Below are 72,089 nucleotides of genomic sequence, written 5' to 3' on the forward strand. Positions count from 1 at the left end.
TGTTTAAATAGAGGTATTGTCAGCTAAAGAGCTGTCAGGTGTAGGAAGGGCTACGCAACAAGGGGTTAGTGAATTTACTTAATACAAGGTGTGAATGTAAACTTTAGGAGATTTAGTGGCAGGCTTTAAGTGACACTGAAAATGGTCTTTTGTGCTCCTGTTGGTGTACCATCTCCTTGTGTGTGTGGTCATTTGGCAGGTAACATAAATAGCAATGGAAGGAGTAGGCAAGGATATGTCTTCAGCCTTAGTATCAAGTCAACCATGCTACTGGGTCTCCCTGGTGCAACTCACTTGTAGATTATGCCCACTTGATCTCCACTTAGTTTACTTGGTTATTATTTAGTAGCCAAAGTGACTTGAACAGCAAACTGGAATGGAGTAGCCTTGTCAAACAAAAGTTAGGAGGAAGTCAGCATAGTTAAAAATAATAAGCTGCTTAACTACCCAGAGAGGTACCCAAGAGAGCCTCTTCATCCTAATAAAATGGCTCTTGTTCCTAAAGCTGATTGTTTGAATAAACACAGATTTCTGCTTAAAGCAAATGAAAGTACACTTGGGTGTCACATGTACCTGTCACTTTCAAATTTCTAACTTACACCATAGATATCCACAATAAAACCACATCTTCTTAAGCAACCTAAATATATTTAACAAACTTCTGAGTCTCCTGACCTGTCCTAGGTGCTGCTTATGTGCCAACACCTGTATTCAAGGAAGAAACATCCTATAACAATTGGACTTGGAACCAACAAGTTAAAAAGAATAATTCTTGAATATGTTAATTATCATTCCAGCAACATGAACATGAGCTGAAATTTTACTAACACTTATGTTTCGTTAATGCTAGCTCCTTTCTCAGCTAAAACATTTGTTCTTATTAAACGTTTAAAAATGACTTTTGCTTTGAATGTATGAATTATGTATAACATAGGCAAAGATAAAAGCAAAAAATTCTAATAATTTTGTTGTATGCTATTTGACTTGGCCAGACTAAGAGTCTCTGCAATTCTTCCTGTCATGTGATAGCAGGCCTTAACTGAAGCTAATGCTCTTAGTCACTTCGAAGGCTTGGTTTAGATGTCTTCAAGAAGCTTCCTTCAATCCAACTGAGTTAAGTACCTCCCAGAAAAGTATAAATATACACTTTGGATTACCTTCACCACCTGCTACATGTTAAAATGACACATTTCTGTACATCTCTTCCATGAGGTTAACGTCTGTCAAGAGTAAGGGCAATCCTGTTTTATTGCCAGCATCTTCCACAGAACTGGGCACTATATATATTACTCATTATGCGTTAGTTGAACAGAACTGAACTGATTCTACCGTTTGCTGAGAGCCACAGTTTCTAGTATATTAGCTTACTTTATTTTCACCCTGTTTTTCTCATTTGAGTGACTTCTTTGAAGGCACTCTAGTAATGTTGAGGCACTTAGAGTATTATCGTGGCTATTTAATTATAAATTATAATTTCATGCAAGATGTGATTTTTACATTTTTAATACATTGTTTACTTATATTCAGGTACAATCTTTCCCTTAAAAAGGTACTTAAGAGTTACCTGGGTGACTCAGATGGTTAAGTGTCTAACTCTTGGTTTCAGTTCAGGTCATGATCTCAGGGTCATGGGATCAAGCCCTGTGTTGGGCTCTGCACTTAGCAATGGAGTCTGCTTGTCCCTCTCCCTACACTCCTCTGCCTGCTCTTGCTCTTGCTCTCTCCGTCTCTCTCTAAAATAATTTTTTAAAAAGTACTTAAACAGGAAAATAACATGTCCTTGAAAAAAAAAGGCTAGTTGTATGGATGTGCTCAAGCTGAAAGCCATGTATACAACTTTCAAAACTTCCATTTGCTTGTTAGTGGGAAGTTTAATCATGCAGTGTTTAAGCAAACACTTTTTGGAGTCACCCAGATGTGGGATTAAATTCAGCTTTTGCAAATGACTGTGATTTGGGGGGTGTTGTAATCTTTGCGAGCTGCAGCTTCCTTATGTGAAAGAACAGCACTATCTAACTTACGGCTTGTTGCGGGGTTCTAAGTTCTCACTTGGTGACTAATAACCTCTGTGAAATAATGTGTACTACTAGTCATTGATGACAAAGCATTTCTTTCCCCACGGCCCCTTTCCTGCACTCAGAATGAGATCGTTTTATTGCTTTTGTTATTGTTGTTTGTCATTTTGAATTAGTATTTTCTAATTAAATGTTTTGCAATTTCAAACCTTTTATTGGACAGACAGATCACTGTCTTCCTTTTAATCCTTACTAACTACTGATTTTCACTATTTCCTTGAACCTCAGCACAATCTCCTGGCCTCTGTGATCCTCTGCTTGGCATAGGCCATATTGCATCTGAATTCCACTTTGCATACAGTCTGGTAGTTGGGGACAATTTGCTTTCTTCTCCCCAACTTCATTCCACCCAAATATATTTCTAAATATCTTGCTCTGTTCCCAGTTTCAAAATGTCTTTTATATGACCTTTAAAAATACTGTCCATTTGGAAACTCAGGTGCATGCTCCTCATTGGTTCCTCCATACCCCCGACTCCCCCAGTCTCCCTCAGTCTTACATTCTGTTCCAGCCCAACTTGTTTCCCTTTGGTCATGTGTTTTAGCGTCTGCATCTTCCCCCAGTCTGTCCTTATGTATGGCACACGCTTCTCTCTTACTTTGCTATACCATGTCTCTCCTAATTTTTCAGGATACCTCCTCTGGGAAGATCTGCTACAGGTAGAACATTTTACCTACAAACAGTCCCTAACCAGGTATCCCCTTTCTATTAACTCTTTCCTAGATTTACTTAAATGGAATCACATAATTTTGGAGCTTATGTCTATCTTAGATATGATATAAATTATTTAGTCTAGATATAGGTATATATATAAGGTGTAGATATATCTATATAAGATACAGATATTTAGCCTAATTTCCTCATTTTGCAAATTAGAGTGCTGAGGCCCAGGGAGATCATTATAAGCATTGCATGCAAGTCTATTAAGATTACCTAGAAGGAATGCGTGAATAGTATTGTTTCAAAAGGAAATAAGAAATAAAGCACAACTAATGGAATGAGAGAAAACACTTGATATCGTGCTTACTCATTTCACTAATTTTTTTAAAAGCCATAAAATACTAAGGCTCAAGATAAAAAAGAAAATTAAAAAGAAGGGACCAAAACTACTAGCAAAATTTATTTTTAAAAAAAGAAAGAAAGAAAAAGAAGTCACACTCTTTTTTTTTTTTTTTTTTTTGTCATTTGGGAAAATCACAATATTTTGCTTGATTACTTTTCCTCGCTTTTCAACCAGTAATATGGATTGCATGAAAAATAAACAAAATAATTAAACTTTATGGTTTCATTCCAATGCTTGCTGGTGTAGACGTATAAAAGAACAATCCATGGATTTTGCAATCACATAAATCTAGGTTTAGATTCCTATGGGCATCAGTTTACTCATTCGTAATATCATGAGTTAATGTAGAAATAAAAGCGTCTGGTAACAGACCTTGAGTCAGACATATATTTTAATGCAACATTCCCAAGAGGCAATTTCATCAACAAGCCTTTCTCTTCTATCTCCCTTAGAAGTGTAAGATGTAAATGAAAAGCCTGACATCAATACAGGTCTGTAGATCGGTGACTTTGTCTCTGGGGGATATTTTGTGCATATCCAGTGAATCCATATGAGCACTAATACAGCAGCTTTCCCTGGAAGAAGTTGGAGCACTGCACAGATCTAATAAGAATGACACAGTGTGAAATATTGGGAGAATTACCAAAATGCAACCCAGAGACATGAAATGAACAAACGCTGTAGGGAAAATGGTACCAACAGACTTGCTCAACACAAGGTTGCCACAAAACTTCGATTTATGAAAAAAACACCATGTCTGCGAAACACAATAAAGTGCAATAAAACAAGGGATGCTTCTTTATGACATTCTGCAAAAGGCAGAATTTTGTGGAATAGAAAAGGGGTGAAAATATGCAGCTAACAGCAAAGAAATAAAACTCATATGAATAGTCAGATTCTATTTTCAAGTAGAATTCTCTAGTCCAGAAGGAAATTAGAGTTACATATAATCCTAATGGCCATTTTCTCTCAACTTTTCTTCACTTCATTTCTTTCTACAGCCAAAATCAGAAAGAAGCTGAATGGTGATATCATGCCCTAATATTTTAACTTGGAAAGAGAGAGGAATAAAGTATTTCTAAAACTCTATCCTAGGTTCAGTAGCACTGGACAGACCTTGGCTTGATGCTTAATCCCCCTGTTACTCAGTGTGGGGCTCAAATTTTGTAACTTGAGCTTTGGTCTACTCTTATGTGAGGTTGGTCATATTAGTCACGCATTCTCATGGGTATTGAAATATTTGATGTAGTGCTTGGCACATGCGAAGTGTTTAAAACTTCTAGCTATTGTCATTTTACTCTACATCATCATTGTGCTCTTGGACTAAAACAGTTGATTGGTTTTTGTTCTTGGGTTTAAGAAAACCCAGAAGTTCCCTAGTTGGTATTTAGTGTGCACATTTACTTCTTGAATAACTCTGGATCTGTTGTTGACAGGCTTCACTATTAGTTCTTTGACATCTATGGATAAAAAAGAATTTTATATTCAGTTCATTGTTTATGTAAAGCTAAGGAATCAGTGGCCTACGTAGCTGAATGAGAATCTTAGAAATGGCCATCTCAACAGATGTGCGGACAAGGAGGCACCTACGTATTAAGGCTGCTCTCACGTAGCAATTTGTTTCCATAGCACCCAAGTGGAGAAAGACAAAATTTCCCATTAGTCCCCCGAAGCAGAAAAATGTTTAAAATTCCAGGATTTGGTAAGGAACAATGATGATATTTTCCAATGTATGTTAAAAGTTGGTTTTAGAATTTTTTTTCTTTGTTCAGTTAACAAAAAGTCATTATTAGGTAGGATTTGAATTCATATGAACATTCACCATGTAAAAAGTTTGATATTTGTTTGAATTACTGGACTAAACATGCAGGTTTCTAAAATCAAAAATGTCATTTTTGCTTAGTTTAGAAGGGAAAATAACATAATGAAAAGGGCAAACATCTCCTTGGTAAATACGAACTTAGGAGGAGGAGCCCCCCAAAATTTCAAGAAGCAAAGTCTGTATGATCACAAATGAGAACAGGAAATTTAGTTATTGTTTATTCATTTGTTTGTTTAAGAAATGTTTTTTGAGTAACTTGTAAGTACCTGGCACTGTGGTAAATGCAGTGGGCACGGAGTCCTGTAAAATAGCCCCTGCAGCCAAGAAGCTTCAAGAAGCAGAGGAGGAAGACCACAGGGTAGAAAATGTTTCATTAATCAGCAGAAATAGGATGTTGTGGGAACATCATGGGAGGGAAACCATAAGAGAAAGAGAGAAAGAGAGAAAGGAAGGAAGGAAGGAAGGAAGGAAGGAAGGAAGGAAGGAAGGAAGGAGAAAGAAAGAAAAAGAAAGAGAGAGAAAGAGAAAGAAAGAAAGAAAGAAAGAAAGAAAGAAAGAAAGAAAGAAAGAAAGAAGGAAAGAAAGAGAGAAAGAAACTGAAGAGAGACATAAAAGAGACTACTCAGAAAAAGCAAAAACGATTTTAATAAAGAAAATGTCTGCCCTCTGAAATCAAACACATTTAATACTTTTATAGTACACTGAAGTTATATCTTGTTCTTAAAATATCTTTCCTCCAAATGATTCTGAGGCTCAATCACAATTACAGAATACATAAAATTAAGTATATTAACATGACACAACGACTTAGTACTCTATAAAGTACATTATTTATGACTCTACAAGGCACACAGTTTATACAAGTTAATATGGGCTATATGAAGTGTCCTCAGTTTTCAGGTACTTAGCCCTGCTAGCCAGGGTGAACATTCTTTTAACAGTATACTTTGGTGTCCTTTGAAGAATGGACATTGAAAAAGTTAAAAATGAGTTACTATGTAGGCACTGATGTATGGAAAATACACTTTGTGTTTTTATATATTGTAAGCTGGAAATGCCTTTTGAGTCACATACAGATTTATGCTAGAAAGCCTGACAAACACTGAACAGTCTGTGAAGAATAGAAAACATCTTGACCAACAATTCAGATGAATATAATTCAACCATTTGCTGCAATATTAATTTGCTTATTAAATGAATTACTCTGAAATCCTTTGGTTGTCAGGTACCAAAATAATTTTGAAGTTAGAGAACTGCTTTCCCACTTAATTCTTGTGGGTGGCCCAATTCCCCATGATATTCACAGCTGAGAAGTATTTTTTATGCATTTTTATCTCAAGTGATAATCAGGAGCAAAGTAAATCCTGTCTTAAATTTAAAAAAAAATGCAAACCACTCCTCGGTGCCTTCAGACTGTTAGGTCTGCAAGACATAGGCTTAGCTCCACTTCCTGAATGCTGCTTTTGCATGCTGTCACCTCTGTAACAGACTGAAATATGTCTATCATTACATCAGGATTGCCCAACCTAATGACCATCTAATCCAATCAACTCAGGATGGCCTGACCTAATGAGTTTCAGATGTAGTGCTTCTAAAGTCAGTCAATAGTAATACTTTAAAGAAACTTCATTCCAACAAATTGAATATAAAATCTTTGTATTATATGCAGAAGTTCACAAAAAGCTTCAAGGATGTCTGGTCAAAACCTATGGCCAGAAGATTCCAAAGCCCACACATTTTGTCCCAGTGTAATTATGACAGCTACAATAAAAGCAGTAAAAAGCAAGACAAGCAAATCTTGGTCTTTCTTACATGATTACAACCTCATTCCCTGGGGTAACAGGTACTGAAAGGATGTTGCAAGTTGTGCTTGTGTTTAGACAGATGTCATCTGGGACCATAAGCTACAGGAGTTTCAGATTTTTTCATTATCATCATTGTTGATTTTCTTAAATGCGACTGGGCTTGCTTGTTTCAAAGAAGTCTTAGAAACATCTGTGTGCATGGTAGACATGGCTATCGTCTCGTAGTCATCATCCCGAGACCGGAAATCACAAAAGTTAAAGAAGAACTGCAAGTCTCTCTGGAAATTTTTGTTCAGGAATCCATAGAATATGGGGTTGACACAAGTGGATATCATTGCCGTCAGGTGGCACAGCAGGAATAGGAGATTGTGGTTGCACGTCGCAATGATCTGGTGATTCCAATCAAACACAGTGTTAAAGATGGTAAGGGGCAGCCAGCAGACTGCAAACGCTACCACGATGGACAACAGCATGACATTGATCCTTTTGGTTTCACTGGACCTGTATTTATTGTCTCTCATCTTGTCCATCATGCTGTTTCTCCTTTTTAAGCGTATATATATCTACGGAGAGACACACAAAAAAAGTTCAAATAGAACCACTAATTTAATGTGGAATTCTGTGGAAAGCGGGTTAAAATGGAAATGGTAGGGGGAAACGTTCTCTTACCTTGAAGTAGCAAATAAATATGAAACAGAGTGGGCCAAAATACTGCAGCATCAAGAGGAGAGTTGTGTAAGACAACCTATGGGAGTCCGATGGAAATTTATCAAAGCACACGTATTTGTCCTTGAACGCGTCAAGTGTTACATTCTGGAACGGCTCATCGGTCAATACTTGATAGATGAGGAAAGGTAGAGAAGAAACCACAGCAAGAACCCAAATGACACCAATACCTACGTAAGCATGTCTGTTATTTGGTCTCCACCCTCGTGGGTTGATAATCAGCTGATGGCGCTCCACAGCAATGAGAACCAGAGAGAAAATGGACACGGTGATTGAAACACATTGCACAAAAGGATTCAATTTGCACATTGCCTCACCAAAAACCCAGTGGTCCATTAATGTGTAGACAAATGTGAAGGGGAGACACATGATGGCAACTAGCAAGTCTGAGAAGGAAAGGTTCACGATCAGGATATTGGTAACATTTCTCATCTCCTTTTGTTTCAAGATGATTATAATCAAGGCCAGGTTTCCAGAGACCCCGAGAATTATTACAGCTCCATAAGCAAGAGCTAATGTAAATATCATGGCCAAGGGCAGATGACAATCATCACTTTCAAAAGCCAAAAACTGGGAATTCTCTGAAAAATTACAGAAGATTGAATGATTTTCAACTTGGGAAAATAATGTTGAATTCATTTTGATTGGTTGGGTTGTTATAGATTACTCTAGACAAATGGAAAATATGTTTCTTCGAAGCAGATCAAATGTTCAGCTTATTCTTAATTCTCCATATTGCAATCCACTTATCAAAATTATTCTCAATTCTTCATTCCCTTGAACTGAACAATCTGTAAAGAGAAAATGACCAATGGCATTACTAATTTTATTGAGGGCAGTCAAAATGAATTCTGACTCACAGTACTGTTTTAAGTGAAGACATTGAAATAAATAAACAAAATGTAATCTGTATAAACATCTTTTTAAAATAGCAGAAATAGTGCAAACATTTTGAAAAAAACTCTTCTAATATTTTTTATTGGACTTGCAATTACTACATTTTGATCCAGCAAAATGTAGTAGTCTGTAAATTAGTAAGGTGTCTGTAAATCTCATGCCCAAAGTCTTACATAAACCACTGCCAACAGATTCCGAAACATTGTAAAAATATGAGTGTGTAACAAAAAATTTAATGCACAGATTAACACATAAGCTATGAAACAAAGGAAAACAACTACAAAAATTTCCCTAATTCTTCCTCCTACTATAGAAATGAACTAATTCATTAAGTTGTACGAATAGCTCCACCATATACTGAACTGCTCTTCAAAGCTGATATTTAGAACAATTGTGTTCAAAAGGGGATGATCAATACAGTGAAACATCAAAAACCTTTGTCATATGAAGGGCTATGGAAGGGACAGAAGACGTTTAATCCAGAAAAGACTAGGAATGGTATAGACGTCTTCTCATATTTGAATGGGTAGCATGTGCCGTAGGGAACTGGGCTTAAAATATTATATCTTAACTATACAAGTTAGAAATAGGACCAAGGGAAGTGTAGTACAGTGTATATTAAAAACAAAACAAAACAAATTTCACATCATTATGAGGAACAAAAGTTTAATCGAATGAGATCAACTGCCTGCAAAACTATGGGGTGCTCCATACACAAGAGTTTGCAGCTGCTACATGAAAGACTTTTGGGGAGCTCTTGCATTGTGTAGGAGATTTAACTGGATATAACTGAAGCTCCTTCTAACTTTAAAGTGCTAGGATTTTATTAATACGTCAGAAGCTTTCAAAGGATTTCTAAGGTTTTATACATGCAAATATCCTCCCTCCCCCCTAGACTGTATACTGATACAATGCAGGGACCTACATTTTGTGGTAATTTTGATCTTTCACAGCATTTTGTGAATGAAGACTCTTTTCTTACCAACAAGAGAAATTACAGACAGTGGTTTTTTAGAGATTAAAAGCTCCTTTTAAAAAAATGTGATTTCCTCCAGATTGCTAAATAAATATATGAGATTCAGGGTTTCTTATGCTAATTAACAGGCCATTGTGCCTGTGTTAAGAAAGGGAATTGCATTTATTTCTTTTTTATGTGAGAATAAAGAAAATCATGCAAATGTACTTCCATTTCAAAGGAGATAAGAAATTTAATGAACATTTGCCTTTTAAGTGGCACCTCTAATGAACCCTTCCTTGAGTGTTTTTGCTTTCTAGAATATGAGGTGTTTTTTATTATAAAACCACAACTTGGCTTTATAAAACTTAAGAATAAAAATAAAGGTTTCTAACATTTAGGGAGAATGGAGGAATTAAGACTAGGAATGATTTCAAGTGTATACATTTTTAGAAGCATGGCCCTCCCCCCCCCCCCCCCCCCGCAACAACCAATACATAATGGCTCCTCAACTCCTGTAGCCATCACCCTTTCTCTCTCAAGAATGCCAAAGGGCGGAGAATAATTTCTGTCTCTTAGTGTCTGAGAACAAACCTTGAAGAAGTAAGGAATAATCTAACATTTCTTTGCAAATTCCTCACTGAAGAATTCAAGAAAATGTTTTCATCATACTTCATATTCGCATTGCTCTCAAGATATTCAACATGACTTACTAGTTAATTGTGAGTTTCTCTTCATTATTTAAAGTAAAACGAGCATGAGAGGAAAGTGCGCCCTCTTTATCCTATGACTTCTCCTGGCTCCCTGCCACTACACACCACCAGATGATAAGACACTGTGAGTACGTTCCTCAGCCCGACACTTGAAGACCTCTACATTTTGCTTCCCTTTGCCTTTCACTTCCTGCTCCAATAGCCCCATGGTGAATGCTCTGTTCCAGGTGGGCCAGTCTCTTCACAGCCCCCGAGTGCCCTCCAGCCTGTTGGAGCTTTGCATTCACCTCCGTCTCCGCCATTGCTCTTGCTGGGTGCTCTGGCTCATCACCAATCCAAATGCTACCCATCTTTCAAAGCACCATTTAGCGCCCCTGAATCCTTAACTGGCTCCTCCCAATTACGATAAAATCTCTTTCAGGTAGGTAGTGTATATACCTCATGGCGCCTTGCATTTACTGGATTTAGAACAAAAATGTGTTGACTGACATAGTAGGCACATGGTTGGAATAGCAGGTTCTTATGTGAATTAATCCTAACATCAATAACTGAATTCTGTCATAGTCCCTTTACATGCAAGATGGAGGCTAATTACAATAATCATTTTAATAGGTCAGGTATATAGGAGAAAATGTTCCATTTTTGTGTTTAAACAAAGGAACTGTTTCTGAAAGAAAATTCATTCATGCAATAAATATTTACTGAACACTTAGTTTGTGTCAGGCATGGTTTTAGGGGAGATAATAGTGACCTTCTCATTGAGTTTCTAGTCTTGTGGACAAAGAAAGCCAAGAAAAAATAAATTGGTAAAAGGGACAGTATGCCAGATGATAGGTATTATACAGAAAAATAAAGCAAAGAAGGGCAACTGGGGTTGTTGGGAGTTGCACTTTATTACTGGGTGCTAAGGAAGGCCTCAGCTTGCCTGAAAGGATGGCATATGAACTAAGACTTGAAACTGGTGAGTGAGGAAGCCATGTAGATATGCCAGGGATGGCATCCCATGTGGAAAGAACAAATGTAAAATCCTTAAGGCTGGACTGTACCTGGTGTATTAAACAGCAATGAGAAGTGCAAAAAATAGGAGACAGACTAGTAGAAAATTAATTAGAAAGGGTAAGCAGAAGAGGAACAGATTATATAAGACCTGATTCCATGGGTCAGTTTGACTTTTTATCTGAGAAAGATGAGGAATCCCTGGAGAGTCTCTGGTAAAGGCATGAAGTTAGCTGGCTTGTTTTAAATTATTATTCTAGCTGTTGTTTTCAACAGACTTAAGATAGGAAAGGGAAGTAGGGAGATTTATTAAGAGGCTAATACAATAATCCAGATTAGAGGTAACAGAGGCACAGACTGAGGTGTTTACAATGGAAAGGAAGAAAAATAGAAATTTTAAATCCATTCACTTATTTTGACAAAATTCAATACATAATACAGTGTGTGGGCTACAAAGGCAGTTTCTTACAGATGGTTTTAGGTGAATACTGAAATTCAACTCTGATACCTTTGAAATTATATTTGATGGACATGCTCTGGTAAGGAATAGTAGCCTTTCTACTAAGTAGATGTTAACTTAGCTATACAGAGAATGTAAACTATCTTTTTAATTGTTTGCAAAGCCTCCTTTTCTAAGTGCATGTTTGGTAGTCATTCTAGTTTGGTAAAACAGTTCTGCATTGGATAAAATGTGTATTTTCAGGCTATCTTAGTATAACTTCATGAAAGAATAGTTGTCAGAAAATAATACCAGGAAAGAATTTGCATATATTATATTTGCAAAAGAAAATAATTTGATATTTACTATCCCAATATTTAAAATAAGATATGAAGCTACAGACATTGCAAAAATTAAAGGTTGTTAAACCTCAATACAACTGTTACGAGCAATTAGAGACAAAATAGAGATACTATATACATCACCAGTTGGAAACTTGGCCCCTTTCCAAAGGGAAATTTCCTTCTCCTTTCCAATGAGAATGCTGGCCTTTCACTGCTTGCCGTTCTGAGTGATGTTACTACCTGAAAATACACGTTCCTGGTCATAGTCTGCAGCAGATAAATTTTTTCATATTCTCAGAACTGGCTGTTCACCCTTACTTGTTTTGGAAAAGAAATGCCAGCCTTGTTACATACAGCCTCCCAAAGTTACTGCTAGTTTATCTACGTGAGTTACGTAATTCCCTGTTCTTTCCTCTCCCGGTGCAACAGACAGCTGCCTTAAAACGATAAGGGAAGACTCGGAATGCTGTAGTCACCCACCAAAAAGCACTCACGATTTAGTCATAGGTGGGCAACTGGGCTGGATAGCTTTCAGCTCTCTTTACCAGTGAAGCATTCTAGAGTCTTGGGGCTGCCAGATACTCCTCCTCGGTTTCTGGTCCAGGGAAAGAGCCCCAAGCTCCGCACGCCCACCCTGCCTGGGTGCCACCTAGCGACTTAGGCTTTTGCACAGGATCCAGGTACGCATGGCAAACCTGAGCGCTCGAGGGGGGGGGGGGGTGAAAAGAAATGTCAAAACCCACTCCCTCTTGCCTTCCCCTAGGTTTTTCCTGTGCTCCTGCAGTTACCAAAGAATGAAATGGCATGGTTAAATCAAAATTTCTGTTGTTATGTACCCACCTTTTCATATTGTGTAACTAGGTGAGTTGTCCTAAATCTTCCCTAGCCTGCCCACCTTCTCCCGCCCCCCCCCACCCGTTTGCCACCCATCTATCAAGGAACATCTCTACCCGTGATGATGAGACTGGCAAACAAAACATCCAAACCAACCAAAAATAAAAAAGAAGCAGAGCCGAAACTCAGTCTGTTCTCTGTGGACTAACACCAGTTCTTAAAGCATTCGCCTCTCTCTAGTCTACCTGGAGACCAACGGAACACTCTTACACCACCTGTACCTCCAGTCTATGCCCAATCTCCTAATCCAGCCAGGGTCCATCATCGCTGTTCTAAAAGGAGCTGAAGAACTCGATGAAACTCGGAAATAAAAGAATAGGGCTCGGGGTGTCTACCAGGGCGCAATGACAGACTGGAAGGGTCAGCACCGAGGGAGAGGGGCTCCATTCCAGCCCAGACGCGGGGAACCGTCAAGTGTCCGGGGGACCGTGCGTGCGTCCGGGTCCGCTGCCGCGCGGGCGAGCCCGAGCCTCCGCCGGCTTCCCGCGGGACACGTGCGGCGCGAAGAGCACTAAGGTGGACCACTGGTCAAACCCACCAAACCCACCGTTGCCCAGACCATCCCAGCGACCCGTTCCTCCGCGTCAACTCCAGCGCGGCCGCCCGGGCAGCCAGCTCCAGAAAAACGCAAAAGATAAGCGAGGTCAAGGGAAGACGGCCTTACGAGAACCCCAGGAGGGGAGAACTCATATCGCGGTGCAGAAACCCTGGTGGAGCAGGGTGTGCGGATGCCACCAACTCCCGGTTACTAACGTCGGCCGACACCCACAGGCAGGAGTCCCGGAGTTGTCCGATCTTCTGCTGCACCTTGCGACCTGCCTGCACCGGGAGCCCAACTGAAAGGCTTGACTATGCCCCACCTCAGTTTCGCAGAGTCAATTTCGGGCACTCGCACGTTTTTTCTTCCTCTCTCATCCCTCACTCCATCAATGAGAGATTTCCAAAAAGTCCCTTAAAAGGTGTAAACTCGAAACTTACCCTCTGTTGGATTCATCTTTCTCGCCCGTTTATTAAAGCGGGAAGAATGGTAATGGAAGGGAGCAGAGAGGGGAGAAAAGATCCGTTGGTATTTCTCCTGCTCAAATCCTAAAGATTGATGAAGATAGGAAGAGACGCCCCCTTAAAGCCGAACTCCACCTCATCCCCGGATCACGTGACGGCGCCCCGCGAGTAGCGCCTGATGCTCCCCCCGCAGACACCTCAGCTTGATATACACCTCGGGGGTGCGTTGCCTAGGAATTCTGGAAAGAAAAGCAATTAAACATATCCATACATTGTTAGACACATACGCGCTGTGCAGAGGAAAGTAAGCACTCATCCCCACACTCCTTAACTCCCGGGAAGGCAAGAAAATTTTACGAGGCTTTTACAAAGTCAGAGCCACGGTTTTCCTTTGTTTGCAGGTCAGTGCCATCTTGTGGCCGAAGTTATAACCGGCTGAAATGTTGGAGCGTCAGCCGAACTCAAGAATGAAAGGGAGTGTAATGCAGAAGAATAGGAAATGTGAAATTCACCGCAACAATGCCACTAATAAGTTTCTCGCTTTCTTTTGTATATTTCCGTTTGCATATTTCTCACACCAGTGCCGAGAAGGTTTTTCACCATTTTAAAAGCGAACAAAGAGAAAACCTTACCAAAAAAAAAAAAAAGTAGCAAATCTCTGATGAGATAGCCTGGCCCTGTATTCCTTCTTTCTTTCCACTGAGAAAATGCTGTCAGGTTTGTTCCCAGTGCCTCGCTGCTTTTTTTAGGGGAGCACGATGAACTGAACATCTCCCTGGTGGTCAAAAAGAGTCAGTGCCATTTCCTCGGTGCTTAGTCTACTGCTGTACTGAACGTTGTGAAGAAAAGAACGGAATGTACAGAAGAGTACATTGACGGTGGCAAAACCATCATGGTGCTCGGTGATTCTGGATAATTACTGATGCACTGATCTTAGATGTTTTACTTAGTTGTGTTCTACTTTGAAAAACCAAAGTTGTGTATTTCACAAACACATGTACGCAAAAATTATTTACTGGTGAGGATGAATACAACTTCTTCCAAATCAAGCTGCCAGAAAATAAAAAGGGTTCCTAATAAAGGTATAGGACACTGCCTAGGATACGCATAAAAGTTTTATTACATAACAACTATGATTGCATTCTGTCTTCAAACTAAAAACAAAACAAAATTCCAAGAAAAATGGAATGCCCTGAACTTTACACTGTTAAAAAATGCTTTCTTTCTCTATTGGGCAAAATAAACACTATTTAAAGTTCAGTATAAGTCATAGCTGGTTTATTTATATAGTGATGTAAACATCTCTGTTTTTTTTCCCCCCAGAAATCTTTCTAAAATATTTGTCATTAGACATATTTTTGTACAGTTGAAAAGGGTGTGTGATCAAGAATTAAAATATCATGGTCATCTAATAATGAGCTACAATAATAGATGTGAGCATACATTTTACAAAATCCTACTACAGGCTAAACAGAGTAAAATGGCATATATATTTTCTTTTTTTATTCTTTTCTCTTTTTTTAACCAAGGATGAACATATAAAGCCTAACTTAGGAATTTCAGTTCTTTTAAAGAGCAATAACTCTTTAGGTTTCTTGTCGCCTTTTGTCTACTCTATTCCCTCAAGTCACATTCCGAGAAGCAAGTTTACCCCAAGGTTCTGATATCAGGTTGGCTGTTTTCAGTCTGCTGCAAGAATTACAAATGAAATCATCTAATTTTCTTTGAAGAATACATTTTTATGTAAGCATTTTTGCTATGTCAACAGGATTTTTGGAGTTGAAAATATAACCTGGACTCGTTAGACACTTTCTGTATTTCCCAAGAATGCTATAATAATGCTCAAACTACTATGGCCAGTGTATTTTATCACTTTATTAATTGAATTGTTATAAAGTGTCCCCCATAAGGCAAATTTATAAAGCTGCATTCTTGAAATATTAATATAAATACCAATCTTTGAAAGATCATTGGTCTCAAAGACTTTTCTATGTCAAATTTTGTGGTACAAAAAGAAGTTTTGAAATGCTCAACAACGTAGCAAGTTACATAATTCTCTAGGAATATCATTTATTAAGTACTCTTCCAAAGTGTAAAATATAAATAACATTTTTAAAAGTGTAAAATAAAAAAAATCAGCATTGTATAATAACCAAATACAACATAAGATCCTCTTATAATGTAATCTTATGGAAGGTTTGACATAAAGTAATCCGAGTTCCTAAGAAGACATGTGTTAAAGAGTAATCTGAATTCCTCAAAAGATGTATTAAAGAGACTATATGTGTGAAATAAAGATAACTTCTTTTTCTACTCTTAAATGAACAGCCAGTTGCATACTTTCTTATCTGGGATTCAAACTAGATAAAACCTCACCTTTGCTAGGGAGAGAGAACTTTTTCCATTTTGTGTATTTCCTTCTGAAATTTCATAGCCATCTGACCTATAAACCATGAATAGGAGAATTAAATTAATGACATGTTTTCATGTTCTCTTGGGTAAGTCTTTTGTTCTGTCATTTAAACAGAAGAATAGGCTCTACTCATTAAATCTCTGCAGACCTTAGTTTTATCATCTAAAAAATGGTCTGGCCCTTTAAATTGCATGATTCAATGACTGCATAGATAAAAGTGTATCACTATACTTGCTGATGGAATTTATCCATTGTAACTAATTTATTGGTCTCCTGATGAATTTCTGCTGCAAGGGTTAAAGATTCTAAAATGCTATTAGGTCTTAATACAGGAAAGTTGTCATAAATTATGACTCAGAAAAATCTTGATAGGCATTAACACTACATGTGAAAACTAGAAAGTGGATGACATTGTAGGAGAAAATTCCATCAGGGTGAAACTTGTATGAACCACGTTGGTGAGTAAGTTCATATTCTATTCATTAATTAGGTGCCAGTTTTTCCACTTTCTGTAACTTACCTATTACATTTATTTGAATTGATGATGTCATAGAATATAGATTGCAACATTATTTTACGGACCACGAAGGAAGAAAATGCTTCCAGTAATGCAAAGACACACAAGCAATTGTAAATGAATCTCAAAGTTAGAGTACTAAAATATTTTTTAAAATCCTCATCTTAGAACCAATGAAATATAGGAGGCAAAGAGTTTTGACTAAATTGGTTAGTACAATCAAATGGTCAATACAATCACTTAATTCAATTGTCTTTGAGAATTAACTCTCAGAAAGAAGTAACAATTTAGTGTAAATGTTAGTACACAAGTATGTAGGCAAACAATTCAATTACCTTCTTTGTGCAGAGAAGCCAAATAATATTTATGGATTTGTTCTTGATTTGAACTGGGAATGCACTTCAAGAAAGTTCTCATTTCGTTACATAGACTACAAATTCAGAGCATTTGTTTTAAAATTCTCAGAATAAGACTCTAGAAGACTAGGGTCTTAAAACTATTTAGTAAATATCCAAACATTCTCCTGCAGATCTCACCTTGTCCAACACCCTTTATACATTCAACCAAAGTGTAATGTTATCTTACAAAAGTGTCACATTGTGTATTTATTACATGGTATAATGAACAGAGCTTTGCCATTGTTACTATTATTGCTTTTGATTAGAATTATTACTATTCCCTTCATATCTCTTTCCAAAGGTATGGAGTAGGAATAGTGGGTGAGAAGGGCAAGTTTGAACGCGCCTCTAAACCTGCCATCATCTATGACAAATACCTCCAACAGTTCATCTTGCCCCACTTCCACCTCCCATGACCCCCACCCCGAAATCTCAGCCTTAATATTAGACCCTTTCACAACACAACACAACACAACACAACACAACACAACACAACACTACAGGCAGCCAACATCAGTAGATCAGACTTGGTTCCATGATGTAAAGCTACTTCACATCCCTGAGATAGGGCAATTTTTCCTAAAGGAAAAAAAAAAAAAAAAGACTCCTTATGTCCACATAAACAACTTCACAAACTGGCACAAAGGTGGTATGAAGTGTTCCCAGGCATCACTTTGCTTAGGTAAGTATCCCATTTTCATTCCTTTGTTTAAAGTCTAGCTATTGCTTTTCTTTCTCCAGATACATATAAACTTAGAAAGAGAATAAATATCCAAGGATGGGCTGGGGTACAATTGGACTCTTCTGAACCCAGGAAATTGCTTGGCTACCATTCTCTACTAGCATAGCAGCATAAAGGTAAAAATAACCGAACGGCACAGATTATCCAAAACTTTAGCTGAGGGACACCTAGGTGGTTCAATCCGTTAAGTGTCTGCCTTCAGCTCAGGTCATCATCCCAGGGTCCTGGGATCGAGCCCTACATCGGGCTCCCTGCCTGGCAGGGAGCTTGCTTCTCCCTCTCCTTCTGCCTGCCACTCCCCCTGCTTATGTTCTCTCTCTCTCTCTCTCTCAGACAAATTAATAAATAAAATCTTTAAAAAAAAAACACCAAAAAAACCTTAGCTGAGACTTAAATATTATCCAGAAATTCTTGGGCTTGAGTGACTTCCAGTTTCTCTTCTTTGAGAAGGTTTTTCAAATTGTCACCCTTCTCCCCCAGTCTTCTACCTTCTACCGAGAAACTCTCAGTTTCTAGACTCCTCCTTCCATCTGAATTAAGTAAAAACCATAGGACATTTACTCCCTCACTTCTGCATTCCTCATTTCAGCAGTGACTCCTCTGCCCCAGCTGTTTCAGCCCCCAGGCTTTGAGTCAGCCTAGTCCAGATTTCCCAGCTGACGCCCCAAACACCGTGTGACAGAGACAAGCCACCACCACTGTGCTCTCCCACTCAATCCATGAGCATAAAATCCATGAGCGAGTTGTTGTTTTACTCCACTAAATTTGGGAAGCTTGTTACACAATAATATAACTGTAACACCTGTTTATTCAACAATTCAGTTTTCTTGGCGCAACACTAAAATGAAAACAAAAATAAAATTGCTCACTCTTGCATTGTAACTCCCTCACCCACGTCAAAGCTTCTGTAGCTGTCTTCTCTTTCCTGGTAACTTTTCCAAAACTGAACATTTACTGTCCCCTTATTTGCTCTTTAGATATGGCCCACCTGAATCCACCTCTGCCCATAACACCAATGATCAAAGCCAGTGGAAACAATTCAGACATTATTATATTTATTCTTTATGTTGGTTTGACTCTCTTGACCTTCCTATGCTCTTGGAATTTTCTTTTCCTTTGACTTCATGAACTCCACACTTCAGGCTTTTCTCATTCCTTACCGCATGTTCCTCAGTTTTCTCTCTCAAGATCAGCTGTCTCCCTCTACTTCTTAAGTGGCTCATGCTATATAAATGGGCCCGAGATGGCACCTGCGTATTAGCCTAAATGCCCCCCCCATATTGTTTTCTCCTTCACACAGCAGGCTAGGACAAGTGGCCCAAAGCCAGACAGCCCCAAACTCAAATTCTCACACATCTAATTGCTTTAAATGTAATCCAAATAAATATATTTTTAACCAGTTAGAGCCCATTTACTTTTCATACCCTGACAAACTGCACCCATCATCTGTTAACCATAGATAAAAGAAATCCTGTAGCCATGAAAGACACCAAACTGCTGTTGCCCTTTAGAGCTCTGTGAACCAAGTCTCTCCACTTAGCTACTGAGTGATATCACCTAGACAAGTGAGCCTACTCTCTATTTTCCCCCTCTCCCCAAGAGTCCTCTGTCCTATCTCCCCTTCTGGATGGTAGCACCATGCTGTTGTCTTTGGAAAATCTCTTGCCTGGAGAACCTACCCCTGTCGTGCGACACTGTCCAAGACCACTCCCAAAAAGCTCGTGTGTTACTGCCTTTCGTGGTCCTTTCATTCCCTTGATTGACCTGAAATCCCCAAATTTACCATAGATCTCATTCTTAATCTTCTCCTTTTTTTTAAACCTTAATGCATAATCATACCCTCTGTCACCAATTATATGCCTATATGCTCACAACCCTATATTTCTATCTAAAGGACAGATCCCTCTCAGGCTTCCTTGGCAAATGTGCTTCCCAGCTGGTGGACAGGAATCTCAGTCTTGTCATCATCTCCATCCCTCAAACCAGAATCTAAAAACTATCCTGTGTTTGTCTCTCACACTCTCAAATGCAATTGCTCACACATTCCCATTGATTTTACCCCTTAAACATCTCTCAAATGTGTTTTTTCACACCATCGAACTCTACTTATTTCTCTGCTAAATGGACCTTCTGCCTCAGTGGTTTTCACAATGGTCCAGGTATATCCCTCCCCAGCTTAGTCTAGTTGCTTTCCAGACCCTTCAAGTACAATGTCCTTTTAACCAATATTTTCAGTGTCTTCCTCTCCACTTCCCACACACTCAGTCATACCAAACTATCTGCGCTTCTCTGTTACATCCACTCTCACCTTCATGCTATTTCCCCACTTCTTACTTACCCTTCCCTGCCATCTGGGGATTCAACTCTCACCAATTCCTCAAACCTCAATTCAAGTAGCTTCTCAACTATGAAGCCCTCTTTTATTCTCTCCATCTCTCCAAATGCCCCCATAGGCTGAATGTGCCTTATTCATGTTCCTGAAGCACTCTAAGTTTATTTCCAACATAGAATTAATACACTAGATATAATTAATTGTTTATTTGCACAGAACCACACTGTGGTCTCTGGAAGGCAGTGACTACTTTTTTCACTTCTTTGAACTCACAGCTTAGAATTCTATCTGTTATACCACATGATATTGAAAAAAGTTCTGTTGAAGGATTGAAGAACAAAGAATAAGGTAGGATAACATAAATTATGAACATCATAAATCAAGCCCATTTGTTCATCTGAAACATTTAAAACTGTCTTGGGCATTTTAGTTATGGTGGATTACTGCTCTTTTATACATGCACATAATACGTGTGTGTGTGTGTGTGTGCATTTACATATATGTAAATTCTACATATACTTTATACATATATATGCTTATTATATTCTTCTCTTGATGATTCTTCTCATTTTTAAAATTTTCTTTATGTGTTAATTCTGCTTTCCCTGGTAAGTATAAACTTGAAAAATGAATCCTACTGCCTTTAAAAATGCATATAATGTCCAGCAGAAAAATGTCTTATAAGTTTTTCTACCTACCCACTTTTAAAAGCTGAATTACCTGTGAGCACGAAAAGAGTAAGAATACGGTAACAGATTCCTTTTTGAAGAGCCTATCATTTAACCACATCAACTTTTTATTCTGGGCTTATGCTTTGAACAGTTCTCTAAACATTCTTTTTAAAGACTATTCAAAACAAACCAACATATCAAAAACAAATAAACTATTTCTCTTTCACTTCCACTTAAATATAGTAAAGCTATATTTAGACTTATAAGTAGATTTAAAATACTAACCATGAAAACTTAGCTAAGAAATGAAAATTTATTTTTAAAAAGCATATTGGGGGATACTTATCAACAACACCACTTTTTGTTTTGATTTACAAAAGGGAAGAATGTATGGCCTACCTATGGATTTACATGATAGCAATATTATATCTCCAAAAGAATCTACGTTCTCTTCTTCTATATTTTTTGTGCTGTGATTTTTAAAATAATATAATTAGATGAAGAATCATCTGTTGATATGTAAGACATCCACAACTTTTTAAAAGAATGAATCAAGTATCATTATGTAGTTATTATAGCTGCAGGGAAGAGAATGTGCCAATAAAAATGGAAAGCTATCAACAGTATTTCTTTTTTTCTAATATGGAGAGAAACAATTTCTACGACCATCAAATTTTTCTCAAGATCCAGAAAGTTTCTCTTTCTACACATATATCTATGATGCATGCTTGTTAATGGCATAAAGTCATAGGTAGTCAGAGCTTAAAGGACGTTCCATATCTACCAGTCAAAACATTTCATTTTACAAAGAAAGTGAAAACTACAAAGGTCAAGTGTTTTGTCTAAAGCCACACCATTAATCTGGAATAAAACCCGAATGAAATCCGGGTCTTCTGACAAGTATCCATTATACAAATACATCTGTGATATGTGATTGCATAACTATATAGATGCATACAACACGTATGTGTGCATGTATTTTCAACGTGGAAAATTTATTGAAAGAAAAAAGAACTGTACAATCTGTCTGGCAATTAGTCACTGAGTTATAGTTAATGATTTAATTATTAGGGAATCAAAAGGAAAGATAAAGTATTGCTTAAGTAGCAAAGTGCTAACTGGGGATGTACTGCATGGTGACTAATATAACAAAATAAAAATTATAAAAAAGAAAGTAGCAAAGTGCTTGTCAGAAGAAGACAATTATATGTTTATCCTGCCCCCTTAGGACCTCAAAATTATCTTTGAATTCTCTGGGAAAATGGCTCTATGCACCCAAGTCTTTGGGTCAGCTTTTTTTTAATTGCCTTTGTTTCTTAAAAAAACTGCATGTATTTCACAATTATGTTAGTTCCTTGTTTTAAGTCCTAAATATTGATTATATCACAAACTATTACAGTTCCAAAGAAATCAATGCAGCAATGCACATCCTAAAAATATTTTGATAATACGTGGAAATGGCCCTCACCACGTCTTTTAAGAATTAAGGATTTAAATTTACCATGATAGAAACAGTGGATAAAGAAATGTTTACTCTTAATGAATATAACAAATAACCTCACTGAAAAAAATGTATCAAATAAGATAATACTATTTTTTCTACTTTATCACCACTATTCCTATAACTAATATATCGATATCACATATCATTTGAGATTATGTCAATGCCCTTTAGTAACTGTCCTTCACAAATGGTTAAACTGTTATTAAAATGCAGGAATAACTTTGTCAAAGACAACAGACATGTTCCTCAGAGAAATGTTACCCCAGGCATTGTTTGGAATGTCCTATTATTCAATAATTCGTCTTAGGAGTCCCGAGTGGTTTTAACTTTCACCTTTATAGAAATGCTTTCTTTCATAACTGATGAAGAGCCATGAGAACTGGAAAATAGCCGGTTTAATTTTGTAGCACACATAAAATCCAGCTTAATTTCCCAAATGAGCATTTTATAAATAGTGAGTAGGAGAAATACACAGAGCAGAGGTGGACATTACTATTCGTGTTCCCAAAGGTAGTACTCCACGTGCTTGAATTTACTCCATAAAATAGGAACAAAATCATTTATTATATTCTACAAAGAGTGATGATGATTAGTCTTGAATCTCTCCCGGGAAATTTGAAGATAAAAGCACACTGATCTTCATATCTTCCTCTTTATGTAGCATATTGTTGGAATTTTCAAGTGGACCAAATCTTCAAAAGAAGGATTTTTTAAAATAAGTCGTTTACTCCATGTATATTAAGTGTGTATTTAAAGAATGCTTTCTGAGGCTTGCATGTTTGTGTGTGCAGTGGAAGAAAATGGTGGGTTAATCGAAATCTTCATCTCAATGACATGTTGGCCTTTTATTTTTAATACTCTAATAATAACAGTCACTTAAATCTAAGGGTCGATATCATCAAAAGAAAAAACAAATTTGTGGAAAAGAAATAAAATCCATCTTGTATTTTTAACATACAAAAGCTTGTAGCATAGATGAGTATTTTGGAAGATAGTCACATGGGGTTCATTTGGAAGCTGTTTTAACAACAAAGCGTATTTGAAGTAAGTATGTATTATAACTGTGCAAGGGATGGAAGAATAGAAATTTATGTGGCAATGTGGAGTGGATTGATCATGCTGATGTTGGAGTGAAGAAAGTCTAAGAACCAAACTTTGTTTTCTTATCAGTCACCCCTTCTTGACATATTATCCTTCAGCTCACCGACTGCACGATCCAATGGGCCTGCTCAGACTGCCTTTTCTGTCAAGCATTTGGGGGAGAATGTACTAATATTCCAGAAATAAGACAGAAAAACATGAAGTAGGAACTGGACTTACCTGAGGTATTTAAAAGCTCTTGGATGACTCTTTAGCCAATACAATGACAGTCTCTACAGATTCCCTGAGTATCAAATATTAAAATTCAGCAGAGAGGAGACACAAGAAATTTTGTCCATTTCTGAGGTAACAGGTAGGGTTTGCTGCCCCCAGAAACTAGATTTGCAAGTTGCATTGCTACCAAGGGATACAGTCCTCTCCAGTTCAGAGTGCCAGTCCCATTGGATTACACTCATCACTGAACACTTGATGCTATGATTGTCCCATGATTGTTTTCAGCTTTGAAATACACAACAAATACAATCTTTTGCCTGCAAGGCCATGGTCAAAAACATCTGGACCTCTACCCAATCTCTCCAGTCTCTTTCTCTCTCTGTCTCTCCCCACTCCCTGCCTCCTACACACACACACACACACACACACACACACACACACACACACACACACACATATACACAGACACAGAGCACAGAGAAACCTAAAATACCTGCCTAACAAAATACCTACCTAACAAAAATAAGGCAAACCTGCAATTCAGATTTGGAAACACTGGGGATAGAAATCACGTTCAGGAGAAAGAGAGGGCCAAATTTTGTAGTGCTTTTTTGATTGTTGTCTTTTTTTTTTTTTTTTAACCTATGACAACTCTTTTTACCCCCCAATCTTCTTTATGTTTGTTACTCAACAGTCCTGGGAAACGTGAATTCCATTTCAACCTCACTCCTCAGCTCCACGCCGCTTGCCCACGCCCACAACTACTTCTCTTTAGCAATGGGAATAAATCCTTTTTCCTGTTCTTCGAGGTGCATCAAATCTCTGACCCTTTGTGTCCCCCGCTCCCTCGGATCAACCTCCCTGCTTAGACTTCTCCCTTCCTCATTCCAAAAAGGTGCGAAAAGAGCAGCGCTCTGTTTTGGTTTTTATTTTTTCAAACAAAGAGAAAACCTGGGCCTTGAAGCTTTTTCTCATGTAACCTAAGCTCTTAGAGGTCCCCCTGCGCTCGCTCCCACATCAGCTCAAGACTCCGAGTTCCCTTCACCAGGCTGGGGACAGAACTGGCAAAAATCTTCCTGCTCGGCAAGTTAACTTGGCCTCGGCCGGGAACCAGAGGCCAGAGTGACGGGGTGCCATCTCGAGGGCTGCAGCTTCTCCCCGGGGCCCCAAACAGCAAGGTAGGGGCTGGGATGCCCCGAACCCGGGCTTGGGGAGAGGCTGTCGCGGAGCAGGCGCCCTAGAGCAGGGTCTCCGGGGTCCCGGGAGCAGTCACGTGTTCCCGAGGCGCCTCTAAAACCCCCGCTGCTCCCCGCTCCTTCCTCCCTACCCCCGCCTCTTCCCCACCGCCACCTCCAGGTCCTCCCCCTGCAGTCGCCGCCGCCCGGGCGCAGAAGCGACCGAGTTCCCGGGAGCCGAGGCACCAGCACCGGCCCGGGCGCCCCGAGGTACCGGATTCAGCCTCTCCCCGCCGCTCCCTTCCGCGCGAGGGTGGGCCTGCAGGGAGGGGCCGAGGCCGTTCCTGGCTGGGGCAGAGAGTCCGCGCGGGGCCGGGGAGCCGCACCCCTGTCCCCGGTCCCCGGTCCCGGGGGTAGTCGGGACTCGCGAGAGGGCGAGTGGGGAAGCCAAAGGTAGAGCGGCTGGAAACTGGGGGGTTTGGGATGGAGGAACAGGCAATTGTTAGGCGTGAAGGGAGAGCTGGGAAGGGACGAAGCTGAATTCTTTCGTGCGGGGCAAGTACTCACCCGGGGTGGGGCAGGCACTGGCTGAATCTAGGAGGAGTGTCCGGAATCCGCGCTGGAGCTGCAGCTGGATCCGGAGCGAGCGGGAGGGGTTTCTGCGGGGACCTAGCGCTTCCCCGGGGGGCGAGCCCCGGGGCAGCCCGGCTGGCATCCAAGGCAGGGGAACCGCAGTCCACGGGGTGCTCAGCTAGTGCACAGCCGTAGGCGGGCTCTGGCGCGGTCCCGGGGCGCGGTCCACCGGGCGCCACTCGGTCAGTCCACCTGCCGCGCAGTCCCGCAGCTGGCCGCAGACCCGGAGGCAGCCGCGCGCCCGGATTTGCGCTCCTGTTTGCAAGGTGGCCTCCTAGGACAAATGCGAGCAGTACCATACATCCATACACCTTGAATTCCAGAAACAAGGAATTTTTTATCCCCAAGTTCACAGACCTCTAGTTTAGCTTTTAAAGGAACTGAACCAGCGTGTTGGATTAAAGTCGAAAGACTTTGCCGAGACCATGGAATAGCCTGAGGCTCTCAGCAGAATTTTGAGCCGGAATGCAATTTTAGATTTCAGATTTCTCAAGGGAAAAGAAACTCTGCTGTTAGAATTAAGAGAGGGTGGCGCGTGCCTGCGTGTTTGTCAGCTGAGCAAAGCTGTATTTATCTTTCCAACTCAAATTTTGCCAGATTCTAGCTTTAAAAATAAATCATGGGAATATTTGAGAGCATGGAACCTCGCCGTTGTTCCAGGATCATAGCAAAATAGGCAATAGTTGATATTTTATCATAGCTAGAGGGGAAAAAATTCATGTATTTTGTTCTTTTGTGTGTGATTGGCATTCTTTGTGAAAAGATGTGCATTTTCATAAGACAGGAAATTATCCTAACAAAGGACAGTTATTTTAACTATATTAGCTGTCTCTTAGTATCCTTTGAGTTCCCTGTAGTTCCTCTTATTATTCTTTTTTAAAACTATCTACTTAACATACCTAAGATCTATTCAGAAGATTTCATTTGTCTTGGTGTCAGCTATAGATCAATTTTTATAAGAAAATTACAATATCAGAAAATTACAGTAAGTCTACAAAGACATTGCTTTTTAAAAGTCACCACAGTTTGACAAAAAACTTTTACTATTTTCACTTTTTACTCTGAGGATTAAAGTTTGATGTTGCAGCCTGGGAATTCTGATGGTGGGAGCTAAAACTAGATATAAAAGAAGAAAATGTCATAAGTAAACAGAACAAAGGTTTCACATAGTCAATATCAAATTTCTTCTAAAATAATATTTCATTTTTGAAACATTCTTTCTGGTTATAGTTCATAATTTCTCTAGCACTCTGAAATGAAGAAAAGTACACATATTACATTACTCTTATGTATAAAATATTCATGTTTTATAAAATTGTACGGTATTCATTATAACACTTGTTGAAAAGCAGATAATTATTAAACAGATCTACATTTCATTATAGGTTTGCTTATTATGCTTTTCAGGGAAGTGAAGGGGTAAATTTAAGAAAAGAAATCCTTTGTGCTTTTTTCCCTTTCATTTTAAAGTAGTTTCTCTACCTTTGATTTTCAATTTAAAAAAAAAAGACAAATCTTATTGGACAACATTTCCTACTGCTTGAAATATCCCCTGGCTACTGTCAGGAAGGAGGGCATTTTTCTTTGTCCAAAGTTCTTCTAGTTGGACTAAGAATTAAATTTCCATGAGACAGATTAACAGAAGAAAATCAAATTTAGTTCCTACCTACAGGGAATCTACACAGACATGGAAATTCCAAAGACAGGCAAAATGAGGTATATATGTCATCCTGAGCTAAGGAGAGGGGTAAGGGAGGAAAACCATTAGCAGGAAGGTGAGACGAGATGTTTGGAAAATGAAGGTTACCCTGTTGTGCAGATGTTTCTTAGGCAAAGAGGAATCCCTATAAATAGCTCTTTTCCTGGTACAGGTCCACTATCTAAAATTTTTTTAGGCAGTTAGTGGGGAGGTCAAAGTTTCTACCTGAGTTTTTTGGGTCTTGATTATTTTCAGCTCAAAATAATCTACCTGCTATTATTGTGTGGCCCACTTTGGGTATCCTGCCTTTGGCCCCCACACTACAAGATGGCATGTTAAAGAAACAGCTAAGCATTCCATTCCTTCCCTCCCGCCCCATTTGCAATATCTCCAGTTGTAAGAAGTTATTGGAGCAAAGATTCACAAAATGTTCATGTAGTGTGGAGTACATTAGGTATTATGTGTATGTTTGCGTGTAGATGGGATGGGTTGGCCTGGGGCTAGAGGGAGAGCAGCACAAGGTTGATTACAGTCACACCAAAATAAAATGAATAAATGAATGTTGAATGAGTGAATGAATGTTAGAAGAGGGGAAAAAACATAAGAAAAAATGATAATTTATCAATCTATCAATGGGTGCAAATAAACATCCATGATATTCAGCAACAATGTTAAGTGTTCACGCTGTGGTGAAAAAAATCCATCGCTGGCAATCAGGAGAATGTCATACATTCATTCATTCATTCACTCACTCATTCATTCATTCATCATCCATTTAGGGCCTTTTATACCTCAGGCACTTGTAATTACTCATTGTGTAACCTTGAATTAACTCCTCAGAACATTACTCACATAGTATCTTGTATTTGTTATCTTTATGCCAGAGCCTACCAGAGCACCTCACACATTAATTGTTCAATAAATGCTAGTTGAATGAGCAAAGGAGGGAACAACTAATCTGTCTTGGCTATTCATTAATAAAAGGAGCCTCCCCTTTAAAATTGTATTTAAGTAGTGTTTTTTTAGGGAGGCAAAGAAGTGTTGGCCTCAGTTTTTCCAGTGTCCAGTGAATACTCAGGATGACATTTCCTTGATCTGCTTAGTAACAAGGTGGTGGTTTTTATAATTTAATAAATTCAGTATTTTCTGTGCATGTATTATCATAGAAAATTTTTAGTGACACACCACAATCTGATGTACTTCTTTTACATTTAATTAAAAACAAATGTTGTCAGTATTTTTTGCTATTTTAGTTTCATGTTGCTTTATCACTGAAAATATCTCATTTAAAATTTTAAAATGCTAAGCAATCCCCATTGTCTATGGATTTATCACCTTATTCCATTTTAGGGCCATTTGAAAACCTGTCTAATTTCAGTGGTTCCAATATATATGTGTACATAAACAGACATATACAATATATACCTAATATACACACAGTCATACACTATTCTGAACTTTCTTATATTCTCCGGATGATTCATTTCTGTTATTTTAAAGCTGGGAAAAATTAAATTAACTTTTAAAATGATGAGTCACAAGTGTTTACTTAGCATCCACTATGTACAACATAACTCTATTAAGCACCATTTCCAGCATGAAAAGAATTAAGACATTTTCCTTTGTGTCCATTAGAGTCTAATTGAGAAGACCAACCACTACATTGGAGTCAATCTGAATTTTAGATTCAAAACCACATTGTTTCTCTTACCACAAATTATACTGCATTTCCTCTTCCTTCAGAAAATTTTGGACAGTAATATTTTACTTTAAAAGAGTGTCATCCTCTAGTCATGTGTCCCAAGAAAGCACAAAGCCACTGTAGAATCAACTACCCAATTTCTCTTTTGTCCTTCCTTAACCTTGGTCGTAGAAAAGGTACTCAATAGCCACTGATCTACAGCAAAAAAAAAAAACCCGATTGTCTCTAGAAAGTGAGTCAGAAGAAGAATAACTGAGCAGGATCACAGTAACAAATAACCTGTACACATTATCGGTATACATAGGATTTCAACAAGGGAGATGGAACCCAGGAAATTAGGCAGGAAAACCAGCCAAAGCTACTTTGATTAGACGCTTACGAACCTATACAGAGCAGTTACTGGGATGCCATTAACTAACTGGTAATATGAAAAATAAGATGGTTCAGTAGATTATGTGAGTAACTTTTGCACCTCTTACCCCTTTTAACGTGGGGCAATATCAATATAAATTGTTGGCTAGTGTCTGAGAATGAATGAATAAGACCCTGAGCTCATGAATTAGTTTATCTTTAAAGGGATGTAATTTGTTCCTGGAAAGTAATTTAATCAACATAGAATCAGTTGTAGAAGTTGTGAAAAACTTAAACTTTCAAATTTTCTCATAGAACAATGATGCCTGTATCATCCTACTGAGACCTACTGTATATAAACCTGAAGTTAAAATTACTGATAATGAATGTATGTACACAAAGGATTTTCTATTTTGAAATATTTTGGATCAGGACCTAAAAGTCTCTTATAAATTAAAGATAGTAGTATTCACTATTAATTAAATATATATGTATTTTTATAATTTTAACCATAGTTATCCAACTGTAGATCTAGAAATACATACATAAATATAAATTGATATGTAGTGTAAATGCTTTTTAAAGTTGCATTATATAAGGATCTCTATTACAACATCTATATTCATCAGAATTAATTAACTATTGCTATCCTGAGTATTCTATAGGAAACTCTTGTTAAAAAAATAGTAGTGCTTACTTTTTTGTAATCCTGTCAAATCTCAATATGTAGCAGTAAATGAGAAATACCATTGTGCTATTAATAATATTGCATTGTTAATTTTGTTTGAAATGAAAAAAAAACTTATTATGGGGTATGATATTAGTATTACTTCTACATTTAACTTTAGATGTAAGATTTCCTCAGACAATATGAATTTATTCATTCCTTTTAAAGCTGAAAGTTATTTTCAATTTTTAAATTAAAAAATAAACAGGTAAATTTTGGTTTTAAAAACACTGTCAGACTGCTGGTCAGTGGCTATCTTGATTCATGATAATCTGGCACATCTCAAAGGACTAAGAATTGATTATGGAATGATTTTGCCATCTAGTATTGTGCACACATAGTCAACAGTACAGCTTGATAAACACATAGTAAGTGCCTACTGTATAGACCTAAGTCCTGGGATAGTGTTTCTATGCTTGAAAGCTTACATTTGAACATGCATGAGCTAGATAATATTTAAGATACCAGACATTTGTTTGAATTTTTCATTTTTCCATAAATATTTATTTAGCACCTACAGTGGTGAAGTTACTGGGCCATGTATTGTGGTAGATACCACGAAGAATAAAGGACAGTTTTCTGCTTTTCCATTGCTTACAAATAGATGAGGTAGGCTGCTATGTATTTTAATTATATTGCAAAGCAAATTGCGACATATAGCATCACACGGCTATAAACAGAGCAGTATGGGGACTCCAAAGAGGACATCGATTCCAATTGAGTGTCTAGACCAAGGAATACTTCAGGATAGGTGACTTTTAAGTTTGACCTTGATTGAAGTTGGAAAAGAATGAATGTTTAAGATAGGATTATGTGACCACACCATGAATAAGTACATTGACTAGACAATTAATAGTAATGCGCTATTGTAAATTAGATATCTTAAAGTTCTTATATACATTTGCCTTTTCCTTCCCTTTCATTATGTCTATGTAAATCTAAAAAACAAAGTCTGCTGTTTTAACACAAGTTAACACACCATAGAAATGATGATAGACTTAGACTTACTGTAATTGTTATTGGCTGGTATTTGCTCTGCACTTGGAACCAATTAAAGACCTTGTGGAACTTTGTTTAGGAGATTAATAAGGTATGGGAACAAATTTTTAAATTTAGTTTCCCTCTCAGTGGATTAATTTATAGTAGTCATGTAATTTTTTTTAAGTTGTTAACTAATGTCTTTTTATTCCAAGCAGGGCTTTAATATGGATTTAGAACTCCAGGATTTTTACAACAAAACCCTTGCCACTGAGAACAATACTGCTGCCACTCGAAATTCTGATTTTCCAGTCTGGGATGACTATAAAAGCAGTGTGGATGACTTGCAGTATTTTCTGATTGGACTTTACACATTTGTAAGTCTTCTTGGTTTTATGGGCAATCTACTTATTTTAATGGCTCTCATGAGAAAGCGTAATCAGAAGACGACAGTCAACTTCCTTATAGGAAATTTGGCCTTCTCTGATATTTTGGTTGTGCTCTTTTGCTCCCCTTTCACACTGACCTCTGTCTTACTGGATCAGTGGATGTTTGGCAAAGTCATGTGTCATATTATGCCTTTTCTTCAATGTGTGTCTGTTCTGGTTTCAACTTTAATTCTAATATCAATTGCCATTGTCAGGTATCATATGATAAAACATCCTATATCTAATAATTTAACAGCAAACCATGGCTACTTCCTGATTGCTACCGTGTGGACACTAGGTTTTGCAATTTGCTCTCCCCTTCCAGTGTTTCACAGTCTGGTGGAACTTCAGGAAACATTTGGCTCAGCATTGCTGAGCAGCAGGTATTTATGTGTGGAGTCGTGGCCATCTGATTCATACAGAATTGCTTTTACTATCTCTTTATTGCTAGTTCAGTATATTCTGCCCTTGGTGTGTCTCACTGTAAGTCATACCAGTGTCTGCAGGAGTATAAGCTGTGGGTTGTCCAACAAAGAAAACAAACTAGAAGAAAATGAGATGATCAACTTAACTCTTCATCCATTCAAAAAGAGTGGGCCTCAGGTGAAACTTTCCAGCAGCCATAAATGGAGCTATTCATTCATCAGAAAACACAGAAGAAGATACAGCAAGAAGACAGCATGTGTGTTACCTGCTCCAGCAAGACCTCCTCAAGAGAACCATTCAAGAATGCTTCCAGAAAACTTTGGTTCTGTAAAAAGTCAACCCTCTTCATCCAGTAAGTTCATACCAAGGGTCCCCACCTGCTTTGAGATGAAACCTGAAGAAAACTCAGATGTTCATGAAATGAGAGTAAACCGTTCTATCATGAGAATCAAAAAGAGATCTCGAAGCGTTTTCTATAGACTGACCATATTGATATTAGTGTTTGCTGTTAGCTGGATGCCGCTGCACCTTTTCCATGTGGTAACTGATTTTAATGATAACCTTATTTCAAACAGGCATTTCAAGTTGGTGTATTGCATTTGTCATTTGTTAGGCATGATGTCCTGTTGCCTTAATCCTATTCTGTATGGTTTTCTTAATAATGGGATCAAAGCTGATTTAATTTCCCTTATACAGTGTCTTCACATGTCATAATTCTGAATGTTTACCAAGGAAAGAACAAATGTTGGGATCATCTAAAACACAGTCACAATAACTCTGTATGTATAATAAACAAATTTTAGTAACGTAAAATTTCATTTATGTATCAGAGTTCTGAATTTGAATGTCAGTTCATAATATGTGGAAGATAACTTCAATGTGTGATTATATATAGTATGATGAATTCATTTAGTTGTATAAAGACTGTGTCAACGCAATCTGTAATTTCACTTGAAGAAGTAGTTATATTAACTTTCATTTCATCTTGTCTCTTAAACAAATGAATTGTAATTTTTGTTTAAAATAAAAGTTGTATCTAACCAGCTCGGTATTTTTTTGTTCAAAATTATAAACAAAAATATTTTTCCTGAGGATCATTTCATTTCAAATATGAGGAATATATATTACCTATTTATCTTCATTTCTACTTCACAGGCTTCTTAATAGTTAGCTTGTGAAAATACAGAAAACATTCAGTATGCTTAGCAAATCATAACAAGTGACAGATGTACGCCCAAGTCATGATTATAATTGTAAGCATTGGGTACAGTTTTGGCAGGAAAATGCTGATTTCCTGTTATTGATAATTGGTGAAATTGTTCATTTGCCCCCACTATATAGTAACACACAATTAATTTACCAAATAAAAGTAGGTTTTAAATCTTTTCTAGTCTTATACCACATTAACACTATCAAAGAAAAATTGTTTTCATATGCATCTTTTATAATCTAAAATGTGAAGTATAAATAAGTATCTGTATTTTCAAATATTAAATAATTTAAAAATACTTCAAGTGTCCACAGGGGGAAAGAAAGGTTAATTTTTTTGGTCAAGATATAGAATTATTGATAGACTTTGTGCTATTTCAGTACCAAGGTCTCATATGCTATCTTACTAAATCTTTCAATTAAAATTTTTTTCATTTCAGACAGCTTTTTGAAAAACTGAGTCCCTGAAAACCGTTTAATATTTTCACAAACGGCTCATATGTACAAAACAGCATTGCTGTCTTCAGTTCCTATAACTGGTTTAACCCTCCCTTGTATTATTTCCTGTCCACAAAGAAAAGCAATAAAACAAAACAAAACAAAACAAGGAACATTTTAGGTTTGCAAATAGATAATTCTGGTACTTATCTAATCTATTGAAAATCCAGAATCTCTATGGGGGCTTTCCTTCACACACCCTCCTCCTTTCCTTGATGTTGTCTACACATGGGGAAACCTGAAATGGTGCTGGTCAACATGGTGCCCTATGCTGGCCCCACTGAACCCCAGCTGAGGAGTAATTCTCTTGCTAACATGGTCTCCATGTTATGTCTGCCTGTATAATGTATGGCCTGTTCTCAGCAAGGTCAGGAGCTGAGAGTCCAGCCCCAGTCCACCCCTGCTGACATTTCATTGACTGTGTGGTTGCATGGAGACTCAGCCATGTCCTCCATTTTATTCCGAGCCTAAACTGTCTGCTCTATTGGTTTTGTACCTGCCAAGTCTGGCAACTATTGAGAAACTTTAAATTCACAACCAAGAACTCTGCAGGAGCTTATGAAATTCTACTCCTCACATCGATCACTAAGATCTGAGGCAGGCAGCATGGGAGTACTGAGGCCTTCTCTGCCCAAACACTATATGCTGACATATCTGCTGTTGTGTTCACCCTATATTGCTACAAAAGTGTTCTGTTTTTCAGTCTCTTTCTAGATTTTTAAATATGGAACTCAGTACATTCCCCTCTACTTTCGGCTTCTCCGATCTGTCTGGTCTATATGAGTGTCCACTCCAAGTTTTTGGGACAACAGGTAGAAAAAGTGAAAGAACTGGTTCACTCTTGTTTTTCTCTTTTACTTTTCTCTTTCTCTTTCTCTCCTTTTTATTCTAAGGGCCTGTACTCCCTACCAAGAATGTCCCCTAGATCTTCGTTTTTTTCTTCACTGTGGCTTGCAGTAGAACTATGTTCAGGACATCAAGGTTTGCTTTTGGAAGAGGAAGCTTTTGTGATTTAAACCCTTTGCCCCTCACAGTGCTTAGCTTCAAGACTGTTGTTGTACTCCAGACCAAGACCAAAAAAGTCTAAGTTGAAGAAGGACCTCTTATTTTTAAAAGCAATAGGTATTTTCACTTTCACTGGGGCAGTCAGTTTTCAAGGTTTAATTTTAGTGTCTGTGGAAGTGAACTCCCTGGTAAGTGCAAATATAAACATGTAGAGGGGTAGTTTATCCTGGTACAGTAACTTACATTAGTTAATGTAAAATACCTGTCAAACTTCACAGATTTTATGCTTGCTGAGAGATGAGTTTACTTAAAATGGATAAACTAATTTGGAGCTTTTCAACTATTGAACTCAAAGGAAGCAATTTCTCTACCCTAACCAGAAGGGGCTAGGTGTTCTTAATAATTGAAAGTTGAGAAGTCTAAACAGATTGGAGGATAGAAGTCATTAAGGGTGGTGGGAGGAGGGACGGGGGGATAATGGTTTTGGAAGTTTGTTATGAATGATCATTTCTATGGAGACTTGGTTAGGGAGTTGAACAATGTATGCTCAATCAACTCTCCATTGTCCAAGAGCTGATTATCTTAACTCCCCTATTCTCTTCTGGTATCTGACTTGATTATTGTTCCGTAGCTCCTTCACAAAGCATGGCTAGGGGAAATAAATAGAGATGAAATTATAAGCAGTCAACCTCATTATTTTTAACAATTATTGTAAAATATTTATTTCAGAAGAGATGTTAAATTGAGTTTTGGTGCTTATTTAAATTATTCCTGCTGGCTATGTCGCCCGTTACTGTGGGCAATAAAACACTAAATGAAAACAACAACTGGGAAATGCACAAAGAGCAACTAAAATGATTAAATGATGAAGAAATGTATACAAGGATTACTTCATTTGGATAGTATCGAGTGCCTGCTGTGGGCCAGGAACTCTTGTAGGTGCTTTCGAAATAGCAATGAGAAGGATCCCTGCTATTTTATGTTTGCCTTATGGGAAGAGGGGAGTCAGTGGCAGGAGGTGGACAAGCAATAAGCAATAAGAACAATAAAAACTGAATTAGGCAGTAACTACATAGTATACAGATAGATGTATTCATTTCCTAAGGCAGCCTTAACAAAGTGCCACAAGCTGGGTGGCTTAAAACAACAGAAATTATTGTCTGACAGTTCTGAAGGCTAAAAATCTGAAATCAATGTGTCCACAGGGCAACACTCCAGTGAAAACTCACAGAGGAATCCTCCCTTGCCTTCCTAGCTTCAGGGTTAACCAGTGATCTTTGGTGGTTTTTGCAGGTGCATAACTCATCTTTGCCTTCATCGTTTTCCCTGTGTCCCTATGTTCACGTTTTCCTCTTCCTTATAAGGACACCAATCATGTTGGAGTAGCCCCCACCCTTGTCTCTATTCCAGTAAGACCTCATCCTAATTTAACTAATAACATTTGCAAGACCCTATTTCCAAGTAAGGTCACATTCTGAGGTCCTGGGGTTAGGATTTCAGCATGTCTTTTGTGGGAGATGGGGGGCGTAGTTCAACTCATAACAATATAGTACTGAATATGAGTAATGATAAGAGCCTTAGGATAATAAAGAGGAGAGTCAGAAAGGGTTAGCATTTGGCAGGAGAAGCAGGAGAGTTGGAGGTAATTTCTAACGAGACGCATGCATAATCTTCATTGAGAAGATAACTTTTGTGCAAAGATTTGAAAAAGGCAAGGAGTTAGCTCTGTGGCAGTAAGGAAAAGGAGCACTCCAAGCAGAAAATACAGCCAATGCAGAGGGCTTGAAGTTGGAGCATACTTCAAGTGTTAAAGAACAGGAAGGAAATCACTGTAGCAGGAATACAGTCAAGAGAGAGAAATTAGATAAGGAGCTAATTCAAGGACAGCTCTCATAGGTTCTTTCAGGCATTCGGAAGGACGTTGATTTTTACTCTTCAGAAAATTGAGAGCTATTGTGGATTTTGACCAGAGATAGGATAAAATATGACTTCCATTTAAAAGGATCACTCTAGCTATGAGAAGAGACTATGTTCCTCTGTCTTTTTCTATGATGCCAGCAAACACGAGTGCTTAATATATATCATCTATCTATCTATCTAGATACACAAATAAAACATGAAGCACACATATGTGTGTGTATGTACATTTTAATTCCATAATTTCTTTTACATTTCTTACATTAACTACATAAATGAAAAGATACTCTCCTTTATCCATTATTTGGCTATTCAATCGAGTAGTTCTTTCAGGAAAGAGAAGATGAATGCTTAATATCATCTGTGTATTTTCTGGACGTCAGAAAGTGACCAGCTCATGGATTTAAACACATTTGTAGGGTTTGGATCCATTGTCTTTATTGTCATTATTGAAGAAGCTCGAATAGTTTCATCTTTGGCCAGTGGAAGCTTCTGCAAGTTGGTTCTGGGTCATTATTATTTTTTTCCTAGCCTAGTATTTATGATTGTTATCTGTGGGGAGATCAGGTCCAATAGAAGCTACTTACCTACATCAGATGTGGAACTCCATTATGCACATTCTAAATCATAAACGATAAAGAGAAAATTTGAGAGAATGAGAGTTTCTCAACTATAGATTTCAAATCTCTCTTCCTTTCCCTCAGAAGGTATACTAGGCATTGAATTTCCAGAGCTAAATAGTATAATATAGAACCTAAATAATTTAAGAAGTAACTTTTTCATGGAGTAAGGCGGCCAGAGTCCTGCACGACTCTTAAATTTACCACAGAAATGCTTTTGAGGATAGTGATTTAAGGAAAACTGTTTCTCTACCCACAGAACATTTTGACACCAAATGTGTGGGGTTTTCCCTCACACCAACCACCAATTCTCCAACTCTTGGGATATTAGTTGGGTGTTCTACAATTTATTTCAATTCTGACACTAACTACCTGGAATTAGCACAGATCTCACAGGCAAGGGCTCAATCCCACAAAACTGCTCCCACTTCAGACACTTGTAAATCTCATGCTGTCAACCAATTGACTATAAACTTGGGGTTCCCACAATCCCTCTTCAAGTTTGATAATTTGCTATAATGGCTCACAGAACTCAGGGAAATTCTTTATTTACATTTATTGGTTTATTATAAAGGATATTATATAGTATACAGATAAACACCCAGATGAAGATGTACATGAGAAGAGGTCTAGAAGGGTCCCAAGCCTAGGAGCTTCTGTCCCATGGAGTTGGGGTGTGCCACTCTCCCGACAGGTGAATGCATTCACCAATGCAGAAACTCTGCAAACCAATAGAGATTTTTATGGAGGTTTCCTCATGCATGCATGACCAATTATTCCCTCAATTCCTAGCCCCTCTCACCTCCCCTGAGGATGAGAGGTGAGTCTGAACATTCCAAGCTTCTTTTTTCTTTTTTTAAAAAGAGGGAGGGAGTATGCGTGGTGGGGTGGGGGGGAGCAGCACAGTTAGAGGAAGAGAGAGAATCTCAGGCAGGCTAGGTGCTGAGGCTGGAGCCTGTGGAGCCCAAAGTTCTCATAACCGGGAGATCATCACCTAAGCGAAATCAAGAGTCTGCCACTTAATCAATTGAGCCACCCAGGGGCCTCTGAAAGTTCCAAGCTTCTAATAATCATGGCGTGTTGTTTCTGGTGACTAGCCCCTATCCTGAAGCTATCCAGGAGCCTACCAAGAGTTGCCTCATTAGAACATAAGACATTTCTCTCATCCAGGAAATTCCAAGGGATTTAGGAGCTCCGTGTAAGAACCTCTTAACAACGCGATCACTCAGGAAACTACAAGGGTTTTAGTAGCTTTGTGTCAGGAACAGGGGCAGAGACCAAAAACATATTTCATCTTATCTGTGATAAAAGAATGCCAACATATTATGACTGTACTCTTCTTACACATCATACATTAAAATCTTCTTATTCATAGTATTCCATCCTAAATACATGTCAACAAATTCTTACCTACAATTACTGACCTGATAGGATCTAAACTTACACAAAGCTACGTGTAAGATTTATTTATAACCCTTCGTAGATATATTAATGCATTTTGTTGCAGAAATATTAATATTTTTTATTATAGAATGCTATTCCAGGCCATACTGAAAGTAGTAAATAATAGAAGGTATGATATCCTGATATTAATTTTTTTCTAAACACACCTGACTTCAGAGTTTTGAATAAAGGCTTGAAGTTATATAATCTATATACCTACTACTTACTTACTCCCCATCAACCATATTTTAGTAAATAATTTCTTTGAATAATCTCTTTATCCCTTGTGTATACATGTATGTATTTAAAAAGAGTCATAGTAGGTGTGTCACGCACTTCTAAATGTCCTAATTCTCTCCTAGCTCTAAACTTCACATCCTTTTCTTGGATTTTAGTTCAGTGAATAAACTGTCATTTAAACTCCCTAATCCTTAGATAAGACCTCAAGAATGGCAATCACTTTTGTCAGGCATAGTCAAAATTAGTCTTGGCTGCTTGGACCCCACGTAGGAGGGTTTGTAAAGGCTCCTCTGGTCTCTGGAGGGAGGGGTGCGATGACTGGTGATCAGCGTCTTCCCTGGAGGACCAGAAGGCAGAACAGAGCAGCATTATTGTTGATCACGCTCCAGTTGATTCTCTAAACGAGGCACACTCTCTAGTATGTCTTCAAACAAACTGAATTGAAACAGCACTTAACAGCACAAAGCTAGTATTTAGCATGATAGAGTAGTCATTGATCATCATCTTCGTCATCATCAACAGCACACAGAAGGCACTTTATGTGAATGGTTTCCTTTGCAACCTCACCTTCAAAGACAGGGTTGTCTGTTACTGCTTTGACCCAGTGTATCCTTATTGTGGTCTATAGACATTCATGGAATTCATGGAAGGGTTTTGGGACATTGAAATCATTAAAGATACTAACAGGTGCTGTTCAAGTGTTTATTAAAATAATATTTATTATGTAATCAATCTCTTTTCTTTTAACAGCACAGTTTTGAAAGAGCCTACATGCATACTGAGTCAAAGATCATGGTAGGGGTGTAAGCCAGAAGAGCATGCTGGTAACACAGTAAGTCAGCTGAAAACTCGAAACCACAGTGGTACTTTTTACCATTATAAAGTTTGTAACTGTTTTTAGTCTTTTGCTCAAGTTGTTTCACATGGGCTATTGTTTCATAGAAGCATAAGGAACACTGTATTAAACCAGAAGTTAGTGAGAAGGATGAACATAAGTTCTGCAAATTTGTCTCAAGATGCTATTTAACAGCTTTAAAAGTTGCATTATCTAATTTAAAATTTTATATAGCCAATTAAGATGTCTCTACAACTAACAAAAACATTGTTAAAATGGAAAATAGTTGGGCCTATTTGGTGTTTGGTTTATTGGAAATAAAGATTATCTAAATCCATGAAAAAACCGTTGGAGTGAAGTGCTCTAAATAGAATCTCTAGAATCAAAATGCAAAAATATTTATTAAAAAGTTTAACATATGAAGCGCAAACTGAAATAATCTGAAACATCAGGTTATGAAAGCAGGGTTTTTGTTTGTTTGTTTGTTTGTTTGTTTTTGTTTTTTGGTATATGATTGACTTCACAAATATTTAGTTGCATCTTAATCTATAGGTTAATATTTACCTACCATTAGAAGTATAATTTTCATTTGTGAATTTGTAAAGTTACTCTAACTTATTTTAAAGTAAGTTAAGATATGTGTTAGATGTAAAAAAAAATCTAAATCTCTCTAGAGATATAGTGGATATTGTTAAAGCTCATTAAAAATAATACTCCTCTTTCCCATAAAATAAAATAAAACAAAATAAAATAGAATAAAATAAAATAAAATAAAAGGTCACATTGAGCAGTAGCTTTGGCAGATCTATAAATACTTCTGTTGTGTATATGTACAGAGTGCTGAGCTAAGAGTTTTGGTGGCAATTCAAGGCGTTAGGAAAGAAAGGGGCAAAGCTGCTCACTATAATCTTGTGCTTTTTGATTATTTGCTTTTTTCTCCATTCAAATCCACTGACTCAGGCTTCCCACACTCAATAATAACTGATTTGAAGTCCTCTTCCTCCAATTGATCCGTCTCACCTCTTTTCTCCTAGAGTTAACCAAGCATCTTTTGTTTCATTGTTTTCTGTTACACTTTTCCTACACCTTTTTCTCCTGTTCTATTGTGCACCCTGATTAAAGCTGTGACAGATTGCTCCCTGCCCTCATTTTGATGATTTTCCTTAAAGAATAGGATTCTTACCAGAAAGCGTTTCCTTCTTTGACTTATTAGAACATGATAATGAAAAGATTTGGTTTAAATGGAATCTAACTCTGTTTTCCTAAGAGATTTTGTCAGAAACAGTAACACCATACTGATGATCTCAGGGTTTAGACAGCTGATGCTTGAATTTAGACTCTCCCTTCCATTTCTAAATGCTTAAAGGAATATATGTCTACTCTGTCTATACTTTACCAAACCGAAGTGTCTTTGCTTCCTGTCCTCCAACAAGACAGATCACTTCAGGCATGCATAAATAGCTAGAATGTTCTCATTCTATTTGCAAATATTTTAAAAGCTGCAGTAATTTGATGTGTAATCAAAAGTAATAGAGATGGGGGAAGGGTGACATAGAGACACAGGTCATCCAAAGATAATGTCCACCTGACTTCGTTATTCCTTTTTCACTTTGGAAAACTTACTGTTTTTAAAAACACACTTACTTAGACTCTTGATAAAGTAGGAATGTTTATTAACTTGAGTACGCTATGCCAGGTAACAGTAAGGAGTGGTAGAGAAAAGCCCTCTTACTACTTAGGTGGATGATGAAAGGTTTGCAGTGGTTAATACCAGACACTGATATTTCCACCATGTCATTTTCAGGTAGCTACAGAAAATTTTAACTACCTAAGAAAAAAGCCAACTCACCTGCAGTATACTCATTCTACTCCGTTTCCAACAACAAGATTAAGACATGTTTTTCTATTAAAGACTTTATGTCTTTATTTGAGAAAGAGAGAGAGAAAGAGAGCAAGAGTGGGGGGAGGGGCAGAGAGAGAAACAGAATCCCCGCTGAGCAGGGAGCCACACACGGGGCTCGATCCCAGGACCCTCTGATCATGACCTGAGCAGAAGGCAGGTGCCTAAGCAACTGTGCCACTCAGGGGCCCCTGGGCACTTTTTATTTCATTTTATTATGAAACATAATTATTGATTAATTCTTAACGCTTTTAAGTATTGTTACTTTTTAAAATCTTTTGTGTATTTCCTTTGATTTATGCTTTCGATAAAGTAGGTGTTGCAGAAGCATATCATTTTCTCTTTTCTGGTTATTGCAAATAATTTTTTTAAGATTTTATTTCTTTATTTGACAGAGAGATAGCCAGTGAGAGAGGGAACACAAGCAGGGGGAGTGGGAGAGGAAGAAGCAGGCTTCCCGCTGAGCAGGGAGCCCAAGGGGGGCTCGATCCCAGGACCCTGGGATCACACCCTGAGCCGAAGGCAAAAGCTTAATGACTGAGCCACCCAGGCGCCCCTATCGCAAATAATTTTCACGATCATTTTCCGCTCAGTAAGCCCACCTTTCTGGTGTGATGACAAGGGCAGGAAGAGCAAGCTAAATAACAGACTCCCCACCCTAGCTATCTGGCTAGAGTAACACGAGAATAAGCCCCTGCCTTTTTCCACACCACAGTTCCCGCCAAGCATCAGTGTCAACTACATCATGAACAGGTATAGTTGCTGTAACTTCCTTGAACCAACCAGAAAGCCCAAGAGAAGGAAGAATTCTCCAGGACCTGGAAAAACATGCTTGGATTTACTTTTAACAGTGCCACCTATTTCAGTTGCTCACATTTGGATTTATAAAGCCACAGTTTATAATTAATGCCATTAAATATAGGGAGCAGTAGAATGTCTAATGCCAGTTGATTTTCTTATAAGTGTGAGGAAACCATATATCCAAAGAGCCAGATGTTTGTTTTCATTAATATATAGAAACCACTGGATTATTACACTGCTCTAAGTTTTCACTGTCCTTGTAATTTTTTTGTTGGGAACCTAAGATCAAATTTATATTTTAAAATGTTATTTGAATTTATTTATATGTCATAGTGTGAATTTTTATTCACATCATCTTATTCTTCAGTGCTAGGAATACTCTTTCTTTTCAAAATTATTTTATCTCAAATAATTTTGACTTTCATTCAAGTATTTCACTGTTTAGCTGGAAACACATATATATAAAGTCAACTTCAATGTTAACAAAATTTTAAAGAGGAAGTTTCTTCTTATAGTAACTTCAGGTATAAAGAAAAATATATTGGTTAACCATATGAAATTACCAGCAGCTATTTTGATCTATAAAAAATGGATACCATAAGATTTAACTTATAAGTAAAACCCAGAAGCCATCCAACATCAGCAAGGTATAGAGATTTGAGACCAAATCTTCAAAAAGGAGATTTATTTTCTTCAACTTCTTTTTTTGTTTGATGTTTTAATTAGGTTTATTAGCTATAAAAAATCTCAGTTATGTTAAGCTATATGGGGTTGGGTGTAAAGATACATATAACAAGAGGGAGCTAGGGAATCTTTTTTTTTTTTTTTTTTTTTTTAGATTTTATTTACTTTAGAGAGAGAGAGTGAGCAGTGGGAGAAGCAGAGGGAGAAGGAAAGAGAGAATTTCCAGAAGACTCCCCACTGATCATGGAGTCCATCACAGGGATTGATCTCAAGACACTGAGATCATGACCTGAGCCGAAATCAAGAGGCAGACACTTAACTGACTGAGCCACCCAGGCGCCCCTGGAGCTATGGAATCTTGAGAACATTCCCTTAGAGTATAAGCTCCATGAAGGTAGAGATTTGTCTAAATTATATCAGTATAAATTATTCATCAGTATATCCACAGTCTATTAACAGTGCCTGACATAGAACAGGTGATAAATAAGTGTTGTAAGACCAAATCTATGAACAGACATATTGCAAGTTTTCCCAAAGAATTAAATATATTTTGGGAGTTTAGAGTTCCATGAACCCCTGGGGTGGGGGAAGGAGGGTCTCATCACAAGACACTATGAATCTTAAATCTAGGGTTCTGCCAACCGAGGTGATTCAACTATTTTCCATGTGTCTGCTTCTTTCTGTATAACTATAAGTTCTTTGTGCATTCAGTCTCCATATATCATTCTCTTCTATTCCCTTCCTGCTTTCTCCAAATTCAACTTGCTATGACTCTCCCCTCTTCTCAACCCCAATTTCACCTGATAATCTCAAATGCGATATCTAGCATCTCTCAATTGCACTCTGTTAACATTACTTAGTAATGTTGCTAATTGCTTTATTTTTTTCATAATTGGGGCCAGGTTTCCTACCTGCCTACCTACATGGTATTTTTAGACACTCTGGGGACCAACTTTACCCACAAAAAACAGTATTTGGGACATCCTTTATTACCCTTGCACTAGAAATGGGAAGTCCAAAGTGGTAAGTCCAGAGATGATGAGTGAAAAAATTGGCCAGTGGGACAGTCCCTGTGGCAAGGGTAATGAGGTTCTGGAGGCTAATGATCACCATGCTCAGTCTCTTATTGCCAGCTGCACTCATTATCACCTCCTCATTATCACCTCATTTCCTGAGGAAAATCTACAAAACACTAGTCTTGCTTAAGAGCTCACAGAGGGAATAAATGAAGCGAAATGATACTCCATGTCAGGGGAGTTCCACCTGTAGAAAGAAAGTAGAAGCTACGTGAACAAAGAACACTGGTGAGAAGACAAATAATAAGGGGAAGCAATCTTCAGCACGTATTAACTGGGGAGCAGATATGAGTGAGGGAAAGAAAACATTTCCTCCCAAAATATTAGACGAAGTTGGCTCTTGAAAAGGTTATGCGTACGACCATATGCTTCTTGTGTTTCTCTCTGGTGGTTGACACAATTTTCGTCACTCTTTTGTCCTAGTTTGCTTCAGGTTTCTCCGTTCTGCTTCAGTCTCGATGTTGTTCTTATTGGGCAAAATAAAGATAGAATCTCTTGCCAACCCACCGAATCCTTTCTACGAGGCAGAAAAGAATTTAGTGGTTTTATTACTGAATAAGCATTAAACTAGATTCGATGTCCATCACAGGCAATTTGCTACAGATGATGAAGATGAAAGGAAATCTCATCCTTTTATAAAAACAGGCAGGCAGATGCAAGCCATTACCTTCACAATCTCAAGATAAATGACAACTTGCCCATAGCTGAGAGGCCTCGACAGAACCATTTTGCTCTGCATAGTTCTTAAATTCAGTCGATATTGGTGTGACATCTGCGTCGGCTAGTTGTCTTTAACCAACAGAAAAGAGAATGCCATGTACCTCTACAAGCAGGCACTGTACTTGGAGCCACGAACCCAGCGTAAGCTCTGGCAGAGACGGGAGACAGGACGCTATCCTCCTTGATGGTTTCAATTCAAAGAGTGGGCTCTGAGGCCTTTCTGAAAAACTTTCCTGGGTGGTAAAATTGGCAAGAGGGGTTTTCTTTCTTAGTTTTTTTTTTTTTTAAGCATTACAAATTAAAGTGACAGAGAAAGAATTTGCAACAACATTTTTAAAGAAAAAGATCTAAGAAAAGAAAAGGAGATCTCTTTTTTTGGGCATCAGAGAAAATTCAGGGTTTTTTTAGAATTGTTTTAACCCTTACAATGTATGACAGTGGTTCTCAGAAGAGGGAAATCTCCCCCACCCCCCTGGGTTATTTAAAAATACCTGGAGGCATTTTGGTTGTCATAACAAGGGTAGGCCTCTAGGGCATGAAGGCCAGGGGTGCTGCTGAACATCCTTAGAGCACAGGACAGTCCCCACAGCAAGGAAGTATCCGGCCCAGTACATCAGTAGTGCTGAGGTTGGGCAACCCTGCTCTCCCGTAAGGAGAGTAACCACATACTTTATTCTTTACACTGCAGCGCTTTGTAATGAGAAGATGGCATCATTAATAATGAGGCTGGGACAGCAGATACGTATATACATGGTGTCTACGTGTATATATATGTATGACTTATAGTCACGTTGTCTATAAACTGGTTGCCAATGATTGGACTGTCAAGAATTATGCTCAGAACACTTGAATCATTGACAGAGTCTTTCAGAATATGCTGGTAAATATGTAACAGTTGACTCCCTGCAAGGGAGTAGGAGTGCCCTGGTTTGTAGTGTCTGTGATTTGGGTAGTGTAAACACCACGAACCGGGTCAGTGTCAGACTGTCAACATGACCTCACTAAATGTGGACTCGGGAGGAAGGCACAGGGCGCACCACTACGTGGTGTTTTCACTGTACAAACACAAAAGACGTAAATAACCTCAAGAACAAATAGTAAAGTTGTTAGAAAGCGATAAATTTGGAATATCTAACACCTTTGTTTTTAATGTGATTTATTTAATTATGTTCATGTATTTCTTACTAATGGATGTCTTTTAACAACTGACCTGCAGATTCCCAGGCAAATAGACAATAAGCTTTCCTGAGACGGTACAGGCTGACTCCAGCCCACCTCTACAGCTTATTGTATGACAACTGGAAATAAGAATTCACTTCTGAGCTCTCGGGGTATGTAAAATAAATACAAAGAGTGAGCGCTTGTTTTCGCTTTTTCTCACACCAAGCACCCTGCACCCCAGTTCCTTCCCATTCTCCCTTGTTCCCCCTAGATTGAGGAGAATTCACTAATTTAATTGTTCAAAGCGCAGCGTAGTTGTTGAACTATACTCTATCAGTGAAATGAAAAAGTTTTCCTCAAAAGCAGGAATTTAGGCTCCATAGATCTCTGTGCATCCTGCCCCGGGGTCCAAACTAAGTCCAGAGAAAAAGCTGGCATGTGAGAAAGCCCCAGTGGCAGGATCCAAATTTCACATTATCTGGAAAAAAATCTTTACAGTCTGTATAAAGTTGTGGCCACTTCCTAATTTCCTCATAAGACAAGCCCAGCATTACCATGGTATACTAATATTGCCGAACGTGATTGCTAACATTTCATTAGACTTGTCACATTTATGTTAGTTTCATTTTAATTTTATTTTAGTTTCAATAAACATGATGTTCGACAAAAAGAACTGTGAAAAATATTTAGAAGATAAAAATATTTGTATGGTAATATAAACTATATTATTAATGTATTGATCAATTAGTTATTATACTTTCCATAATTTTCTACAATGTGCTCCTTTCGGTTGTATACAACCATACATGCATCTAGAATAAGCATCCTTAAAGAGGCTGGTTTTTTTACAAACTTTCATATTTTTTTCTGGTCTCATATGATTCAGATTTTGTCCCCAAAACATTTTTTTAAGGATTTTATTGATTTATTAGTGAGAGAGAGTGCAAAATAGAGAGCACCTGCGGGAGGAGAGGCAGCGGAAGAGGGAGAAGCAGACTCCCTGCTGAGCAGGGAGCAGATGATGATGATGATGATGATGATGATGATGATGATGATGATGATGATGATGATGATATGATGCAATAATGCGGAGGCTCAATCCCAGGACCCCGGGATCATGACCTGAGCTGAAGGCAGATGCTCAACTGACTGAGCCACCCAGGCACCACCCAAAAGCATTTTATAAAAATGTCAATTTTTTAAAAACAGATTCAAATGAGTTAATGTATTCTTTTCTTACAATAAAATTTTTTCTGTATCTGGTTATACCGTCTCCTTACCTAATGTTGTATATGTATCTTATCTAGTTTATTCTATGTTGAACGTTCCAGGGGATTTTCCATCTTAAAGGACTAAACTCTTCATTCTGTTTATTTAAATAGACTTCTTTGTTGCTGAAGTCTAACATTCATACACAAATCATGGGTGTTTAGTTAATTTTCACTAGAGGAGCACATCCGCATAATCACCGCTCAGATCAAGGTGGAGTAAGTTTCCAGAGTGCAGAAGCTTACCTTGTTCTAGTCACTACACCTGTCCTGTCTTGTAAGGTCATTACTATTCTGGCTCCTAATATTATAAATTTATTTTAGCAGTTTTTTATCTTTATATAAATAGAATCATATACTATGACTCTTGTGTGTCTACCTCCATCATCTCACATTATATATGTAAGATTCATTTACTTCACTGTGTACATAATTTATTTTCATCACCATTGTATTCCATTCGATGAGTATAGAGGAATTTCTTTATTCATTCTAGAATTGATGGACATGTGGGTTGTTTCTGGTTTGAGTTATTCCAAATAGTGCTGCTATGAACATTTTTACACTTGTTTTCTGATGAACATATTGTACACATTTTGGTTGAGTGTATACCTAGGGATAGAGTCGCTGGATCATACGCTGTACACATGATAAGCTTTAGCTGATACTGCTGAAGAGACGTGATTATACACGTGTACATTCCCATCAGCCCAGAGGTGTAGGAGGATTCTATTTGCTCCAGATCCTTGTCTGCATGGGATATTGTCAAGCTTTTTATTTTTATGTTTTTATTTTTTAATTTTAGCCATTCCTGGGGCACCTGGGTGGCTCAGTTGGTTAAGCGCCCAACTCTCGGTTTTGGCTCAGGTCATGATCTCAGGGTAGTGACACTGAGCCTGCATTGGGCTCCTCACTCAGCACAGAGTCTGTTTGAGATTCTTCCTCTCTCTCTTCCTCTGCCCTTCCCGCTCATGTTCACTCTCTCACTTTCAAAAAATCAATAAATAAATCTTTAAAAAAACCCATAATCTAAAAAATAAAAATAAAAAAATTTTAGTTATTCCTAAGGATAGTGATATCACATTATGGTTTTAATTGACCTTTCTCCGATGATTAATAAAGTAGCACATTTTAAAATATATTTATTAGTTATTTGGATATGCTTCTTTGTGAAAGCTTGCCCAAGTTTTTTCCATTTTTATAGTGGCTGTCTTATCTTTATTTATTGATTGGTTGTTTTTTATATATTCCTTATATTAATATATACCTTTTTTGTTCTCTCACTTTGGCTTGTCTTTTCACTCTTTTATTTAATAGAGGTTCCTAATTTACTTAATTTGAATCAATTAATCACCTTTATGTTAAATCACTTTTTGTGAGAAAAATCTGAGAAATTTTTCCTTAAGGTCACAAAGATCTTATACGCTTTCCCCATAGCTCTGATAAGAATTGATGTTTAGAACATAAGTTCTTCAGATTTGTTCTTTTCCTTGATTAGTCTTTCCCCTTTGCATTTTTTTTAAAGATTTTATTTATTTATTTTTGAGAGAGAGAGGGACCATGAGCGGGAGGGAGGGGCAGAGGGAGAAACAGGCTCCCCGCTGAGCAGGTTGCCTGATGCAGGGCTTGATCGCAGGACACTGGGATCATGACTTGAGCCAAAGGTAGATGCTTAACTGACTGAGCCACCCAGGTGACCCTCCCCTTTGCACTTCTATAATACATTTTAGAATTTCCACACTAGAATTCAATGATAACATTTTATTTTGCCATTTTGAATAATGAATAGGATTGCAATCAATCTATAAATCAGTTTTAGTCAGAATTGACACCATTACAGTATTAAATTTTCAAATTCATAAATATTTACTTGAGTAATTTTTGTATTTTCTCAGCTATATGCTATAGTTTTCAGAATAGCAGTTTTGGGGCGCCTGGGTGGCTCAGTCGTTAAGCGTCTGCCTTTGGCTCAGGGCGTGATCCAGGAGTCCTGGGATCGAGCCCCACATCGGGCTTCTCTGCTGGGAGCCTGCTTCTTCCTCTCCCACTCCCTCTGCTTGTGTTCCCTCTCTTGCTGGCTGTCTCTCTCTGTCAAATAAATAAATAAATAAATAAATAAATAAATAAATAAATAAAGAATAGCAGTTTTGCACATCTTTTAGATTTATTTCTAAGTATTTGGTGCTTTTCAATGTGATTTTAAATGTTAATTATAACATTGTGAACATTTCATTTTTGAAGTGTTCATTGCTAGTATACAAAGATTTTCTTTTTATATTGACTTTCTTACCAGTAAGCATTCAATTTTGTGTATAAATTCTAATGATTTATATGTGAATTATTTTGGATTTCCTACAGATACCATTATGTGATCTGCAAATATTGATAGTTTTCTTTCTTTCTTTCCCATCTTCATACATCTTGTTTATTGTCCTTCACTTATTTTTTTTAAAGATTTTTACTTATTTATTTGACAGAGAGAGACAGCCAGCGAGAGAGGGAACACAAGCAGGGGGAGTGGGAGAGGAAGAAGCAGGCTCCCAGCGGAGGAGCCTGATGTGGGGCTCAATCCCAGAACGCCGGGATCACGCCCTGAGCCGAAGGCAGACGCTTAACGACTGAGCCACCCAGGCGCCCCAATTGTCCTTCACTTATTAACTAAGTCCTCCACTATAATATTAATAGATCTAGTGTTTGCAAGTACCCTCATCTTGCTGCCAATCTCAGGGGGAAAGAATTCATAATTAATTTCTATGCACATGGCAAACTCTATGCTGGGTGTACAAAACTTAAAATTGGATGAAAAAGTGAAAATTTGCCATGATACTTCTGTTGTTACATCCTAGTGTCCTAGGTATCATTCTGATAAAATACAACTCATGTCCTATTCCCTTCACCTAAATTATGAGATGAAATTTGAGGGGTATATCAAACATACTCAGACTACTAACCAGGTTAAAGTGTTAGTGTCAGCATTTTGGTATTTTCTTTTTCTTTGTATGTCAGTGCAGCTTACTGATCTCAATCAGTCTTAGAGATTAATCTCACGCTTATTTTAACTATGGTACTAGATATCAGTACACCTAAAAATGATGCGGTCACTATTATTTTAGTTTGCTTATTTTTCCCTGGGTCGATTCAGTAGCCAAGTTAGTGGAAACCATAGACTTTGGACCAATACAGGCCTGGATCAGTATCTCACCATACTCATTCATGTGTAGCCTTAGCTTGAGGGACCCACTTCTCTAAACCTCAATATCTTCATCTATTAAATAGGGAGAAGAGTAATCATACAGGTAAATGTCAGTGTTAATCAAGATAAGAAAATAAAGCATCTAGTATAATGTTTGAGACAATGACTAGGTCCCAAATAAAAACTATTTATTATTAATGGCAATTAATTAATATGTCGGAATTAATGCAATATAATATGATAAAAACCAGCTGCACCAATTATTATCTACATAAATACACAGAAAACATTCATACCTCTGGTAAGTTACTTGAGTTAACGCCTCTGAAAATAAGTTCCCACAGTAAAAAATAATACTAACTCTATAGGATTAAAGTTGAACATTAAAGGAGATTGTGTATATAAGAAACAGCACAGGGGAACCTGGGCGGCTCAGTCAGTTAAACTTCAGGATCTTGATTTCAGCTCAGGTCATGATCTCAGGGCCCTAAGATTGAGCCCTGTGATGGGTTAAGGGTTGGGGTGGAACCTGCTTGAGAATCTCTCTCTCTCCCTCTTCCTCTGCCCCTTCCCCAACTTCTCTCCCTCTCTAAAAAAAGAGGAAAGAAAGAAAGAAAAAGAAACAGCACAGCTTTTGTACATGAGAAGCCTGGAATCCAAGGCAGCTGTTGAATTATCAGTGCTGCTAAACACCGTGAGGATTAAGCCAAGGTATGGAAAGCCCCTAACAGGGTGCCTGAGCTAGGAAGTGTTAAAATTACTCCCCACTGCAATTACCACCATTCCTACCTCCTCCACCATTCCTACCTCCACCACCACTGCCGCTAAAGATCGACTCCGCAATTCCAAACTTCTAAAGGTCAGAACTGAATATATGAGTATAATGAGTGGGGGCTGTGAATGGGATAAAAAAATTTCTGAAATTTTTCAGAGTCTCTGCAAAACTCTTTAGCCTGTGGATTGAGTTTTCATTGATAAACTTATCTTCTCAAAATGCATTTCTTTTGCCTTTGTTTTTGTCTTTAAGCCCTTATATAGAAACAAGATCTCATGTGTTTGTCATCTCAAAAATACTACTTGGGCTTTCTACAAAACCTGTTCAAAACTGGCTACCTAGGTGTACTCACCAAAACCCAGCAAGACAATGACTGTTACTTGTTGGAAATTGGAAAGCCCCTGCGTTTTCTTCTCTTCAGCATCTTTAACCTGCTGGTAATCCTATTTTCTGGACTCCAGTAAGCTTCCCTGCCTCTTACTTAATGATCTAGGACCTTCATTACCTGGACAGGAATAGGCACACATGAATGAATTTTGCCCATTAAGACACATTGAATTATTGTCCTAGGAAACAGCTAGGTTCAGTATTGGAGAGAACCACAAAAGATTTCTTTGTCTTTCATGCTGTGAAACTAAATGCAGACTTTTTTTTTTTTTTTTTTTTAACCAGTGAATTAGAAGAGGGCTTACTCTTAAGAGCGACTAAAGGAGAATCACTGGTCCTTAAAGGAAACATGTGCCGTGGGCCCAGAAATGGACTGGGAGGTCAGAGATACAATTTATTTTTTTGGATCCTACCTGATCATCTGGGTAATCTGATTAAGTTTCCCACTGGTGATATGTCATATTATTTTCTTACTAGTATAATGGGATTAACTGGAAATCTGAAGAAAGGGACAGAGATTAAGAAGCAGATTAAGATGAACTAGGAATTTTGACATTTGTTAAACATGTTTAACATTGTTTAACATTTATAAAAATTTTAACAGCCGTTGCTCTTATTAATCATTACTACAACTTTATGTGGTGTTATCTTCATTTTAGAGCTGAAGAAACTGAGGTTAAAACAATTATTTACACATGTCAACAGCTGGAAAGTAGCGGAACCAGGATTTAAGACTTAGTTGGCTGAGTTCAAGGTCACTGTTATCTCTTGGTTCCATCCTATATTGCCTTTCTTTTTTTCTTTTCCTTTTTATTTTTTTTTTAAGATTTTTATTTATTAATTTGACAGAGAGAGTACAAGCAGACATGGGCCTCCATCCCAGGACCCTGGGATCATGACCTGAGCCGAAGGCAGGCAGGTGCTTAACCCACTGAGCCACCCAGGTGCCCCTTGTCTTTCTTTTTTTAAACCTGGCATCTCCTTGTCTAAATAAACAACTGACTTTATCCACCATTGCCTCTACAGGTGATAATTAATTCTTTAAGGATTATACGCAGGAGGTGAATAATCTATGATTACCCTATCCCACTCAACTCCACTCCACATGCCAGGAAGAATATGCTGGAACAAATGGAGAGAAAACCATACAGGTGTGTTTATTTTATTTATTTTATTTTTTTAAAGATTTTATTTATTTATTTGACACAGAGAGAGAGCACAAGCAGAGGGGGCTGTAGGCAGAGGCAGTGGGAGAAGCAGGCTCCCCGCGGAGCGGAGAGCCTGACTCAGGGCTCAATCCCAGAACCCTGGGATCATGACCTGAGCCGAAGGCAGATGCTGAACTGACTGAGCCACTCAGGTGCCTCTACATGTGTGTTTAGATGAACATTTGGGGAGTTTACTGCCCAGGCCAAAGATGCCCAACTCAAGCTCTGCTTTGTAAGGGCTGTAGTTTAACATCAGGATGGTGATTCCTGGGAATGAGAATTTTGATTGCTATTATTGCTCAGTTGAGGCCTGTTAAAAGTATAAGTACTTTTGGGGCACCTGGGTGTCTCCGTCGGTTAAGCATTTGATTTTGGCTTGGGTCATGATCTCAGGGTCCTGGCATTGAGCCCTACATCTTTGGGTTCCCTGATCAGGGGAGAGCTTGCTTCTCCCTCTCCCCCTACCCCCTCACCCGACCCTCCGCACTCATGCCCGCACTCTCTCTCTCTCAAATAAATAAAATAAAATCTTTAAAAAAAAGAAGTTCTTGTAACAAGGTATTAAACCTGGAAGGGCTCTTTAAGTTTTATACTAACAACATAAAAGATTTCTCGAACTGGGCAGCAGACTGTGACTGTAGATGTTTTGCAGGATGCTCACACAGAAAGAATGGCCTTTCTTAGGATGACGGTCTGTGATGGAAGTTTATCACATTGTGGGCTAGTGAGACTCACTAGGATATGTCTGTTTCAGGTAACTCTTTTTTATATGTGAGAGTGCTCCTTAAGAAATCTTTTTATTATTTGAGGGGCGCCTGGGTAGCGCAGTCGTTAAGCGGCTGCCTTCGGCTCAGGGCGTGATCCCGGTGTCCCGGGATCGAGTCCCACATCGGGCTTCTCCGCTGGGAGCCTGCTTCTTCCTCTCCCACACCCCTGCTGTGTTCCCTCTCTCGCTGGCTGTCTCTCTGTCACATAAATAAATAAAATCTTTTAAAAAAATCTTTTTATTATTTGAAATACAAAGCCGTATGTATTTGATAGAGAGAAGTAGGCAATAGTGTTCAGTGTCCATACCAGATGTATCTGGGTGATAAGATCTAGGGTGAAGTTTTTACTCTCTTCTATTGCCTTTCTGTACTACTTGATTTCTTTATTACAAGCATGTATTATTTACATAACCATTATAAAGGTAACTCCTATGGTAACGATATAAAAGTGTTCCACAAAATTCAATTTCTTAAAATGTGTGTCATGTTACTGAAATGAGAAGTAAAAAGTGCTATTTTTCATGTAGACTACATTGTACAAACGTACAAACGTAAAAATGGTAAAAGGTCTAGTCTACACAGGTCTAGTGTACACAGATGACCTCACATTGAATGGAGGACGTCTCATCCCAAATGATCACAGGTAGCCCTTCTCCATTCGACCATGGGTACTGGGTAAATGATGTGAGCCAAATCATAGTCACATAATACCCAAACTTGCATTACGGCAAGTATGCTACTGAGCTGTTGCACTGTATTTAATATGCTAAAATAATAATTTTTACATAACTAGGATAAATGATACATGTTAATTTAATTTAGAGACTCCCCACCCAAAAGAGCATATCTTTGGTAACTCACAATGTGTGCCCTAATCTCTACCTCAAGTAATATTATGTATTTGCCCATTTCTTGTGTGTGGCGTAGAAGCCATAGAATAAATAGAGCTAAGAAATAGTGAAGATGAAAGTCAAATAGGCTAAGCTGACCTACACAACAAAGAGGGAGAAGGAGAATGAGAGACAAAACCATGTGGGGGCGGGGGGGCATACACTTGGGTGGCTCAGTTAAGCCTCTAAGTCTTGATTTTGGCTCAGGTCGTGATCTCAGGGTCGTGAGGCTGAGCCCTGTGTGGGGCTCTGCCCTCAGCACAGAGTCTGCTTGAGATTCTCTCTCTCTCCCTCTGTCCCTCCCCCACGCTCTCTCTCTCCCTCTCAATAAATAAATAAAATCTTAAAAAACAAAACAAAACAAAACATGTAGGTGTGTTTAGATGAACATTTAGGGAGTTTAATATCTGAGAAGTTCCAAAGTACCATATACGTGTGTGTGTGTATGTGTGTATATAAAATGCAATATATTACTTATATAATTTACATAATATATAATTTATAATAGATATAGTATACACTGTGCACACATACACCCAGACCAGAAACAAATTAATCTGAAAGGTATTGTTGGTATTGATTAATTGCCTTTACTGTTCTTTAAAGAACTTCAGTAAATGCTAGTATTTCCTTCTTATTACCTCTGGATTTCTGGACGATGTGTCTTTGAAGCTTACTCAGTGCCAAACCCGAGTCTTGTGGACTCCAAGCTCATATTCAATTTGAAATTCAGTAACAGTAAAAGTACTTTTGTGGTATTAGCAATAGCCCTTATTTAGAAGAGAAATGGTGACATGGTTGGAGTGGATAACTAGGAAATATTGCTATACTGGTTTCCTTCGGATCTTCTTATTTATTCCTCTGCTTTGCTACAATGTGATGATGCTGACAGTTCTTCATCAAGAGAGTCATTTCCTTTATTAGAATTTTTGACCAATTCCAGGGGCTCTGAAATTTCTCTGTTCCTCTCATAGTTGAGAGTATTTATCAGCTGCCCTTCTATCACTCTAATTATTGCTCATAGTTTGCTGCCACACTGACTGGTTCAAAGACCAAGGAGCCCTATCAGCTTTAAAGAGAAGGACAGCAGCCTGGAGGTGACTGGGGATGTCAGTGATTATCACCTGAGACTTTAAAAGCACTACACTATCAAAACATGCTGGCTAATCCCATATGAGCACAGAGATACCAGAACAAGGCTTCCCCAATGTCCATTGAAAATGGAAGTGAATAAACAGATATAAATTATTTACTTCCTGGTCTTTCTAGAAGTAAGTACTTTGAATGCTTGTTTCTGTAGAGTCATGATTTTTTCTCTCCAATGATTTCTAAATACAGATGGTCATGTGGAAATTTTTGACTTAGAGTCCAATTTTCATGTTCACATGGACAATGTCATGTTTATTTGTTTATTTATAGTAGAATAAACATATTCATCTTAATAGATGGTTCTCTCTGTAAGAAACATAGAGGATACAGATGTATTGAATTCTATTACTTTTACAAAAACTAGACTTGGAAAATGTGCACTTTTCATTAAAAAAAATAGTTTCTTAGTTCCTTTACTATTGTTAACAGATGACTTTCCCAGAAATCAACTTCATTTTAATGTTTCATAAAATAAATGTTTTATCACCCTTATTACATTGCTTTCAATATTTTTCTTTTGAGGAAATTGGTAGGGTTTGGAATGTGCATACCCACAAATGACTAATATGTCTAACATTTCAATTAAATATATATTAGCTGAAAATTAACTATGTAGTTCAAAAGTTCAGGACATAAATCAGTTGTTTGCCACAAGGCTTCTTGTTCAGTGTGGAAGCTTTTGTCTATTTGGAAAAAGAAAGCATCACCTATTACTCTATTAGAGTTTTCTTGTTGTTCTTTCATCTTTCATTTCAAATTGTTGTTGTGTGTTCACTCTTCTAAAAACAGTCCAGCTGGCTTTAGTTCACTTCTTCGACTTTCCAGCTTAAGGGGAGTTTCTAAAGAAAGAGGTCTCATGTCCCCTAGCAACCTGGTTTGAGGGAATTGATGAATCTTGCAATGTAATAAGGCAAAACCAACATCTGGAAGATTTATTATTCCTAGCCACTTCGCCGATGTTATGTTTTCTGGTGAAAAGTAAACAACGCCAGGTCTTAAATAAAGGTGTGAGAAGTACTTCCTAAAGGTACTATGGTGCCGTGGCAAGAGCAGCTAATTATTCTCGGAAGAGTAGATTGGCAAGAAACTACCAGGTTAGCTTGAGCTATCTTTTTACAAAAAAAAAAAAATTAATTGTCAAAATATTTAGGCTGAGTATGATTAGAAATAGCCTGAGGACTCATAAAACTATAGATGCTACCCAGTAAGAAGTTTAAATTAAAGGATGGTGTTGCAATCTCAGTTTACACGTTGCTTCCTTTTGTTCATTATCATTAAAGAAAGCAGAAGCTCGTATAAGGGGCTACACACAGGCCCACTCACAAATAATACAAAGACATCACGTTCTCCTCACTCCTGCGCTTCATATGTGATACTATGTCCCAGACATGTACGAGTTTTTCCATCAGCGAAGGGTTTCCAATCATGGATTAATACTTTTTCCCTTTATTTGATGTTCTGCAATTTCCGATTAAGGCTGGAGCCAAAAATGTATACACACGTCTGCACCAAGCATGTATCCAAAAATCAGAAAAACTAAAAAGAGCTATTAATGAAAAGGCAGAAACGTTTCTCAATGTTGTATATCATTCCTTTCCAGTCCTTTCTTTTTCTCTTTATCATAAGATTTCAACCTTTCCAAGAGAAAGAAAAAGATAAACAAACAAAGAAAATTCCAACTAGATGAAAGGGACATTTTGGGCCTTGTGACAGCTGTATTATTGCAAAGCTAGCAGGCACCAGCTCTCTGGTAGCTTTCCATATAAATCATCCCGAAGTGATAATTGTCCAATTTTCCCTACACTAAGGAAAGGATTATGTTATAGCAAAATCTCCACCAAATTCCAACAGCAAATTACTTTTGGCCAAAAGCTAAATGGACTCTTAACCACCATCTTATCTAAATAGCTTCAGTACTGATGAAATAGATCAGAAAAAGAGGAATAAAAGAGATACTGAGTTTGATTTATTAAGAGTAAAAATTAAGAGTGAGTGCTCATGTCCTTGCTTCCTGGATAATTACATTTTGATTATTATGATGTTACAAGGTAGGAATGTTAAGAGAAAAAGATTTTCACAGGAATTCAAGAACACAATAAATTCATAAAGAGTATCCCTGGCCTGTGTTCTCTATAGTGGAGACTAATTACATGTCTTATTAGTGTACGACTTGGTACTCACTGCCCATCTTCCCTCCAACTCAGGTTTTTTTTTTTCCTCTCTCATACGTTAGTGTCTCTTCTGTGTCTAACCCTATTAATCCCTTAAAGACAGTGATGGTTTAAACAGTGTCTAATAACTCTCATGTACTTCTCAAAGGTCTATAAATTCATGCACCCTTTCCGGAGTGTAATTTAAAAATACATTTCAAAACACTTAAAAATGTACTTTTTGACCCAGAAATTGTATTCAATAAATTTTCTAGTAGACAATAATCAGGAATTTACACAAAATTAGTTATAGGATACTCATGAAAATTTGTATGTAATAAAAAAATATAAATAATCAAAATGTCCATTAAGAAGGGATTTTAAAATTAATTTTGAGGAGAAGACATTAGCAAGATGGCAGGATAGAAAGCCTTAGACTTTTCTTCCCCTCCACAGACACACCAATTCAACAATACTTGCACCAATTCCCTTTGTGAGAAATCTAGAAACCAGTTCAGAGACTCCTGAACATCAGGTAAGTGTGAAACCAGCCACACCAGAGCTGGTAAAAACAAAGAAACAAACAAAACCTTGAGACACCTTCTCACCATAATTTCACTCAGGCACATAAGCCATAAGAAACACCCAGCTCCTATCTTCTCCCTGGAGAGAGAAGGAAAGGACTGCACATTACATTCAACATTTGGATTTCTCAGGTGGCTTCCCAAGGAACTCATTTCTATCTCACCTGAATCTCAGTCTCAGGAGCTCTAAGGCTGGGAGCTGCTGAGAACAAAGATGGTGATCTGGACTAGTGTGCAAGCACTTACCATAGGTCCTCCCCACAGCTCAGTGTAGAATGAGCAGATGATAAGCCTTAAATCCTGGCTTCACCATGGAGAGAAAAAGTGTTAGACTAGGCATCAAAACTTCCTTTTCCAAGTTCTGCCCAAGGGACCGGCTTCTGTCTTGCCTGTTTCAGATCATTGCCAGGATCCAGTTCACTCTAGATGCCTGAGAGCTACCGAAAACAAAGATGACAGTTTGGACCAGCAAGCAAGCATTCACCATCACCCCTCTCCCTGGCTCAGCACACAGCAAGTTTCTAAAGACCCCAGGTCCCAGCTTCTCCTTGGAAAAGGAGAGTGGGGCCATATGTTCAACATCCATCTTTTCCAGGGGCTACCCAAGGGACCTTCTTGTGTCTTGCATGTCTCAGAGCACAGATGGAACAAGGCACACTCTAGATGACTGGGGACCACTGAGAACAAAGGTGGGTTGGACTAGCATGCAGTCATCTATTGGAGCCCCTCCCTAAGCAAGACTCCAAGCTTCTGAATTATCTCTGGGGAAGAAAAGAGGAGACTGAAGCATATGCTCAATGTTCAAATTTTTGGGGTGAAAACCCAAGGCAATGGCTTCAGCCTTTCCAGTCCCCAGCATACTCTAGATGTCTGGGGCATGTAAGAACAGAAAAAGAACTTCTGAGTGCTGCTGATCTAGATGACCCAGAATATAGCAGATAGACACAGAAGGAAGTAAGAGATTACAAACTCTTGGGGGAGAAGGGGGGGAGGAACCAGAAAATCCCTCTAATTGGGAATTTATATGCACCAGTCCAGAGATGACATACACACAGAAAAGATTTGAGAGGCATCCTGAATCTCTTGCCAGACTGATCAGAGACAGCTATATCCTGAATAAGACCAGTCTGTGAATACTGGGAGAGGTGTCTGTTTTTTCTACTGCACAGATACTAACACAGAGGAAAACGAAGGAAAGAAAATGAAGAAAGAAACAGGGAAACATGCCCTGAACAAAGGAATAAGATAAAAAGTTCCAGTAACTAACCCTAATGAAACAATGATATATCAATTGCTTTACAGAGAATTCAAAATAACCACTATAAAGATACTCAATATTCAGGAGGAAAAAAAGGTGAAGAATGTAAGAATTTCAACAGATAAGAAACATGCAAAGGATCAAATAGAAATGTTGAAACTGAATAACACAATAACTGAACTGAAAAAATCCCTAAGGAAAAAAGAGAGAAGATTCAAATAAACATCAGAAATGAAAGAGGAGGCATTATGACATGATGACACAAAAATAGTAAGAATCCTAAAAACTACTATGAACAATTATATGCCAACAAATTAAATAACTTAGAAGAAAGGGGAAAATTCCTAGAAACATACAACCTACCAAGACTGAAACATGAAGAAATAGAAAATCTGAACATTGATTCAGTAATTAAAAACATCCCAACAAAGGAAAACCCAGGACCAGATGGTTTCACTGGTGAATTCTGCCAAACATTCAAAGAATTAATGCCAATTGTTCTCAAACGTTTCAAAAATTTGAAGAGGAAGGAACACTTTCAAACTCGTTTTATGAGGCCAGCTTTATTCTGATAGCAAAACCAGACAAGGACACTACAAGAAAAGAAAACTAGAGGCCAATATCCGTTGCAACATAGATTGCAACAATTCTCAACAAAACACTAGCAAACTGAATTCAACAGCATAGTAAAAGGACCATCCACCATGAACAAGTAGAATTTATCACCTGCAAAAATGGTTCATCATTTACAAATCAATAAATGTGATATAAGACCGTAACAAAATGAGGGATAAAAATCTTATGATCTTCTTAACAGATACAGATCAGGCATTTGACAAAATTTTGATAAAATTGAGAATAGAAAAACAATTTTTAAAATCAAGAAAACAAAGCTGATTTCTTGAAAAAATTGAAAAAAATGTAAAAACCTTTAACTAGACTTAGAAACAAAGAGAGTAGACTCAAATAAAATCAGAAATGAAGGAAGAGACATTACAACTGATGCCACAAATATAAAAAGGACCATAAGGACTACTATAAACAATTATACATCAACAACTTGCACAACCTTAGAAATGATGCATAAATTCCTAGAAACATATGACCTAACTAGACCAAATCATGCAGAAATAGAACTAGTTAGTAGTTAACTAGTAAGGAGATTGAATCAGTAATCAAAAACATACCAACAAAGAAAAAACCAAGATTAGATGACATCACTGGTGAATTTGAAGAATTAATACCAAGCCTTCTCAAACTCTTTAAAAAATTCAGAATTTCTTCCAAATTGATTTTATGAGCCCAGCATTACCCTGATACCAAAGCCAGACAAGGACACTACAAGAAAAGAAAACTATAGGGTAATATCCTTGGTGTATAAAAATGTAAAAATTCTCAACAAAATACTAGAAAATTGAATTTAACAACACATTAAAAGGATTATACACCATAACCATATGAGTTTTATCCCCAGGATGCAAAGATGCTTTAACGTATGAAAATCTATTAATGAGATAAATTCTCTTTAAAAGGGAATATATGTGTGTATATATATTTTATATATGTGTATATACATATATATGTATATATATACACGTATATATGTGTATATACATATATAAAAATAATATATATGTATATACATAAAATAAAATATATATTGCATGTAGTTATAAATATAGTGTTATAAAATGTTGAGAATAAAATGTTAAGTCATCAAATTGAAAGAAAACAACATAATCAGAAAGAGGGAAAGGCTTTAGATACAGAGAGATTGGGAAGAAAGAAAGGAGCAGGAATTTTTCCCTAAAAGATGGATGTTTTCACAACTGATTGTTATCAAATACTTAGTTGCCCTGTGAGGTCATGTGCTTTATTGTGGTCAGTGGATTTTATGTTGCTGAATCACTTCTTGCTCATCTCCTCATCTTCTTTCATGCTCTCTTGTAGTTTTCCATGTATTCATTCTGCTTTTAGCTTGACTTGTCTGACTTCTTTGTACTTTTGTTGTCTCTATTCTCCAGTATAAAAGAAATGGTAAATACTAATTCTGAGACATGAAGATTTGGGGCCTATGGCTCTCCACAATAAATGCCTCATTGTAAAACACTCATTAAAAAAACCTTCGGTCTAAAATCAATTACGGTTTTAGGTCACCAAACACACAGAGGGGGAAAAAAAAGAAAGAAAAACTACATTATCTTTAGAGACAAAAGTGCAAATATTAGTTTTTCTGGTAGGAGAATATTTGCTACTGCTCCCTGTATTTGCCTCAATGGAAAGACAAATTCATTTAACAGGCTATTCTTTTTAGAAAGCCCCGAAATACCAGTTGAACAGAGACTCTGGTAGTTGCTATTCATTACGGCTATAGAAATAACACACTTATTTCTCCTTTGCCTCAGGAAATAAAGAAAATGAAGATTTGACGTTCTTGACTACTTCAGAGAAGTTGCCAGATCCCCCTATAAGATATGTAGATAATGCATGCTGCAAGCGTGGCTAGGGATCATATCTGTTACCTGCCCGTCAATGTGCTCCCTATACAGTTGGTATTTATAGAAACATTCAGTGTCGTGGTATGCCCTCTGTTTTTACTTGCCGCCCCTGGCTGCATGTGCAGAGTCAGCAGGCAAGTTCAAGGGATTATCACCGGCACTGGGTGGAGTGAGAGTTGCTATAGGACCCTTCTAATACTTTAGAGACCAGCAGAATAGCTTAAAAAACAAAAACAAGAACAAAACAAACAAACAAACAAAAAAACAACAATGCCAGTCAGTTAATTCTAGACTAAGGGGAGAACTGGAGACAGCCAATATAAACTATTCTATTGAGAATCTTTGATCTAGAGAACACTGGAGAAATCAGGTGTAATTCTCTGTAGAAAATGACTGATCCTTCTACAACTCCACAAAGTTCACATAGAGAGTCATTACCTATTGTCTGGTCTGCGAAGCTTTCATTTCCTTCACTCTGCTCTGTAGGATAGTTTTACCTGTGAGCTCTCCGTTTACAAGCTGCTATGACTCTGTGACTTCTGCCATGAGAAGTCATTTTATTCTCCATTACATTATATCAAAGTTTGGCATAAAGAATAATTTTCTGATTGGGTATGAATTGAAAAGGAATCCCCATTGGATAAAAACATGAAGGCTGTAACAATTGCGATGTAATATAGTCTATATCCTAAATTATACCTTCTCATGGATTTTTCTGGCTAACCATTTAATGGCCATTGTATCACATAGTGTAAAAAATAATAAGAATCAGAATATCTGGGTGCTAGTTCTATCACTGGTACTTATTAGCAAGCTATGAAACATTGCTGATCCTTAGTTCTTCTTTGTAAACAGGCAGTGGTGATCTGGGTGTAGTTTATAGGCTCTTCTGAACAGCAAAGAGAGAATATGTAAAAATGATTTGTACATCAGAAAAACACTTGATAGACCTAAGGCATTATTTATTATATAGAAAGTTTTACTGGTTGATTCTTTACAATACATTTAAGATTATAATAAGATAGGTCAGAAAAGGGTTCAAGTGAAGTGAAATCTCTGTATGAAGATAGTATTACAGAATATTTAAATGTAACAGTGTCACACATCAGAAAAAAATATTTTGCCCTGGAAAACTTCCTGTCTAGGGGTCAGGGTTGAAGATATTCACAGGAATTGATCTTTTTGTGACTGTGAGTTACAAGAAATGCAACTGCCCAAATGTACTAATGGCTTAAAAACTTATGGATTGACCAAAATACACACTTTCCCATGGGAAAGAACATTACAGCCTTGTAACCTCCTGAGGCCATAGCTATCTTGAAAAACCATCAAACTGGAAGAAAGTCCTGTTGTCTCTTTTCCCCATTTATTGGCGTCCTCTTTAACTTCTAAATTTCTAAAATTACTTCTAAAATGTAAAAAACTACAATGAAAAATTGATGGGAAGAAAGAAATTTAGAATGTCATGGATATGACAAGTTAAAGAAAATAAATAGTTGATCTTAGAAGTGAAATGACCCCTTCAAATAAAATGAAACCCAGACCTTCCAGCAGCTGGCATTGACTAAAGAATCAGCAGATAGAAAAGGGCAGTTGAATCAAGTGGCAGCAGTTCTGTTCCCTTGATTTTTGCCTTCTTTCTTGGGTTCTTTACAGTCCTATGACCATGAATATGCCGGTTCCCGGGACTTTCTTTTGGCATGCAAACAGCCTTGCCTTGATTCTTTCAGCCTGAATCTAAATCTGTGGGCCTTTGGTCTAAACTAACACTTGAATTAAATATGGACTCTCCTAATAGCTACTTCTACCACATTTCGCATTCTTGACATCCTTAGTCACAATCTAAGGACAAGCTCCCAATGTCTTCCTTGACCTATCATTTCTACTCTGCCTGACAGATATTCATTTACATCCTAAATCTCTACACAGAATACTTCTTTTACTATCTAGAATATGTCCCTCTCCAGGGCACCTGGGTAGCTCAGTTGGCTAAGTATCTGCTTTCGGCTCAGATCATGATCTCAGGGTCCTGGGATCGAGCCCCGCATCAGGCTCTCTGCTCATCAGAGAACAGAGCCTGCATCTGCATCTCCCTCTCCGTCTGCAGCGCCCCCCCCCCCATGCTTGTGCTCTCTCTCTCACTCTCTCTCTCAAATAAATAAAATCTTTAAAAAAACAAGAAAAGAAAGAAAATGGCCCTCTTCAAGAACACCACTTCTTCTGTAACCGTGTCAGATGGAGACTGTTCATCCTTTCAGAGTTAATACACCAAATATACCCCAATTCCAAGGAGTGGGAAATTTTTAGTCTGAGTAAAATTGGAAGCCAGAGTTTTTGGACAGAGAAGTGATATGATCTGTTAAACATTTGGGAAAGAACATGCTGGATGTTGTAAGGGAGCAAGAATACATTGCAATGATTCAATTGATTGACAACAGTGTCTCGGACTAGAATGTTAATGATAGAGGTGATGAAAGTGACAAGATGCTGAATATTTTTCAAAAGTAGAGCCGTCAGTACAGATTTTGAATTGGATGGGATTTAAGAGGAGTCAAATATTTCTCCAAGGTGTGTGTGTGTGTGTGTGTGTGTGTGTGTGTGTGTGTGTGTGTGTCTCCACAATTAGCTGGGCAAAAGACAATGTCATTTATCGAGATGGAAAAGGGTGGGGAAGGGGAGGATTGTTTGGTAGGGGTGTTGTATACAAATTCAGAAGTTTTGATTTGGACATTTAGTTTTGAAATGCCAATTAGCCATTCATGTAGAGGTGTTAAGAAAGCAGCTGAATTTTCAAATCTGAAATTAAAGACAGGGGTTGAAGCTGTAAATTTAGGACTTTTCTGCTCATCGGTGCTAAAAAGCCATGAGACTAAAGATGAAGATACAGCAATGTAAGAACCATAGATACACATATAGAAGGGATGTGGTAAGATAATAAAAGACTGAGAAAAAGTAGTTAGTGAAATAGGAAAACCAAGAGAGAACGGGATTTTTAGCAGGAAAAAAAAAAAAAGAAACTTTTCAAGCAGGAGGAAATGATCAATTAATGCTGATAGAGCAATATGAAGATGTAGTAACAGACATTTCCAGGAAATATGTCTTTGGATTTGAGGAATTTTTAGTGGGGACAACTCATTTCCTGCATTTAATTGAGGCTCTTTAGAGAGCCCTGCTGTTGAAGAAAGTCATATTTTTCCAGTTAGCAAAAAAACCCATCTTAAATGAGAATCTAACTATAAATAATAATTAACGACAACAACAACAAAAGATAACATAATTAGAAATAAATTAAACAAGAACAGTACAGGACCTGATTGAAAACAGCTTAAAAACTTTACTGAGAGATATTATAGCAGAAGAATAAGGGCCGTCCAAAGATGTCTCTGTCCTATTCCGGAAGCCTGTGAACAAATTCTTTTACATGGTAAGAGGGACTTTGCCGAAATGATTATGTCAAGGATCTTGAGATGGGCAGATTATCCTGGATTATGCAGGTGGGCCCAATGTAGTCACAGGATTCTTATGAGATGGAGGCAGAAGGGTCAGAGACAGAAGGAGATGTGCTGACGGAAGCAGAGATCAGAGTGATGTGGGACCAGAAGCAAGGGATAGAAAGGGCAAGGAAATGGTTTCTCTTCTAAACTTTCACAAGGAACACAGCCTTGCCAATCCATTTTGGATTTATGACCTCAAGAACTATAGGATAATAAATATGCATTGCTTTAATCCACTATGTCTTCAGTAATTTGTTGCAACAACAATAGGAAACCAATACAGATTTTACAAGACTTGAAACAATGGGAAGAAATCTCTTACCATACATACAGAGATAATTCTGTTTATGCCTGGAATCATTTCTGCAAGGACTCCCAATTGGTTGGTAAGACTTGGAAGAACCTTAGGAAAGAACATTTTCCTTTATCTTTTATCCTCTGGTGCTATTGAAATCTTTTTTTTTTTTAATTAACCATATGCATGTACTACTTTTCATAATTGCACGTATATTACTTTTTCTATTTTTTTTTTTGAAAATGCCACACATTAGATGCATTTGAATGAATTCATTTCCAGTCACTGCAGAAGGGCAGTTGTCTCACCACTAGTGGGTCAGATTGCTGGACTGGACAAGAAAGCTTGAGCAGGAAAGAGATGGACAGTTGGCTTGTATTGATGCTCTTAAAGATAAGCAGCTGTGCATTTCGCCTTGGCATAGAAATACACAGAATGCAGAATCACAGAGAAAAAAGTACAGCTGAGGTTTTCAAGCTTTTGCCAGATACACTGAGATCCAAGTAATGAGGAATCATCAAATAATAGTGTTCTTTTACACTTAGACATGATAATAGCTTTGAGGCAAATTTCATACGTCTACCTGTTAGTATTCATCTTTTCAAAAAATTGAAATGATAGGGAAAAAAATGATACAAAGCTTCCTGAATAATAGCTCAATAGCTTTGATAGAATTGGCATTTGGATAGAGACCTGCTGTTGTTCAGTATACTGTATTTTGTCTGAATGATAAGTGGGTGATGTGTGAAAGAGCATAAATGTGGTTGTTTAGCAAGTGGCATGTTTTGCTTAATGCAAATCACTAAGACGTAAATCATTTTTGTAAACCTTCAGCATTTCCATTTTATTATAAAATGACGCTACTGACAATGATCAAAGCAGTAACAGTCTGTACAACTAAAAAGAATGAGGTACAATCAACTGGGTTTTTCTATTTGGGGACAATAAAATAATTTACAAAACTTATATTTGCTTATTTTGATAGACAGTTGATTCTTGCTTTTCTCAACCATGAACTATTCTGATTGCCGCTCAATCACTAGTAGTTTACATAATCGCTGTCTTTTCTCAGAAGGCCACACATATTTTCCATACTTTGCTGTTGTCCTCATGTCTTCCTCTGATTACCTTACTTTGGTTCAAAATAACAAATTACATAGGACAATACATGATTTCAGTTTTATTTGAGGCTATTAGAAATTTATAACAATTGGGGCGCCTGGATGGCTCAGTTGGTAAAACACCCAACACTTGGTTTTGGCTCAGGTCATGATCTCAGGGTCTTGGGATCCAGGTCCATGTCAGACTCTGTGCTCAGCAGGGAGTCTGCTTGAAGAGGCTCTCTCCCTCTCTCTCTGTCCCTTTCCCCACTTGCTCTTCTCTCTCTGGAAAATAAATAAATAAATCTTAAAAGAAGAAATTTGTAACACTTCATTGACTTGTATTCCCTAATCACTGTTTTTATATGAACAAACATAATTTTAGCATTTTACCCTTACCCAAATAAATAAATCTGAAAAAAATAAATTTATAACAATTCATCGACTTGTATTCCCTAATCACTCTTTTTATATGAACAAACATAATTTTAGCATTTTATCCTTACATATGTTTTTCTCAACAAACGAGTTTATGATATTTTACAAAAATGGCCTAAAAGACTAGACATACTTATTTTTTTAATATGGAAGATTCATTCGAATTAAAAATACTGTGTGTTTCACTTCTCTTTCACAGAATTTAAATATGAAAAGGAGGCTTTTTGGAAATGTTCAATGTTTATCACAACCAAAGAATATCTTTGTTTTGTTTTTTTCCTATTGACATGAATCTTTTCCCAAAAGTTTTCATTTAAGGCTAGGAATTTTAAAAGTGATGAAACAACATTTAAGTGTTATTAAATATGAACAGACCTGAGGAACGCAAATTTGAAAGATAAATATTGCATAAAGATACTGTTTGAGTCTTTAAAAGAATATGTCTTGGGGCGCCTGGGTGGCTCAGTCATTAAGCGTCTGCCTTCGGCTCAGGGCGTGATCCCAGAGTCCTGGGATTGAGCTCCACATCGGGCTCCTGCGCTGGGAGCCTGCTTCTTCCTCTCTCACTCCCCCTGCCTATGTTCCCTCTCTCACTGGCTGTCTTTCTCTCTGTCAAATAAATAAATTTAAAAAAAGAATGTCTTTTTCCTTTCTACAGTGTAATTTCAAAAGAAAATAAATAATGAAACTGCATAGTTTCCTTTGACAGGGGTTTTACCATGATATTGATTTTACTTTATGAATTAGGGTTTGCAAAAACAAGCACTTAGCTTTGCCTGTAATGAAGACACGCTGCCACCAGGAGGACTCAGGCTGTGCCTTCCCTATAATTGGCTGACGGCACTTCCCGTAAAAATTTTACATGCTTCCCACTCAACAATGCTGATAAACAAAACCATAGAACATTTAAAAATAGCCATGTATATCATTTTTCATAAATTAATACTAAGATATGGAAGTTTCTAAGCAAAAACGATTTCAAATTAAATATTTTTGTCAATATTACCAATCTTTACTAAGGTAGTATATCATTTTTCCAGGCAGAAATAAATCTCACCAATGCAGCATTCTGTAAAGGGTGATATTTAATCGCTCGGCCCAGTTGACACAATTCAGTATTGACTACACTAGCCATTTATTTGGACTTCTCCCCCTCTCTGTACTTGTGAAATGAGAATCCTATGCTATGTATAATATAATTCACAAAACACAATCGGATGTTGAACAATACACAGTGGGGTGGACATTGGTTTAACGCTCTCCATACTAAGGAGATGGTGAAAATTCTTAGACAGATATAATGGCTTCCATTCTGGCCTAGCTTCATCTTCTATGTATTGTCCTCCATTTTGCCAGCCTCCTCCTTTCTGAGTTTACTCTTTTGACCATTCTGAAAAGGGATTGGGAAACTCCCGATTTAAAGACATGGCATATGTTACTATGGCCTAGGCACATGCAAGCAGCTTTCTAGAGCTGAGAGTTCCTTCCTTTGATGTAAGGAGGAAAGAGAAACAAGTCCTGCAATAAACTCTAAATATGAAATCTTGAAAGAACCGTATCATTTCCTTTCTTAAATCAGCGGGATGCTTTGAAGCTACTTGACCATTTAGTTTAACCTTAGATCTTTGTCTCAAATCTTTCTAAAAATGTCATTTCCAATCTATGATACATCATTTTACAATCTACGATGTATCATTTTATTAAATTCAAAATCTTATAATGCTTCAGTCTTTCTATCAAAATTTAGCCATATTGATATTTATTAATGAATTTATTCTTGCATTCTATCAACAAACATTTATTTAATGTCTACTACATAGAAAACACTCTGGTAGGCATTAGGGATACAAAGTATAAGACTGACCTGATTCCTGCTTTCCTGGAGCTTTTTTTTTCCTAATGAATTATAGACATGAAACAACTCTTGCTTTGCTGACCATGGTGAGTCTCTCTTCTAGAAACTGCCCTGAGCACTTGAGATGCTAAATCTTAACCACAAGGCATAAAGAACAATCTCTGTTCTGTTCTTTGCATTTCTCTTTGCTACATGGTTCCCCAAGTAGTGTCACTCGGGCCCCAAAGGATTATGCAAGTTAAGCAAATATTTCAGTACAGATAATCTTCTCTTGCACTTATCATGGATTAGTTAAGTAATACTAATTCCCCAACAGCACAGTTCAAATTTTAATTACCACGGTGTATTAACTTTGAGTTATTGTATAAAATCCAAACGTCATTGCTAGTTCTTTAGTCCGCAAATCACTATGTAAATAACAGAGGTGCCTCATGATTACTGATCACATCACATCTTTCAAAGTCTGCTGGTGATTGGTCACTGTACCCTTGTTTTTCGCTTCGTGCCCCCGACATCAGAGCATGTAGCTGCATTGCCTCTCTGTCTCCCAGTGACAAACCCACCTGACATTTTACAGAAGTGGATAACTGAAAGAGGAAATTGGCCAATGAAAATGCAAGTACAGCAAAGAAAGGAAAAAATGATAACGCTGGAAGTGAAGTTCAAACCAATCCTAAATGGACTTACAAAAGAAATAGCTAATTATGGGAATGTTAACACTCCTGCTGTTTGAGAGACTCTAGATATGTAGCCAGCTGGACTTATCAAGGTGAACTCATCAACATAAATGAGGAAAGTGGTTGTGAGGAATATTCCCGGAGGAAGTGACACTAGCAATAAACTTCACATTAAGGAAACTCTCAGAGATATTTCATGACACTGGAAGCACTAAGGATAAAATTTTGGGAGCTGATCCAAATTTGGAAGGAAGTATGAAGACTTACAAAGGCATAGAAAAGATGTACACTTTGTGTCATTACACAGTAAGTTTTCCAATAAGACAGCAAGCACTTTCCAAACCACTATTTTTATGACTTTTTTCCATGTATTTAAAACAATTTCTTATTAAAGTCTAATTAACATACAATGTTATATTAGTTTTAGGTGTACAACATATTGACTTGACAATTTTATGCATCACTTAGTACTCAACATGATAAGTGTGGTCACCATCTGTCACCATACAATGTTATTACAATATTATTGACTATGTTCCCTATGCTGTACTTTTCATTTCTCTAATTTAATTGATTTTATAGCTCTAAGTTTGTACCTCTTAATTCCTTCTATTTATTTCATTCATCCCCCCACCCACCTCCTTTCTAGCAAACTACTCTTGGTAAGTTTTTTCCAAAGAAATAAAATACATTAAATCTCAATGTTTCTGATGTTTTACATTAAGGTGCATCAAATAAATAAATAAATATTAGTTTTACTATTTTTCATTTCCCAACACATTTAGAGCAAATGATGAAAAAAATCTGGTTAATGTTTTAACAAAAATTTTTTACAGATGACAGAACAATTGTAGTTTTTACTATTAATTTTTAAGAATTCCTTGCATGGTGTCAGCTTGAAGTGTTTGTTTGTTTTATGGTCTTGCACTACGACTGCTGGTATAGATTATAGCCTAGTCTCTTCATAGGACTCATCATGCATGGGAGGATGGTCCCGGCATGGTTTACATATTGGCCATCAAACTCAGAACTCACATTCCTCTTTAGTGACTAAGCACCAGTAATGCTTCTCAGCCCTTCTGCAAAAAATAGTTTCATTGGGCGATTCCACTGTTTTGGTGGGCATAACGGAATATGCCTGAAATGTGGAAGGACATATCATTTAAATTATTTTTCCAGGCAACACTTCAGCTCCTGTGTACATAGAATCAATTCTGATAGGACTGATTTCAACAGCTCTCTAAACATTTCAAGTCATGACTATATTCACAGTGGTAAACACTGCCCCAGCTGAGACCCTTGTTCCATAAGAAAGATAATATAAAAGGAGAAAGTATTTAAATAACATAAAAATGTGTTAGAATCCCAGCTATCATTGCACAAGTGTTCCACTAATATTTATTTAGAGAACAGTAGAAAAATGTATTTATTTCTATGACGTAGAGAAAAATGATCTTGATTTTTTAATATTATATAATTAAATAGACAATATTGTCTATTAGAAAATAATATTCTATTCATACTTTCTTAGGAGTCGAACACACATTTGTATCACACTCTGAATATTTTTCATCTTCATGGTCACCGCTCGAATGCGGTTTATTTCTCATTTCCTGCTGTCAAAGGACTATAAATAAACTCCAGAGAGAGAGAGAGAGAAACTATAATTTCTTTTTGTTTACTTTTTTTGTTTACCTTTCATAAAATGGAGCAAAAGCAATGTTTTTTTTTTTTCTCTAGCTAAAATATATTCACATAATTCGACTTCTGACATTTACAGAGATACACCACTTGTCATGGTTTTACTGAAACAGTCACGTCTATTTTGCTTGATTTTGAATGTGTATTTGGATGTGCAGCCTTGGAAAAGATTACATACAAAACAATTTCCAATTGCGATTTGATGATGGAGGTCACATATTTCACCTAATGAGTTTTGTGGCTCAGTGCTATAGTTTGAGAGGCCTGGAAATGAGTTGTGCCAGTTGATGGTTGCGTAAATGGATAAACAAGGCTGGATCAGTGCAGCAAAGCACCAAATCACCAGTGAAAGGATAATAAAAACAGCCTCAACCATCCAGCTACTACTCAGCAACTAGAAAAAGCACAAGACCTCAGGTTCACTCATTTAATACAGAGTAAAGTCCTTTTTCATAGTAAATATCCTTACCCTGCATCACACGTAATAAAACATGAACCCAAATAAGTGAGCTCTACTTAGATAATCCTTTTAATGCTTATATTTTCCCAGAA

At 37.6% G+C, this 72,089-nt stretch overlaps 2 protein-coding genes across 4 annotated transcripts; one reads left to right on the forward strand and one right to left on the reverse strand.

The window, feature by feature from the left end:
• Nucleotides 1-5,585: 5,585 nt before the first annotated feature.
• On the reverse strand, nucleotides 5,586-25,909 carry NPY1R (neuropeptide Y receptor Y1). Of its 3 annotated transcripts, XM_057310159.1 has the most exons (6): nucleotides 25,365-25,877; nucleotides 16,108-16,174; nucleotides 13,708-13,970; nucleotides 11,977-12,075; nucleotides 7,435-8,282; nucleotides 5,586-7,328 (listed from the first exon to the last, which is right to left on the reverse strand). In XM_057310159.1, exons 5-6 carry the CDS (start codon nucleotides 8,128-8,130, stop codon nucleotides 6,876-6,878), a joined length of 1,149 nt encoding a protein of 382 aa, XP_057166142.1. In that variant the 5' UTR covers nucleotides 8,131-8,282; nucleotides 11,977-12,075; nucleotides 13,708-13,970; nucleotides 16,108-16,174; nucleotides 25,365-25,877; the 3' UTR covers nucleotides 5,586-6,875. The 3 variants fall into 3 exon arrangements, with proteins under 3 accessions (XP_057166142.1, XP_044240344.1, XP_057166143.1); XM_044384409.3 differs by lacking the exons at nucleotides 13,708-13,970; nucleotides 16,108-16,174 and having other exon boundaries at nucleotides 25,365-25,909; XM_057310160.1 differs by lacking the exons at nucleotides 16,108-16,174; nucleotides 25,365-25,877 and having other exon boundaries at nucleotides 11,972-12,075; nucleotides 13,708-13,992.
• Nucleotides 24,972-32,592, forward strand: NPY5R (neuropeptide Y receptor Y5). The gene is made up of 2 exons (XM_026499095.4): nucleotides 24,972-25,067; nucleotides 31,106-32,592. The coding sequence occupies exon 2, from the start codon at nucleotides 31,115-31,117 to the stop codon at nucleotides 32,453-32,455; it is 1,341 nt and encodes a 446-aa protein (XP_026354880.3). The 5' UTR covers nucleotides 24,972-25,067; nucleotides 31,106-31,114; the 3' UTR covers nucleotides 32,456-32,592.
• The last annotated feature ends 39,497 nt before the right edge of the window (nucleotides 32,593-72,089 follow it).

Source organism: Ursus arctos, unplaced genomic scaffold, assembly GCF_023065955.2.
Source record: "Ursus arctos isolate Adak ecotype North America unplaced genomic scaffold, UrsArc2.0 scaffold_11, whole genome shotgun sequence".
Classification (NCBI taxonomy): domain Eukaryota; kingdom Metazoa; phylum Chordata; class Mammalia; order Carnivora; family Ursidae; genus Ursus; species Ursus arctos.

Bases quoted from the DNA above. Each gene is read 5' to 3' on its own strand.
- NPY1R (XM_044384409.3), bottom strand. From the start codon at position 8,130: ATGAATTCAACATTATTTTCCCAAGTTGAAAATCATTCAATCTTCTGT. The intron at 7,329-7,434 runs GTAAGAGAACGT...GTCTCTCCGTAG, and splicing joins TATTTATTTGCTACTTCAAG to ATATATATACGCTTAAAAAG.
- NPY5R (XM_026499095.4), top strand. From the start codon at position 31,115: ATGGATTTAGAACTCCAGGATTTTTACAACAAAACCCTTGCCACTGAG.